Consider the following 69,317-nt stretch of genomic DNA (forward strand, 5'->3'; position numbering starts at 1 on the left):
TCATTTGTCATTTACTTTATTTTTCATTTCCAATATATAATTAATTTAGTTTCCATAAATTAAACTTACTATAATGACTATTTATTTTAAACTTTAAATTTTAAATTTCAATATCAATTTCAAATAAATTTATAGTTTAAACATTTATGTTTAACATTTTGTTATAATTAATCTGTTTAATACATGAGTTTGATAACTAAACACATTTTAATTTAATCTCATAATTTTCAAATTCAAATAAACTTCTCATTTAATTGTTCCTATTTAATATTCTGTTTTAATCAACCCGTATAATACACAGATTTCACAACTAGTACAATAACTAGTTATGATTATGTTTTTTGAACATGATAAATAAGTTCAATGATAACATATTTACAATAAAAACTTTAGTGGTAAAAAAATAATAAAAACCACAACAAAGTTATATCCACTGTTATTATCATATTTGAAAGCTATAAATTTCCAAAAATTAATAAGAACTGTATTCAAATTCAAACAATCTCAACAAAAAACAAGAAAATTTCTAAAACAAAAAAATAAAAAATCAAATTAAAAAAATAAAAAAGAATGAAAAAAAAACAAGTCGAAAAAAAAAATCAAAAGCATAAAAAAAGGATAGAAAATAATGATATTTTAAAAAATCAAGTTTACATGTTTTTTAATTTTCGAAACTATATTCTACATCTTTTGCAAAAAAATGTCATATGATATTTTTATGTCTACCGTCTTTTAAAATATCAATATATTTTCACATATATTTGTTGTTTAAAAAATAAGTGGTACACAAACCAAATTTTGCTATTTTTATAAATCATCGACCAATATAAAAACAGTGTATAAGTTCAAAGAATTAAATGAAAACGAAAAAAAAAGTGTTGGTGATTTTAGTTTTATCGTATTCATTTTAGTATTTACAAATCAAAAATACAGTTCAAATCTTGATTTTAGACAGATTAGGAGGTGTATAGTGCACGTTTGAATAAAACGAGTTTGATCTGGGTTTGACCAAATGATGGGGGTCAAGGGGTGTAACACCTTGTTTCGAATCGTTTCCATTTTGGGATGGTGATTAAGGATTGGGTATTATCAGGCTTCGAACCTTTGGGTAATTGAGATTCGGACTCAATTGGAGTTGGATAAGGTAATTCAGATGGTTCGGGTATTCGGTTTGTGTTTTGGAATCAAATGGCAGTTTGGTAATTTGTCAGCTCGGGCTTTTATGGAAAGTTGATGTCCGTTAGGGAATCTTAGGGCAAGTATGAGTTGATGATAGTGTAGAGTGTCTCGATACTTTTTCATGGATATAAGGATGGTCGAAATTGGAGTTGTATCGAGAAAGTTATGGTCTTCGCATGAATTAGGGTTTGGAGGAAAACCCTAGTACGCGGGGCGTACCAAGGAGGTAAGCAGGGCGTACCGAGGCGAAGGGAGTTACAGGAGGCGTAGCTGGAGGAACGCGCAACATAGGTGCGAGTTTGGTTCGGGGTGCGAGACCTCGTATGATGGGCGTACGAGGGTCATGTTGAAAACCCTAATTTTAGGGTTGGACCCTATATAAGCATAATGTTAGCCTCTTTCTTCATTTTCTAAGTCATCCTCCAACCTCTAAAACCCTAGAAACCGTCCTTAAGCCTTCTTGGTGGTATTTTGAGCTTATGGTGTCCATTTTTGGTGTGTTTGGTCCATTTCCAAGAAGATGGAGTTTGGTGCAAGGATGTGAATCAAGGAAGAGCTTATGGATCTTGCTCATGTGTCTCATTTCCAGCTTATTGGAGGTAAAATAGCTTTGAACATGATCATTGATGTCTTAGATCTATCATTTATGAGTTTTGGTTCGTTTTGGTCCCAAGAATGAGATCTAGTGGCCTTGATTCCACTCCAGGAGCTTTAAGTTGCTCCTCTTAGTGTTTCTGAGGTTCAAGGTCCATAAAGTTGGCACCTTTAGAGTTTAAAACCATCCATGTTTGAGTTTGGGTCCTTTTCATGAAAGTAGAATGCTACTCTTTGAGATTGGGTCTTCTTGGGGCATGCAAAGTCACCAAGTCAGTGACTTTATGGTTCTAGATGTTCATTTAGAAGTGGATATATGGTCTGGAATTATGGGATCAAGCATTAAGAGCTTAATGAAGGTTTTGGCTCAATGAAAGAGTACGATAGGTGTACAAGTCTATACGCGCAGCGTACAAGCCAAACAGCATGTACGCTTAGCGTACAGCTGAGTACGCCCCGCGTACTCAGTCAAGTGAAGTTTTGCTTGTTGGGCTTCGGTGTGAGCCATCTGTTGGGCTTAATTGTCTTGGGCACTATTGGGCCATCAGGTTTTGGTCTGATAGTTATTTTGAGAAGGCCCACAAAGGGGTTTGGGCCCAATTTGGAAAATTGGGCCATGGTTTGGGTCGCAAGTGATTTTTGGTATTTAGGGCTTGAGTGTTTGAGTTATTTATGGGCCATTCGAATACAAAGTGTTTTGGAGTAGAAAGAATGGTTGGGCCTTAAGGTAAAGACCATGTAAGGGGTTTGGGCCCAATTTGGAAAATTGGACCATTGGTTGATTATTTGGCCTTTGGGCCTTTCAGATTGTAGTTTCGGTCATGGGTTTGGACAAGGCTAGGTTAAGGGTAAAATGGTCTTTTTACCCCATGTATGGAGTTGTGGTTATGGATTGGAACCTAATTGTTAATTGGGTGTTGTTTTGTTATTGATAGTCAGGGATCTGCCAGCCAGCAACCAAGGGTGTTTCTGTATGATTCAGCATTGCGAGGTGAGTCTTCTCACTATATCCATGGGTCGAAGGTACCAATGTCGGCCCATTACGTGTTATGTGGTATGTCAGTAGTCTTTGTGATACTTGCATGGAAGACCCCGGGGGGAGCCCGTGGCAGTTGGATGTCAGACCATGGGGGGAAGCTCATGACATTCCAGATAAAGACCATGGGGGAGCCCATGGCAACTATATATATGTGCATGATAATCTGTGGTTGTATGTTGTATGGTATTTTGGGGAACTCACTAAGCTTTGTGCTTACGGTTTTCAGTTTATGTTTCAGGTACTTCGGTTTTCAATTGGAAGGGCTCGGGATGATTGTAAAGCACACACCGCATGTTTCCACCTTCTGTGAATTACTCTGATTTGTTGATGTTTTGCTAAAACTTAGTTACTCTGGCTTTATGGGAAATATATGTATTAACAATTTATTAATCTAAAAACAGAAAAATTTATGTCCTGGTTTTAGGGATGTTACAAGTGGGTTGCGCCTCTTTGCAGGGTCCTAGGGCAGTGCCCCTAGCGGGGGTCCCGTTGTCCCGGTTCGAAAATTTATTTGTTAAAGAAAATGTTATGGAAATTCTTGTTTTTAGAATATATTCTCCATAATTATCTTTGAAACCGCCATCCATTATATATGGAATAAAATCAACATTTAATGTTGATTGATACTTATCTTTGGTAATCAGATGAATTCGAATTCTACAAAACCCTAATTCGTGGCCTCATATCAGTACCTTTGATTTAAGTCTATTCCCTAAAGGATTATCTCCATAATCTGAATTTCGTGTAACCCAGGTATAGGGTCGAAATATCATATTCTAAAAGTGTTAACACACTTCTTCAAGAAGATCCAAACTCTTATCAATTTCAGTAACCCTTATATCCTCTCAAACCCCAACAATGTTATGATCACATAAGCATTTTGCACTAACATGATAAAATAATTATGAAAATTTCCAACATCTAAAAGAATTTCCTTTGTTAGAAACACATGACCTGATATGTAACTTAGCGGCTGTTTGACATAATCTAAATTTTTAAGATGTCTGAACTTTTAAGAAGGTATGAAAAATATAATATCTGAATTTTTAATATGACGTTTGGTTTGGACATTCGAATTGTTATGTTGAATGATACAAATGACCATTTTAACTTCTGTGTTATTTCTATTGAATTAAATGTTTATGAGTAAATTATTCGAATTGTCCCTCGTGTAATTGCCAAAAAGCATGTTTAGTCTCTATTTTAAAAATTAACTCGGACCATTCCTCGTTTGGTTAAAAGTTGCACGTTCATCCCTTGTTAGTTTAAATTTGCACGCTTCATCATTTGAAAGATATGAAATGACTATAATGCCCTTTTTAATTTACTTTTCATTTATTTTTTATATTTCTGATTATTTTTATATATTAATTTTTTTAATTAAATTTTTGGGTCCACCTGACCCTTTTAAAACATTAAACGAATATATTTCTGATTACTTTTCATTTATCTTGTAACACCGTCGGAAAAATGTCGGGCTTCTCTCCCTCTCACCTGATTTTCTCCTAAAACCCTTGAGCATTAATTGTCATATGTTTCCTCGTTTATCTTCCCAGACAGAGCAGATAAACACAATACACACACACACACTTGTTGATGCGATGCAGATGTGAGAGAGAGAGAGAGAGAGAGAGAGAGAGAGAGAGAGAGAGAGAGAGAGAGAGAGAGAGAGAGCAAACGAGAAGTCGCCACCATCACCTGTGCTCTAGGGTTTTGAGAAATCAGGGAGATGTAATTACGAAAGAAGAACAGGAGGAGAAGTGTGATTTGTCGAGTATTTTGGGGGTTTTATGAAGGATTTCACTTTGAGCATTTTGGAGTTTAATCAATGGTTTCAGGAGGTTGTAAATGGTGGGAAGAACGATGTACATGGTGTGTGTGAGACCGATTTTGGGTCGACTTAAGAGGAGAAGAATCGATGGTGAATCAGAGGTGGTGAGTTGAGTTTGGAACCTGCAAATCCAATGGTGGTGATGCAGCAGTACCTGCAAATCCGATTCAAGCATTGAGCCATGGTGATGCATCCGGTGGTCTGCGGTGGAATAAGATGGCGATTGGAGGGTCCAGGTCGCCGTAAAAAGATTGAAAGAGAAACAGAGAATAGAGATGATGCCAGGTCGATGGAAAGGAAGAGAGGGTGAGATTGAGGGAGACGAATCTGTTGGGGAAAGTAAAGTGGAGGGGTGGGTGGGTTGGGTATTCTTTTTTATTTTTTTAATCTGAAAATTATAAACAAAACAAAATAAAATTGAAAAAGAAATTATTAAGCACAAAATATTCATTTTATGTCCAAGTGAAAAAGAATTTATATATGGACAGCCCGAGTTAATTTTTTAAAATAGAAACTAAACTTGTTTTTTGACATATATATGAGGGACGATTTGTGTAATTTACTCATATATATATATATATATATATATATATATAAAACATTATACAAAATTCAAATTAAACACAAATCCAAATCAAACATTAATATTTTCAAAATTAAGATACTAATCATTTTAGTCTATAACATCCCATTCGCAAAACCAAGACGTCATATTGATCAACTTGTAAGATTTGAATATATTTTCTAGTTGCTTTAAGTACTTGAGTTGATTTCTTGGGACGAAAGTGTGATGTCACCCTTTATTAGAGACATAAAATACGTGGAAGAACATGACAATTGGTAATCACTTAAACAATTGCATAAAATACTTGGAAGAACATATGACCGAGAAAACTTTTTCTTTATGCTTTGAAAAACCATAACATATTTGTTTGCGAAAAATTCCAGTATAATAAAAATATTTCGCGGAAACTATTTCGTTTTATTAAAAATATCTTTGAATAAAGATGTTTGAAGATACAAAAATCCAAGGATGTCAAAATCAATACACAACATAGTTATAACATAAATACCTACAGTCCTGAAAACTATTGCAGGTATTCTCTTTAATTACTTAACATCCTATTCAAGTCTCCAGCAGTCTTAATACCGCTATCTATGATGCATACAAATGGAGTGGGTCAAGTTAGGAAACCTGGTGAGATACATAAGGTTTTAAATCCCACAATATTATTATGATAATAATTTATAATTATCAAACCTGCAAAACCAATTGTTACCAAACAATATTATATAACCTAGTTATCATATAAGACAATCTACCGTTAGTTACCCATCTGATCGATCCTCATATACTGATCCCATAACAATGATCCTATGAAATATATCCTGAGAGATCATTGTAAGCACGAGTTGACTGTACTACTTCAGGAATTCCTTGGCAGCAGACAAGGATCAATAAAGACAACAAATGAGGGCAATAAATTACTCGAATGAACATATGATCCAGTCACTTCAAATCGGTAAAATTCATTAACACCACAAGACAGTTAAGTTAGGGATGGTCATCAACACCCGTTAGATGGATTATCCTTACCTAGCAATGGTCCTCCGACGCACCCTATCTAGAAGTTGAAAAGATGACTCAGACATACGTAGTAGTGGTCCGAGTCACAAAGCTCATCTGATCATTACGAAAATGGAAACACCGACACGCTAAGCTCATCAAAAGAAAAGGAGTGTGAATACTAATATAGTACTCTGGTACGCTCCCGTACCCTGACACGTGATGGTGTCGAAAAGGGGCATTTTACATAATAGTACATCTGGCACATAATAGTATCCTGGAACAAGTAGCACCTGAGAAACAGAGCTCTACTTTCCGTTTCAATCTTACGCACAACCCAATACAAAACTGTCACACCCCCGAACCTGAACGGCGGAAACATTCGGGGGTGGAGGACGTCATGTACAATATCATAACAGTTGAATAGTAAAGAAAGTACACACCACCATAATATATATTTGAAAAGTTTACATGATTGTTGTATTACATGTTTCAAAAGTCAAATACAATATGATGTTCCAAAAGATGTTACTAACGCCAGAGCATTAGTCCCCAAAAGCAGTTGCTAACCTGGTTTAGCGATTCCCTGAGAATACAAGTTATTTCAAAGAAAAAGTGTCAACATTTAAGTTGGTGAGCTCATAAGTAGATATTTGAGTAAATGCATGCCATTCGAAAGTTCGCGTTTATTTTCCAGAAAATCCGATATTTTCTTATAAAATGAGTTAAGAATCGATGTTGTATAAAAATGAATGTATTTGAACCAGGAAAATCCTATATTTTCCTAAAAGTGATAAGTAGTCTTAAATCTCCAAGACTGAAATTTGCAAGTAAATATGACATACTTATACTGAAAATGTATAGTTTTATTAGTGAACAAAACTATAGGAAGCTTGTATTTTTACGTAAAATAATTGTACTATTACTTTTCCCGTAAAACATAATACCATAATAATTGTCTATCTTGTGAGTTTTCATAACCGTACTATGATGGGTTTGCCTGCGACGACGTTCTTCAGGCGTCGAAGCGTTATGATATTTGTCAGCCCGCGGACTGTAGCTAACAGTCAGGGCGCGAAATCATCAGCCTCGTATAGATCTATACACACTTATCACGTTCTCACAACAGAGACTTTGGTTATAAAACAGGGCTTTCTAGTGGTACCTTGACAGGTATAGTGAAGATGAATGACTCATAGATTCTCAATTAAGTCACGTATTCTTGAAAATGAATGTGTTTATGTCCGAAATGATTTCCCTTTTTACTATGTTGATAAAGGCATAACAATGAGTTTTGTTTTCTTACATAAACAAAATATTATAGTTGGAATGGTTACCCTTGTCATGATGTGTTATGTAAACATATATAAATAATGCATGTTATTATTTATTAACATATTTCATCCCGTGAGGGTAAAGTGGTATCGTGAGATGTTTTGCATGCTAACATTTTCGTATGATAGTTAAAACAACTGCATGAAAAGTATAACAAAAGATTGATGTTTTCACCCGATTTTTAGTCGTGTGTTTACTTGCATTCTCCCCCTAAAAGTGTTTAAAAAGTATTTACAAAGCATTTAAAAGTGTTGTAGTAGGGGTATGAACTCACTTGGTAGAAGTGACGATTTGATGAAAACGATGTTTAACTCGGGCAGCACTTCGACTGGAAAAAAGCAAGTTTCTCGGGAACTTCGGGGCTTTGGGCTTTCGTCGGGGTTTGGATACGTAACCGGGGCGTCAGGGTAGTCTCGGGATGCTTAACACAAAGTAAAAGTAGAAAGGAGAGTAGAATTGAGCAGCCTAAACCCGAGACCTTCGGTTTCTATTTATAGGGTGAAAAATTGAAGTTCACGTCGTGAACATGGAATTGTTCACGTCGTGAATTGTGTCATGATTAGTTCGTAGACTCAACATCTTATAGACCGACTCTTGGTAAACGTCTATCACTGGTTCACGTCGTGAACCCCTTTTGACTCACGACGTGAATCCTGACAGATGTGGGAGTTTGTGCCACGAACTTCATAAATTCATATCTCTCGCATACGGGCTCCGATTTTGACGTTCTTTATATCCACGCATAGGGGAGATTATGCTCTACAACTCTCGTTTAGACTCCGTCGGCTAATTTTGACTTTATTTTTAATATTATATTTTTAACAGGCCGGGACTGGAAAAGTCCGTTAAAAATCCATAACTTCTTCATTCGACGTCCGATTTCGTCTGTCTTTTTACCGTTGCATTACTATTGTTGAGGTCTTCGATTCTCGTTTAGGTTGTGTCGGCTAAAAGTCGCTCGATCTCTATTTCAAGTTTTTAGCTGTCTACTGTTGTATCCGAAACTTAGAAAAATCATAACTTCCTTATACGAAGTCAGATTTGGACGTTCTTTTTATGTACGTTTACGGTTTAATGATATCTACGAATTTCATTTAGATACCTAAGGCTAAAAAGTATTTTATTGAAATTTCGCGTTTCATGCTTAACAGTGTTTTACAAGGTTTGTTGCGGATCTTCGATTGGTCATAATTTCTTCGTTATAACTCGGATTTTAGTGTTCTTTATATTTTTGAAAACCTTGTTACGATATCTACCACTTAGTACATTCACATTGAGATTTTTGAATATTTCATGTTGTCGTTATTTTTATTATCATCTCAATATAGGTTATAATACTTGACTTTATGTCATTACATTGACTTGAAATATCGGGTTGTTACAAAAACTACCCAATATTCAAACTTAATTGAATTAAGCATTCCCTTTAAGTCCTATTGTATAACCAGACAAGCGGGGACAGATTTAGAGGGGTAATCGGTGGCACCGGCAACCCCTAACTTTTCCGGCCGCAGTGGAAAAATATTCTAAATTTTTTAAAATTTTTATTTTTTCTACTTTTGTGCAACCCCTGTGTAACATCCGGAATTTATAAGGTACTTTTTTTATTTATATAAGGTTAATAGTTTTATAAGGTTTGGGCTTAGACCTTTGGGCCCTTGTAATTGGGCTGAGGAAGCACTGTACGCGGAGCGTACCTTGCGATGTACGCGCAACGTACTCAAGAGACTGGAACGCGAAAGCCATGCAGGTACTCCCAGCGTACCAGGAGTATGCGCAGCGTACGTATGCAGGTTTTAAAACCCTAAATTTTAGGGTTTGATCCCTATATAAAGGACCTTATGCCCTTGGTCCAGCCTCCCTTTCACCCTTAGACAGCCACCACGAAAACCCTAACTCATATTTGTGTGTTCTTGTGATTTGGAAACCACTAGAGAGCATTTTAGTGTTGTTTTGGTGTTTAGAAGAGAAAGGAGGTTGAAGAAGGAGTAAGGATTCAAAGGGAGCTCCTAGATCCAGGAGATTAGCACCATTCCTGATTCATTTGAGGTATCAAGCTTCAAACTTGATCATTGCATGTTTAGATTTGATTTTGGGGTGTTTTTGGTCACTTTTGGACTCCATTGTTGAGGTTGCTTGAATCTTGATAGTTTCAAAACATAAGAGCTGTCCTTTTGGGCTCTTAGAAGCACTTAGAGTAATAAAAATCGGACCTTGATGGTTAAGCCACAACCATGCAAGTGTTTGAAGGTCACAAAGTTGGGTTAAGGACCAAAAATCATGTTTTGACCCCAACCATGCATGCAAGCACATAAAGTTTGTGACTTTTATGGACTAGGATGCCTTAAAGGACCTGGATCTACATTCTGGACATGAGGACTTAATGGTTTAAGTCACAAATGAAGCCCCAAGGAAGCTGGCCGGTACGCCGTACGTACACCCTAGTACGCTACGCGTACTAGGTCAACTTCCCGTTTTGGTCAAGGCCAACGTATGTGCCAGGTACGTCGCGCGTACGCATGCAGAGTGGCGAACATGGGCTTTTGGGACTTAGAAATCTGGGCCTGGATAGTTGGGCCCTATGGCCCACCGTGTAGCAGAGTTTTTGGGCCTAGAACTGAGACTTAGAGTATTGGGCCTTGTGGGCCATATTGGGCCACTCGAGATTATTTATTTTGCCCTAAGGATTTATTGGGCTTGTGAAAAGGCCCATTTGAAGAGTTGGGCCCAACTCAAAAAATTGGGCCATTAGTGGGCCTTTAGTGGGCTAATAGTGTGTTGGGAAAGATAAAATGGAAATGGGCCTTGGGTATGGTCCAAATTAGACCAAGAGGTAAAATGGTCATTTTACCCTAAGAAGTATTATGGATTTTGACTAAGTGTTGTTATGTTAATGATAGCCAGGGAGTCATCGGAGCAGCTGTTAGAGATTCCTCCCAGTGATATTCGACATCCAGCTTTACGAGGTAAGTTACCTTCCAGGATAAGTGGGTCCAAGGCCACAATGTCGGCCCACTAGTAGGAGTTGTTTGTTAGATGAATGTCTTTGTGATAATTGTCTGGTATGCCACTGCTTGATACGTTTTATGTGCTAGGATGCTATGATATATGCGTTAGTAGTAGTAGGAGTGAAATAGTCCCCGGATACCGGTTGAAATATACCGAGGGGGTAGACAGTACCCATGCATACCTAGCAGTATGTTCATGTTATTTTATTATGTAGTAGTGGTAGGGGTGAAATAGTTCCCGGTTACCGGTTGAAAGATACCGAAGGGGAGGCCAGCTCCCGGTTACCGGTTGAAAGATACCGAAGGGGAGGCCAGCTCCCGACTACCGGTTGAAAGATACCGAAGGGGAGTCCAACTTCCAGTTATGCCAGTTAGATTCCGGTTGAAAGATATCGAGGGATAGGCATTATATGTTATGGTATGTGGTATGATGGGGGAACTCACTAAGCTTTGTGCTTACGGTTTTCAGTTTTGGTTTCAGGTGCTTCCTCTTCGAAGGGAAAGGAGGCGGCACGGTAGCAGCACATCACACACATGATTTTCCGCACATGAGATTCTTGGGATTTAACTCTGACACTATTACTATTTGATGATATGCTTTTGGGACATGTGATCTATGGTTTTTATGAAATGAAATAGCTTGATGATGTTTTTCTATAAAATGTTTTATGAATAGTTATATTAAAAATGAAATTTTTGGTCCGTGTATTTTTGGGATGTTACACCCTGACTTTCTCGTGCAACCCCTACTGTGAAATCTTGCGTCCGCCCCTGCAGACAAGATTACAAAGCCAATAATCAACACAATTTTTTGCCTATGTAATATTTTTGCACTACAGGGTGCATCTAAACACTCTTTTTCATTTAACTCGAACTAAGCATCCATTATTAATATTATTTTATTACTATGTAAGACTATAAAGCTTATAATGGATTTCCAAACTATTTTCCTATTTATACCATATTACCACAATATAATATACAACTATTTTTTTTATCCAAGTTAACCGGATCTAAATATTCTTTATACGTCTTAGTTTAGAACTTAGACGAGACTACAATCCTTGTAATCGACTTTTAATATTAACTCTTGTTTAAACGATACTTATCGTAACTTAGTGTAAGTTATTAACATAAAGTATATTTTAACATGTAGTAATCTTTTAAGTAATAATACTTATTTTTAAGATTATCACGTAATAATATCATATAGACATTTTAACAAATAATTAACTATAACTGGTTCACACAACGCATGTTATCAAATACACATTTAACAAATTTTTCAGATAATAAACATTTAATCCACATATGAACTTTCAATAGATATTTAATACTTTTTAATAATTACTGGTATTAAATTATGTTCATGAAAATAACTATGCACTCACCTGATTAAGGTGGAAGACTTGCGGGAAAATCAACTCTTTGACCGACACTTCAAATTTCTCTTTAAAACGACATAAATATGAATAGTATTATGCCTTAGTGTTCGTTCATATTTATAAAGTTTAATCGTTATAATTTTTCATCAGATTTATCAATAATCCCAAAAGAGCACTGACATATAGTTGATAAGAAACAACCAGGTAAGATCATATCAGATGTAGGATCTATTTGACATATAAATATATTTTGGAAAATCCACTTGAGACACCTCACTGATCTAGCATTGTCATTATTCTCGAAAGTAGATTGGTCAGTATAACGACTGATATTACTGATAGATCTTATTTATAAGTTCATAATAACCATTATAAACTTAAATATAAGTTATACTTAAAGCACGATAATCATAACTCAACTTATAGGTTGTTTGACGAAAAATCAGACATTACGCGAGCAGAACTTCAAAACGGAAAGCTCTATTTCTCGGGGCTATCTAGCTCTCCAGAGATTCTACCCTAAGACCACATCCAGACAAGGAAAAGAAAATAAGGCCAAATCAATCATTCTGAGGCTATAAGCTCCCAACCGTATATAATTTTGAAAGCATACACATAGCAAGTTCCATATAAGCAACAAGGCTCAAGCATTAGTATAACATGGCTAACATATTGGGAAACTACTTACTTGGCTCGGCTGATCACGCGCGTTGCACTCTCATCTTCCCGTTTCCTTTTGAAAACCCTTTTTATGTTACTTTTGAAAACAATTTATCATTTCCTTAATTTGAGTCCTGACACACTCGGGAGTGTGCCCGAATCCCTCAAACCAAGACTCTGATACCAACTTGTAACGGCCAAATTTTCAAAGTAAAAATTTTCATTTAGAATACGTAAAAATATTCCCATACATTAAGAAATTTAGTTAAAATTGTTTTCAAAACATAAGTCAAGTACAACGTTTGGTCCAAACATCAGAGTGTCCCATAAAATGCCAGTGAGAGAGTGCACGCCGCGCCATCACGCCTTGCCCTTTGCCGTGGGATCAGAAATACATGAAACCAAAAACAATCTTGTAAGCACGAAGCTTAGTGAGTTTCCCAGAGCATACCCCACACAACCACATCACATGCTAGCTATAAAAGTTATCTCTACTACGTAACAGATATCAATTAGCTATAAAGCTACCTCTACCACATAATGCAAAACATTTAGCTATAGCAACTATCTCTACGATTAGCCGCAAAGGCTATCTCTACCCTTAGCCATACAGGCTATGTCTACCATTAGCACTGAAGGCTATCTCTACCACTGGCCTTGAAGGCTATCTCTACCGTTAGCTGTAAAAGCTATCTCTACCACATATCAATGCATAACAATGTCACACACCTCTACACAACAAGTCTACCAACTATCATAAAATGGGCCGGCCTTGGTACCTTAGACCCATTGGTATGGTGAGAAGACTCACCTCAAACTACTGAATCCTGCTGATACGCTATTGGCTACTGACTGGAACTTCCCGAACTGCTGCTCCTTCGGCTCCCCGAGCTACCAAGACCAAAATAACACTTAGCCCAATACATTAATCCTTCTCAGGGTAAAATGACCATTTTACCCTTAACCCAATTTGGTCTATAACTAAGGTCCAAACCATAATATAAAAGGCCAAGCACTAAGCAAGCTTTCCAAGCCCACCAGTGGCCCAATTTGCCAAATTGGCCCAATCCCTCTAATGGGCCTTACCCCAAGCCCAAAACTTACACTTGGCCCAACTTAACTAATTCCTGACGGCCCATGAAGCTCAAAGACCCAAAGCATGGCCCAAATCGTGGCCCAAAATACAAAACCCAAACAGATGGATTACGCGGCGCGTACCACCACGTACGCTAAGCGTACTGGCCAAGCAGAACGTACGCTGGGCGTACCTGCGTGTACGCTCAGCGTAAATCTCCTGATAAGTCCAAGTTCATTAAGTGCTTAATACTCCACCTCAGAAGCCACAAACACAGATCATGGTCCTTTTCCACGTCTTAACCCATAAAGTCACTGACTTGGTGACTTCATTTGGTCTAAACCCACCCAACCTTCCAAGAATGACATTCTACTTCCATAAAAGGGGTAGATCTCATGCATGAACACAAATAGGGCATCAAGATGGCAACTTTACTGCATAAGGGGTCCTTTTAGCTCTGAGGGTGGCAACCCTAAGCTCAAAGACGAGATTTCACCATAAAGGTCCAACCTTGGGACCCAAAATGATTCTAAAACTTCACCATAGAAGATCTAAGCAATTAAGAGACAAGCTCAAGACTTTTTACCTCAACAAGTCCTGGAATGAAGCAATAACCCCAGATCTATAAGCTCCAACTTCCAAGGTTCTTCCTTCTTCTCTTCTCCTTCCAAGCTTACACCACCAAATGAGCTTCTTATGGAGAAAATCACTCAAGAATGAGGGGATGAGGCGTTTTAGGGTTTTCTGAGGGTGAGAGAACAGATAAGGAGGCTGGGGCTTGAACCATTATGTTCCTTATATAGTGGCACACCCTAAAAATAGGGTTTCTGGACACAGGACGTACGCTGGGCGTACATCCTGTACGCTGAGCGTACGCCAAAGAGCACCCGCGATCCTTTCCTTTTATACGCGGGACGTAACCCAGTTTACGTTAGGCGTACCCGAGCGCGTTCCAAATTGCATGCATGGCCTCCATGCCAACTTTTCTCCATAAGGGACCATTTTTGCCAACAACTTAAAAGTGTCATAACTCCTTCATCCTATATCCGTTTTCGATGAACTTTATATCCACGGAAAGGTGGCGAGAAGCCCTACGCTTCTAGCAACACTCCCCCGGCCCGAAGCCTTCTCGAATAAAACTCAAGTCCCATAAATGACCAAAATACCCCTAGCCTTGGCTTCTGAAATCCATAAATGATTTTTTTTTAGAATAGGGCGTTACATAACGTTAGGTGTGACTTGGCGGCAATCTTAAGCCTCAAACTTTTATGAGCCGTGACGAACCACGTCGTTAGTAAGACGTGCTTTAAGATGTTAATTTTGTATATAATTAATAGACAAAATTACAAAAATGGTCCTTGTGGTTTGCCAAAAGTCACAAAGTCAGTCCCTGCTAATTTTTTTTTATGCAAATGGTCCTTGTAGTTTGCAAAACTTGCAAAGATGACCCTTTTTACTAACACCGTTAGTATTGAGCCGTTAGAGACTGAATCTGTAAGGGCATTTTAGTCTTTTCAAGTATAAAGGGACTGAATTCGTGATATTTGATAAACCACAGGGAACATTTTTGAAATTTGTTTGAAAAAGTGAAATAATTAGCTTAAAGAAGAAGGGGGCAAGGCTCGAACTCAGACCTCCACCCCCTTATATCACAAGAGCCCTTACCAATTGAGCTGGAAGCTCATTTAATTATATCTTCCGAAAACTATTTTATATAATAACGAAAACGTTAATACCTAAATAATAAATAAATTACAAAAAACAATTTTTTTTAAATAAAGCAAAATGTATTTTAGCCATATTATAAAAAAATAGTTTTTTACAAACAATTTGTATGTATTTGTATGTATTTATTTTACGTAAAATATATTTTTTTATGTCTCTAAAAAATACGTTCTCGTACAAAAATATGGTTTCGTAAAAAAAAAAAAATCCATGTCTTTGAAATAATAATAATTAACACTACTCATGACATAAAAAAATGTATAAATTCTTTTGGGTCGCTAGTTTAAAACCTTTTTTTGGTTATATGTATTAAAAACAACATAACAACGATTTTGTTATGTATCTAAAAAATTTATACGATTTTTTTTTATGTCAAGAGTAGTATTAATTATCGTTATTTCAAAAAGATATATCATTATTTCTTTCGTATTTTAATCACAAGTTCAAAATCGTATTGATAAAATGAAGAAGAAAAGAAATAATGATATATCTTTTTGAAATAACGGTAATTAATACTACTCTTGACATAAAAAAACCGTATAAATTCTTTAGAAACCTAACACAATCGTTGTTATGTTGTTTTTAATACATATAACCGAAAAAATGGTTTTAGAACTAGCGACCCAAAAGAATTTATACATTTTTTTATGTCATGAGTAGTGTTAATTATTATTATTTCAAAGACATGAATTTTTGTTTTTTACGAAACCATATTTTTATACGAAAACATATTTTTTAGAGACATAAAAAAATATATTTTACGTAAAATAAATACACAAAAATACATACAAATTGTTTGTAAAAAACTATTTTTTTTATAATACGGCTAAAATACATTTTGCTTTATTTAAAAAAAATTATATAAAAAAAATTGTTTTTTGTAATTTATTTATTATTTAGGTATTAACGTTTTCGTTATTATATAAAATAGTTTTCGGAAGATATAATTAAATGAGCTTCCAGCTCAATTGGTAATGGCTCTAGTGATATAAGGGGGTGGAGGTCTCGAGTTCGAGCCTTGCCCCTTTCTTCTTTAAGCTAAATTTCACTTTTTCAAACAAATTTTGAAAATGGTCCCTGTGGTTTATTAAATGTCATGAATTCAGTCCCTTTATACTTGAAAAGACGAAAATGACCTTACAGATTCAGTCCCTAACGGCTCAATACTAACGGTGTTAGTAAAAAGGGTCATCTTTGCAAGTTTTGCAAACCACAAGGACCATTTGCATCAAAAAAAATTAGCTGGGACTGACTTTGTGACTTTTGGCAAACCACATGGACCATTTTTGTAATTTTGTCTAATTAATAATTATATACTCCCTGTTTTACCCCATTTTTTACTCCCAAAAAATCTATTTCATTCTTCTAACTTATATAAATTGTCAAATACACCTCTTCTATTAATTTGGTTTTAAGAAATATATAATCTATATTTTTTTCATTACAATAATATTAAATAAATAAGATTATATTTATAATACGTAATTATAAGCTTTTGTAAAATACTTTATTGTGTTTTAAAATTTCAATATGTATTTAAATTTTAATATGAATTTGATAAACAAAATTTTTTTTTATAATTAATTAATATTATTTAATATATAACACAATATTATAAGTATTAAATATTACATTTAAATAATAATTAGTAGATAAAAACCAGAAATGTATAAATATATAAAACGAGAGACTAAAACCGACAACTCAAAGTTCATCCTCATTTTGGGGGGAAATGAATAGTATAACACAATATTTGGTGTGATACTATTCATTTCCCCCAAAATGGGGGAAGAAATAAGATAGGGTTGGAGAGGATTGAGGGAAGAAATAGAGGAAATAATGAAGAATGTGAGTGTGTTGGAGATGCTCTTAGGTGATAAAATGCAATACGATGATCATCCATGTAAAAATATTAAAATGTCGACCTAAATTGGAAAAGTGCAAACCATAAGGAAAAAAGCTGTAATTTAGTTTTCTTGTAATATTTAAATCTTAAACCTAACATGCAAACACTACAAACCATAGGGACCAAAACTTTAATTAATCAATATCTTTGTAGAATTAAAAACGGGACCAAAATTGTAATTTCTTAAATAAAAAACGGGACCAAAAATGTAAAATAGTAAGTTAAAAACTGCACGGACCAAAACTCTAATTAATTCATTTTTTTCAGAGTTAAACATACCAAAAATATAATTTCTTAAATCAAAAAACTATAATGACTAAAATTGCAATTACTTCATTTTCTAATAATTAGGGGTAAATGATAGGATATATTTGAACTGAAAATTAATAAATAAAATTGTAATGCCATTTTTATAGTTCGAATTTGGCTTTATATGGAAATATTGTTTACGTAGTATTATTTAAAATAATACATTTTCTATAAGGTAAGCAGTTTCTAATTTATTTTTGACATATACCAATCAAACTAAAAAAATCAGCCTAGCTATAAGTAATCTTACAAATTTATACACCATGCAATTTTTATTTTTTTATACTGTTTGTTATTAATAAACTTTCGTATTAAGGAATTGCTAAAACACTTTGCAAAATTTCCCATAAAAGATTGCTTGAAGTAACATTGTTCTATCTAGAACCCTAATGATTAAGTTGTGCACTTTAAGCACAAGACACTATAACAATGGTTTATAACTTTCTTATTACAATAAACATAATTTGTTATTTCCAAACAAAAACAAATATTAAAATAATTGTTTTGTATCATTTTTATTTTGTTGATAAATTAAAATACACCAATTAAATATCAGAAATGGTTGTGTCTATTTTGTTTGGCGTGCTTAGACCAACTCCAATCGGCCTTCAAATTGGTGGAAAGCCTCTATATTTTACTCCAATGGACCTGTAAAAGTATCACTATTTTTGTGGGGAGATTTGTTGGCCGCTATATTTAGCGGAGCATTCTTCCAACACAAAATCACTTTTTCAATATAAATGCATTATTTTATTATATATGCATTGCTTTTAATATTATTCAAATATGTTATTTATTATAATAATATGAAAATATATATTTGGTGTAAACTTTTAGTGTCTAGTTGGAATATAAATTGTATTTTGGTGTTAAAAGGACACAAATTTTGTGTTTTTTAGTGTTTGTGGTTGGAATTGGCCTTATAACGAGTTAAATTTGTAAATTATATTATATTTTATTGATTATTGATCTATTGCATGATGTTGATAAAGTAACACTATGCATCACATGTATTTATTGTAATGATTCTCATTGTATTGATTATCATGTGTTCGCACACACAAATGGTCACATGATATATGAGAGTTGTATTTATTCTAGTTTTAAACCTTTTTCAACTAGATATGATCCTCTTCTTGTGATCTATCAAATTGTTCCTCTTCTTGTGATATTCTCCCTATTTAAACTAGTCATCCCCATTAAATAATTTCATTAAAGTTAAAAGAAAACCTCTCATTGCTAATATTCTTATGTAAGTATAATCATAGTTGGTAAATTATAGTATTGCTTTTGTGTGTTACTAAAACAAGTACAAAATATTGTATTAATTAATCTACATGATATAACAGTTATATACAATATTTATTCCTATTGTACACATGAAAATCATGGTCAGTTGAAACTTGAAGGAATTGGATGTCTTTGAGAAAACCGTACATTGTTATATACATTTTTTCCTAAATTTAATGGAATAAAGCTCAAATAAAATGAATAAACAATAAAAGTCTCACATTTTCCTTGAAATTGTCAGCAAAACAACAATGAGAATTTAGAGAAGCTTATTCTTGGATTATCCGACTATATGAAGATAAATTAAATTAAAAATATATATAATTCACAGCTAAAAATAGATATATTAATTAAGAATATGGCATGATCTTTTACATATCAAATCGTTCAAGATCATTTTGAATCACTCTGAAGAATGTTCATAATTGAAAGCGCCACAGCAGACAATTGAAACGTTGCATCATTTTTCTTGGTAAGTGGAGAAACGACGCCCTTTTTCTGAGTAAACCCATCTTCACAAGTTGTAGTAGCATCCATAACCGAACTTATCTGTACGTTTGCATCAAAATAACGCTTGGAATTGTAACTCTTCATGGCCTGTTTGATACTCGGGATAGCATCAGAGTAGAGTTCAAAACAATCATCCAAACACGACTTTACATACGGATCAAGCTTCTTTGTGTTGTTTTTCAGCAACTGTTTGATGTAACATCTGGTATCAGTAAGGTTATACCGTGTTAGTCTGATGGACATCATCCCAAGGCCATTAAGGTCAGCGCAATGGCTAGCTGGTGCAGCTTGGAGAGAGGTGGTGCAAAATTGGAGCTTCACATTGGGGTCTTGTTGTGAGGAGGTTTTGCAAGTGTCGTAGATGAGGTTTTGGCCATTGATGCTCAGGAAGAAAAAAGAAAGTAAAACGAAGAGAAGAAAGAAAGATGAAAGAAATGATGGAGGAGTCATTTTTGTTGTGTGCTTGGGAAGGGATGCTGTGAGGGTGAGGGTATGAGGGGAATGTTTCTTGTTTTTTTAAGGAACAATGAGTGGATTTATACAAGGAGAGGAAGGCAAAAAGTTGTGTTTGGTAGGAAACAAGAAACTTTTGGAAGTACATAACTTTTTTTCTGTTCCATTATATTTTTCAATAAAAACAATATATATATATATATATATATATATATATATATATATATATATATATATATATATATATATATATATATATTAGTCTATAACCCGTGGAAACTACTAAACTCAAAATTATTAATCAATTATTTTAAATAAATTACTAATTAAGAGATATATTTTTAGTTATATAAAATTATAATCGTTGATTTAAATAAATACATAAAATTATATCACCTTATAATCTATATTAATTTTATTTTATTTTTTATTCTAATGTTATTAATTTAATGTAATTATAGTGTGACATTTAAAATTTGAAATAGAGAATCCATAGATTGACAAGTGACATGACATTTATTAGAATGTCTAATAAGATGACGCATGACAAAAGGAAAAATAAACATATTATTTTATTAGAATAGTGATATATATATATATACACACACACACACACACAGTAGTTTATAACCCGTGTAAACCACAGTTACAAAATTAATTAAACTTTATAGTAAAAACTCAAAATTATTAATCAATTATTTTAAATAAATTATTAATTAAGAGATATAATTTTAGTTATATAAAATTATAATCGTTGATTTAAATAAATACATAAAATTATATAACTTTATAATTTGTATTAATTTTATTTTAATTTTTATTTTAATGTTATTAAATTAATATAATTAGAATGAGAAATTTAAAATTTAAAAATTGAAATGAAGAATAAATAGGTTGACAAGTGGCATTACATTAAATAGGAGGTCTAATAAAATGACACATGACAAAAAAAGAATAAACCTATTCTTTTATTAGAATATATATATATATATATATATATATATATATATATATATATTCAAAAAAGTGATAATATTTTAGTCTAATTTATAAAAAAGTCTCAAACTAAATTTTGTTTACAAAAAAACATAAAATACCTGCTAAAACTTCGAAAAAATCATTTTTGGCCGGTTTAGTAGATTTAGTCGGTATTCTGTCCTTTTTCGTTGGTTTTGTCAAAATATTAGGATTTTTTCTTAAAATTACTCAGTAAGCAAAATATTTGGACTTTTTCTGAAAATTACTATGAAATTAATGAATATTATTATTAACTAATTATTTATAAACATAACAAATATTTTTTATTATAAACAAGTGAAATACATTTGTTGCTAATTTTTAGGAATAAAATGGTGAACTAGGTACTCCTCAATTGTTTGCTGACTACTTCAAACTCCCTTTGTTCATCATATGTATCGTTGTGGGTGTTATAGTAAGATGTACTCTGTACGTTTCTCCAATTAAATACAAGAGTTGATAATATTTATTAATACATAATCAATATGTGTCTACTTGCTATTAGACGTGAAGCTATAGGATCACATGTTATTAGAAAATATTATTATACAATGATTTTTGAACATATAGATCTTTCATTATGTTCTTTAACCTAACTACCACCTAACCTACATACATTATCCGGTAACAACCATCGAATTACACACATGTATCGAGAGTGAAAAGTAAACTTTGAATAACAACTTAAATAGATAATCACCCTTCACTTGTTTCTATATATACTGTCATTCCTAGAAATTAGCAACAAATGTATCTCCTTTGTTTAGAATAAAAATATTTTAAATGTTTATAAATTATTTTTTAATAATAATATCCATTAATTACATTGTAATTTTCAGAAAAGTCCCAAAATTTTGACCAAATTAACGAAAGAGGACAGAATACAGACTAAATCTGCAAAACCAGTCGAAAAGGGTTTTTTCGAAGTTTTAGCCAGTATTCTATGATTTTCTGTAAATAAAATTTAATTTGATACTTTTTCGTAAATCAGACTAAAGTATTAGGACTTTTCTGGATATTTCTTATATATATATATATATATATATATATATATATATATATATATATATATATATATATATATATATATAGGGTTAGGTTATTTTGTTCTAACTATCTATTGTGTGCATTTAAGATTGATTCTAGACCAATCATTTTAGTTATTTTAAGAAAGTAATTAATGTATATTCAATGTTAAAGATATATTGAGCACTAATTAAACTTTCAGCATTTAATATGCATTAATTACTTTCTTAAAATAACTAAAATGATTGGTCCACAATCAATCCTACAAGCACACAATAGATAGTAAAAAATTTGAACCTAACTCTCTCTCTCTCTCTATCTATATATATATATATATATATATATATATATATATATATATATATATATATATATAAGCACACAATAGATAGTAAAAACATTTGAACCTAACTCTCTCTCTCTCTCTATATATATATATATATATATATATATATATATATATATATATATATATAACACAATAGATAGTAAAAACATTTGAACCTAACTCTCTCTCTCTCTCTATATATATATATATATATATATATTAACGAATTTTTGTATTTTTTTATTTTTCTAAAAAGAAAACAAAAATTTATTAAAAATAATAATTTTCTATTCAACAAAAAACAAATATCACGTCTCAAAATGAAGATAAGAAACAAGTAAACCGGTGTTTATTAAATGGTTAAATGTAAGAGATATCATAATAATTTTACTTATATGTTTAATATGTCATTTTACTTTCAATCCTTCTATTACAACAATGTATTTCCCATCTTTATATTTGGATGTGTACTAGGACATAACAGTTTTTGGAGCATTCGATCACTAAAAGTACACAAGTCAACATCAAATCAATGGCCGGAGGGAGTGATGCCATTAAACTACACTCTATTCATTGCCACATAGAAGTCATATCACTTTTTACTAGGGGTGAGCAAAAATCACACCGCAACTGAATTTAACCGTATAAACCGCAACCGATAAACTACAATAGTAATAAAACCGATGGTAAAGTTTTATGTTTTTCAAAAACCGCAAATTTGTGGTGCGGTGCGGTTATTAGTTTTAAAAACCGCACTGCACTGCATATATTATATACAATTTTTTTTATTAATTATTTATATATTAAATATTAAAAATAAGAAAATTTTCATGGATGAAAGAACAATAAAATTCTAGAAGACAAAAATGTTGATTTTTTGTTATGTATAACTTTGGAAAATGGTGAAAATTGACAATTTTCAAATGTTTATTGTTAATTACTAGTGATTTGATGTTTTTAAGATATTAGTTGTTTGTGATTTAAATTAATTGTCTTATACCTTATGTTTTTTATTATTACAAATAATATGTTTGAACTCTTAAAATCGTTTGAACTTTAAACTACAGTTGAAAACCACACAAGATAACCGCACCAAGTCCATGCAGTTAATAACCGAAACAAAAAAAACGCACCGCAAAAATAATCGTACCAAGCGGTTTTGAAAATGTATTAACCGCATTTGCGGTTAGTGGTGAAGTTTTGGTCAATAACTGCACCAATCCGCACCGCGCTCACCCCTACTTTTTACCGTAAAAGTGTAGTTCTTTGTCACACCCAAGGAGTTGTGTCACACTTTTATTTTTTTATAATTTAATTTATATACAACTTCATTTTCAATAAAAAAAACATAAGTTTTCATTACTTCAAAAAAAAAAAAAAAAAAAAAACTACATTGCATTACTGAAATTTAAAAAAAAATAACATGACATTAAAAAAATCCCACAAACTTAAAAAAACACACATCAAATGTTTAAATAACTAAAAAACAAAAATAAAATAACTGAAACATACTACATAAAGTCGTTCTCCGAGAACTCGTCTTCCGAGTCATCCGGGGGATCCAAATTAAGGTTAATGTGTTGAATCATCTGTCACACCCCGACGATGGCGGAATCATTGGGGTTGCTACGTGAAACATTGATTCATAGTTAACAATATTCTTCGAATATTACAAGATTCAAATAACATTACATTCTTCCAATGTATGAAAAAGAAGAAATACATTGTTTAATGAATCCCAAACGATGACTAATACGTAACCCAAGTTCTATAAAACATATATCAAGAGGACCGATTACTCGGTCAATAGTTTATTTAAGGGAAAATATCCTCCTTACCCTGTAGGCATTCCTCCAGCTTTTAAGATCCTGAAGATACATACGTTTAAAAATATGTCAACAAAAATGTTGGTGAACTTTATAGGTTTAGACTCCAATGATTTATAATCGAAAATACATTTGTGACCTTTTAAGATTATAACTATGTATTTAGTCCACACTTGACGTCGTGAAATATATATATATATATATATATATATATATATATATATAAGTGACTGAACGATTACGTCTGTTTTGACTCATCAGACGATGGTTGTAGCTAGCAACCGCAGGCGGGGCTGTCAACCCGTATAGATCTATACCAATGTTCCACGTTCCTTTCGGATTAACGGTTATAGCACAGAGGGTTTTATACTAAGGTTTTGAGTTCTTAGCGATGAAGTGTTTCTCATACAGAATATCCTTAAATTGTTAAGTCTAGGATTTTTTTTTTGTCGTCATTTGTATTCCGAGCCTTAACAATGTTTGCATTTCTTTGTCGTCACATTCAGATATATAGTTGTACATACACTATTATACATATATTTTTAAGAGTATGTAAATATGTATGTATATATCATTGAAGGCATAAAAATATTACTTCAATTCTTTGCTTTCTTGAAGCGTTAATAGTCTTTTTATAAGTTTTCTTTTTATATAAAATATATTATTTTATATAAACAATCATATTCAATAAAACTACTCATTTTATAAAATATTACAAAATCTCCTTATAAACTCCATTTTTGTATAAAATATCATTTTTATATAAAAATTATCATATTTTACAAAAACTACTTATTTTTATAAAATGTTACAAGACCTTTTTATAAATTCTATTTTTATATAAAATAATAATTTTATATAAAAATAATCATATTTTATAAAAACTACTTATTCTATAAAATGTTACAATGTCTTTTTATAAACTCCATTTTTATATAAAATAACAATTTTATATAAAAATAACCATGTTTTATAACATAAATCCAATGGAACACTTATGTATCTATAAGTCTAGTTATTTCATATTATATTTACACTTTAGACCTTGCTTGTAAATAAATTAACAAAGTAGGTCCTAAGTCTATACTTTTCTTGGTTTGTTTTATTAATGACCATTCTAACACTAATGGTTAGTTTTGATTATCAACGAAAAATACTTGCATGGACTTATGTCACAAAGATAATACCAACACATATATTTATATTGGCATATAATATTTCATATAATTGTTTTAACGCTACATGAACAACAAAGGAGGCTAGTTTATCATGCATGAGATATTTCCGTATACTCGTTGTATGTTTGTTTTGATATAGATAAGATGTTGGGTGGTAACACGTTAGAGAAAATGTTAAGAGTATATGACATATTATGGTATTATACTTTCTTATCTAGCATGCAAAATGTGTATGTATCTCCCCCCAAAATTTGTAAAACTCAAAGAAAAGGGGTCATAAAGACTCACTTTCGTTGCGTGTTTTAGTTCGTTTTTGAGAAGTTTTTCGTAGTAAACCGCAAGGGATGATCCGGGGCTGTTTTGGTGACTTTTTAACGAGAGAATGCTTCCCGTTTTTCAGCTTCGTCGAAGGAGAAAGAAACCGAGAACAATCGGGTTGTTTACCGATGGCAGTGGGGTGGCGATGGGGCTGTTTTCCGGCAGCCTCTCGCTGCTTTTTGCTTGTTGTCGTGGCTGGTAACGAACAAGAAAGGGAGGATGGCAGTTGTGTTTTTGACAGCTTCCCAAAGGTATTATCGACTTGTTTAATTGCTGGAACAGAGGAGTGAAATAAAAGGGTGTTGCATGCTTTTTTTTTGCTGGAATATTTGAGTATGATGCCTCCAAATGGGTGTTCTTTTAGATGATCATAAATTCAGAAAAAGAAAGGTAGAAGAGGTGATTGTTTATGTGAGTTTTTGGGTTGTCTCAAAGGAAAAATATGCATGGGGTTTATATGGCTACAAAATTGAAGTGTGGGTCTCATGTGATTGGAGGCAATAGGTTTTAATCAGGTGCATACAAAGGTCCCTTTCAAATATAGTCTTCGTAAAATAAACGTGTGTCTTATTCCCTTGTTTTTCTATAATCATGATTCCTAAAATATGACAATTGGGAGAGGTTCCTTGTAGAGAAATAGGTTTTGAAATGCAACCATTATTCTTCATCATGAGTTCTTTTATTGCATAATACTATTGGTTCTCACTTTATGATACATGAGATATGTGGTTTCCTAGTTGGCGTACGTAAGAATTGTTAATACTATATTTGTGGTTTTATGTTGGTTGAATAAAATATGGCATTCCAATTAATGAGGGTAATTTGATTAAACAAGTGGTTAGTAGTGTCACATTTAGTGATGTTTAACTTGTTCAAAATGATTTCTCATTTTCGGTGGCATGTGACAATACTTGTAATAACTTTTTATCGTTTAAACAAGATTTTAATAAGTCGAGGCGTTTGGCAAGTGATCATAGATTTAAAATGCCCCACATATGTTTATTATTCCACCATTTCATTCCTCGGTTCATAATATAATAATTTTATTGCGATGGTTTGGTCGACGCATTTCGATCTAAAATTACCAATTGTTACACCCGTAAATGTGTTCCACTAAGTTCGTGTGAAGATTGTGAGATGTTTCAGTGCAACGTATCTCTGCTCTCCTGTTCATATACTCGTCGCCACCAATTTCTATTGGCTGTGTCTAGGGGATGGTTTCTTGCTTGTCATACACACATATCTCTCTTCTTTCGTCTTCAATAATAATATTATGCAATATAAGACATGTATACATGATTTCTGAAGTTTTTCCTCGCCAAAATAAATTGTTGGTTTTTTCAGTATGATCCAACGTTTCTTAAGAGTTCCAAAAGCCCGCTCGACATCCTTCCTAACTCTTTCTTGAGCTCTCTTGAATTTTTTCCGTCTAGAACCATGTGGACATGTAAACAATTTAACAAACACACCATACTCAAGATAGATCCTATCAACAAGATAATAACCATACTTATATGGCGTTCCATGCACTTCAAAAGAAGAATTTGGTGCAGATCCGTCATATATGTTGTTAAATATAGGTGAACGATTAAGAACGTTGATGTCGTTAATCGAACCGGGAGAACAAAAAAAAACATGTCAAATCCACAGATCCTACAACGCTACCGCTTCAAGTATGACTGTTGGGTGACCATGATCACCTCGAGTAAATTGACCATAATGTGAGGTAGGACAATTTTCCCATGTCTAATGGAGACAATCTAAACTTCCTATCATTCCAAGAAAGTCATGTACGCTAGCATGATGAGCTTGCAATTGTAAGATGTCATTGCGTGTAGGCCTACATAAATATTTTGGACCATAAAACTTAATCACAGTTTTGCAAAAATAGTGGAGACTATCTCGTGCAGTCCTACCAGACATCCTAAAACCCTCGTCCAATGCATCAGGCGTGATGTCATATGCTAATTGACAAAGTGCGCCTATGCATTTTTGTAAGGGAGTGAAACCGAGTGTACCTTTAGCATTAGAACGTTGTTGGAAAAAACTACACTCCCTCGTTACATCTTTGACTATACGTTTGTATAAACATTTGAACATGTTGAAGCGTCTGCGAAAGTAGTACTCTTGATAAGTGGCATTCTCGTGAAAATAGTCTTGTATCAAACGTTGGTTGGTTTTTTCATGATTTCTATAAATATATCTTCGTGTTCTCCGTTGAGAACTTTCGGCTGTGTTATTGCATAAAGCGTCATACATTTGTTCCGCCATTTGAGCATAAGCAATAACAACATAAAAAATAACTTGAAATTCTTCAGAAGACGAAAAAGATGACATTTTCTAGTGATTTTGAGAGAGAAAGCAATAGAAAAATCTAAAAGTTTGGTTTTGGTTTGAACAAATGAAGGTAAATAGTTTATTTTACAGGTAAAAAAATAAATAAATAAAATAATTAATAAATAAATGTTAAACTTTTTAACTATTCAACGGTCAATTTCCCTATCCACCAAACCGCACCCAAGACCGCATGAGGGGGGGGGGGGGGGGGTTCCCCCAGCCTATGTGGCAAAAGGTGCGATCTCTACCGCGCCACTCCCTCGAGTCTAACAAACATGTTCTTTCCCAATATGCCAAAATCAATAAGAAACATCATCTAAATACAATGAAACCAATGGTTTTCACTTAATGATTTCTAAAATGCATGAAAACCTAGGTAAATATTCATATATTGATGATTCACCAACGAATTTAGCAATTCAATATACTAGAAATCCAGAAATTCACTTGATTACTCATTGATTCGGTTATATTGCTCTCAAATGCTCTTATGCCCTTTTTTTTCTTTCTCCTTTATTTAAATCATAATCCAAAACCTTAATAGAATTGTTAATTCCCTTTTTATATGACATGATATAATTCACATATAATTAACAAGTAATTACAATTATAACTAGTTTCCCACTCATCCTTCAATTAGGCTAATTGTGTTATAATACCAATTACCCTAAAAAATTAAATATAAAAATCAAATAGTGGATTTTTATTCACGTATATTCACGATTACAAGTAGGACCTGAGCGTGTCTCATATTTGCAGTTTACATGTCATCATGTTATAAGCGTACTAGCAGTACGACCCCTTAGTAATTTAGATATTTTGTTTATATGTTTATAAAAGTCTTATTCTATATGTACCGTCCCAATTGCTTGGTGTATCCCAGTGTAGGGGCGGAACACAAGACCTAAAACTAAGGGGGGTTGGAACGTAATTATCTATTCTTTTTTTAACAAGCCATGCCATAAGGAGTTTTAATATTATAAAATCTTTTTATATATAAAAATTACATTAAAAATAATTAAAAATTCAATATATTGAACAAACTCTAACTACAATGTATTTAAATATCACCTTAACTTACATGTATTATGAAAATAAAAACAATTGACATTAACATAAAATAATGTAAGATATCAAAATATTTTACATAAATCTCTATTCTAATAAATGAATAGTTTTAATCTCCATTTGTCAAGTGTCACTCTAATACAACTTCTAATTAATATTATGACATGTGTCATGTAGATATATTAGACAACTCATTTCAAAATTTAAATTTTATATTTTCTAATTATATATTAAATTTGAATTTATAATAACTTTAAAAATGTGATATATCTCCTAATTAATAATTTGTTTAAAATGATTTATTTAAAATAATTGATTAATAATTATAATTTTTTATTATGAAATTTTAATTAATTTTATAGTCGTGGTTCTCACGGGTTATAATCTAGTAAAGTAATAAACAATTAGGTTAAATGCATACAACACATACTTCAATAACTTATAGGTGGGCGGCAGAGAAAACTAAAAAAGTTGGGTGAAAACATAATCTAGGCGGTGACAAGTTGAGAGAAGAGAACTAACCACAACCAGTAAAGTGGGGACTAAGGAAATGCAATAATGACTTTTACGACGGATCGACGATTAGAGGAGGCGGCGAGGAGAGGAGAGCCAGAAAGGCGCAGTTCTCCGACGTCCACTGCTTTTTCAGTCTTCTCAATCTTCTCCTATTTTACGGTTTTATCAAATTGATTTCACATTTAACACCGGTGTGGAGGTGGACTTTATATTTGAACTTTTCTAATTTTTTGTTTTATTTCTACTATTTCATGATGCGCCTTTCTTTATTTTTGGAATTTGTGGAACTTCCTCTGCTATATTTTAGGGTTGAAGGAATTTATCGGATCGGGTTGCAATTTTTTTTCCCACAAATTTCTTGGGCTAAAATTACACCGATAATTTAAAATAAAACAATCTTTTTTTGATGAAACTAGTAATTTGCTTGACAAAAAATTAGTTGTTTTTGGTTACTCTTTTAATTGATCGATTGGTCAAACTAATTGTTAAAGAATTTGCTTTATAATAATAAGTTACTTATGGTTACTAGGCTCAAAAGCAGGGGGGCCATGACCCCCTCTCGCCCCTTAAGCGCTCCGCCTCTGTGTGAGTGGGTGAATATGTTAGTACGACCCCCTTAGTAATTTTAGATATTTTGTTTATATGTTTATAGAAGTCTTATTCTATATGTACTCTCAAATTACTTGGTGTATCCTGTATGTGAGTGGTGAATGTATGTGTTTGATTTTTTATATGAGTGTGAGATACATATAATAACACTCTTATAGAACTTTTGAATAGGTGTGAGATCGTGAAGTGTTAGCAACCTACTAGAGACGTCGATATGGCACATCATAGATGCATACCTAATCGGCACCCATACCATTAAAGTGAAAAAAAAAAACCATAACTAAAACTGATTATTCTTTATTATTTTGCAAGTTTTTTTTTATGAAACTTTCAAGCAACGAGAAGTCATTTCTCTTACAACGAATATATTAATATATCAAAATTTGCATACCCAATCGGTTATTTTCATTTTGCGAAATTGATTTGGGTATTTATGCTTACATGTGCATTAAATATCCTATTAAAATTTTGATAAAGACTCCTAACAACAAGGATAATAATTAATAAACAACCCAAATATGAAACATATAAGAAGGATCGAGAGGTCTCAGGCCCACAATCATCATGGAGGGTCTTCAAAGTTAATTTGCAAGATGTGTACTTATTTTGTGATGTTTAATTTTTTTTTTTTAAAACGATAAATATATTAAAAATAAACCTACATCAAGATGATACAGACAGGAAAATACAACGTAAGAAAAAATGAGAAACAAATAAATTACAAACATAGAAACGGACATAGGTTTCAAATTCTTCAATCAATGTTTTTATATGGTCTCTGTGTTTGCATCAAATGAAAGATAACGATTTTACCTTTTCCACTGTGTTCGCCGGAACAACAGGAATATTATTGAAGACACATTTGTTCCTATCGATCCATATGCACCACAAAACTCCACATAGAATTACGTTCAGCAGGCTTCTCTTTTTTTTGCACTTGCTCCATCTTGATAGAAATAGTTGCTCCATCTTGATAGAAATAGTAAGCATGCCCCTTACCGAATTAAAGTTATCACATATGATTTCACACCAATTAAGAATTTCATTAATTACAGCATATGATCACTAGTCTCCTCCTCTTGTGGTTATTTGGTTATAATTTATGGATGTTTGATATGTTTTTTATTGGATTTAGTAAGAGGTTATTATAAATCGATTAGATTTAAAGTGTTTGATATAATATTAAGTAGCTTCTAACTTGACCATCACTCGTTTAATACTATGTTTTTATTCGGCGGTCAGATTTAAGATTGTTTCTCACTGATTAGATATTATATATTATATTGAATATATGATTATATGGGATAGAAGTGACTCCAATGTTATTATTAAGGGGGTGTTTGGATAGGGAAAAAATAGGTTGCTTATTGCTTATTGCTTAATCCCACCGCAATAAGCAAATTTAAGTGTTTTGATAGGAGTCGTTAAAAATCAGCTTATTGCGGTAGGAATAAGCAAAATAAGCTGATTTTAATAAGCAATGGGGGAATGCTTATTGCTTATTGTTTATTGGTCATTTTACTCATATAAGTTTTTTTGTTTGCCAAACACTTAAAATGTTTATTGCTTATTGCTTATTCCCACCTAAATAAGCTAATCCAAACACATTTTAAACAAATGCTTATTTCCACAGCAATAAACAAATAAACAATAAGCTGCTAAAAACTATTTATCAAAAGACCCCCTAAGTTTCACATAAACAAACAAAATCAAACTGAACACCATTTTTATCCAAAAGACCCCCTAAAACGGCCTGCACTTTAATCTTTATGTGTAATTACCAAATAGCTTGCTTTTGCTGTCAATTCTAGGGTTTACATTTTTGTTTCTCAAATATCAATTTTATATGGCAAAACCCTCCTGATGCTAACAAACAAAACCATCTCATCTCGTTTCCCAAAACCCCCTTCCAAACCCACTCCCACGCCCAAAAAGCACAGCAACAGATAAGAAACTCACATTTCTCCGATTCGTGAAGAGAAACAATGGCTAATCTAAGAACTTCAATGGATGCAGCATTTTATGACCTACGCATAGCCACTCCGCAAACCCTCCACGGCTCTGCGCGCTCAATTCCTGGCGAACCTGCGCCGTTGGATGGAGCACCTTCCAGTAAACTTCTCAGAATGCAACAGTTATGGCTTTTGGGACAAGGTTTTCCGTTGGGTGTAATTCCCGCTTATGCCCCACCTTTGTATTCTTCCTCACAAAAGGAGTCGGGTTCCTTATCTCTTCAGACTATTTGGTCGAAACAACCTGCAGAAAACTGGTATGTCTTCTTTTATTTTTAATTTATGGGATAAATTTTGACATTGAAGGAATACCCATTTGATTGTTTTTGTAAAATTCTGTGCTCTGATAATTACTTTTAACCTAGTGAAGACAATTTTGGAATCCAAAGAATTCATATGGTGTGGATTCAATTAAACTTCTGTAAACACTGATGATGGTAGTTATTAATTCATTTCATGAACTTCATAGCATCACTGGTTCTATGTGGTAAAATCAAATAGATTCATATTAAATATGATCATCAGAATTTTGTAAGTTGTCTCCTAAATGAATCCAAATTTTGGAACATTTGGGTTGGTGGTGTTTCTTTTCCCCATTTATATCATTTTCAGCTCCCATTTATGCCAATTTTTTTAGTTCATACAGTCTTCAGTTCTCTTTCAGTATTTCTCTTTAGTTACATCTAACCGAGTTTTCAATGTTTTTGTAATTTTTTTCATCAAGACAACTTACTTTAAAATTTTATCCAATTATAGCAGTGAAAATTGCTTTATTATTTGGGTAGATTTTACAAAGTAGAATTCTATAATAGGAAGAAACAAAACTAGAATGCTATGATAAACAAATAAACAAAAGTATGTTGCTATTTCTTGCATACCTTGATCTTTATTATGTACAGGTGGCTTGGACTTGTTGGGCAAATCCGTCCAATAAAATTAATATCTTCAGTTGCATCAGAAGCTCTTCAAGCTGATCTAACATTGCCTAGTATTAAAAGTGTTGTCAAGAACTTTTTTGACAAATCATTTTATTCAATTGGTTTAATGTCCCACCTGGATGTGGGCCCCTTAACTTCTGTGGTGGTCAACGTAGAAAAGGATGGTCAAAGGAAGAATCGTCATACCAAGGCCCTTATCCATCACAAGGCAAGTCTAGATTTCATCTTCATCCTTTTATCATCTTAGACTCTTAGTTGATACTTATATTTAAAAATTGATATCTAGATTCTATAATGATATTAACATCAATACTTTTGTATTCATAGTTCAGCTACCCGATCATGATCTAACTTTGGAAGCTGCTTGGCCGGAGCTTTTTGTGGACAGGAATGGAAAATATTGGGACATGCCTGAGTCAATATCATTAGACTGTGCATCACTTATCTCTGAGTCAGGTTTAAGGTACCACTTTGGCATCCATAGAAATGGTGGTGCCGCCAAGGCGGCGGTTGACTCCGGCGAGGATCCGGTTCCAATTCCGGCTTCTTTAAAACCTGGAATTTGTGCAAAAGCCGCCTTTTCGTATGAAAAAAGTAGAGACCTTTGGAGGGAACTTGAAACGAAAGAGGATTTGAAATTAGTGAAGAGAAAGGAGGGGAGTTTTCGGAATTCGGCTTATGATTTACGCATGAAGGAACCACATGCTGCAATATCTGGAATTTTTGGTAAATCTATTCATCCTTGCCCCCCCCCCCCCCCCCCCCCCCCCCCCCCCCCCCGTTTGTTACACATGACATGACATGACAGAACGAGTTGTACATGTACTGTTTTTCCATTTAATGCTTGTTGGTTTTTCTTTTGTTTTAATAATGAGATTTTGTTATTTACGTATTTGCCCTTCAAATGGTAGGCGGCAACTGTGAGGCATGGCTGACAAACACCAAGAGACCATTTGGTGCCGATTTATTTGGATCGATTTGCTTTGCTTATCAACACGGGAAATTTAGAAAAGATTATGGCGACCTCACTCGAGTTGATGCTCGTTTGGACGTGAACTCGGTTTCTTCAATTTCACCCAAACTAAATTTGATCCTACAACAACAGGTACATTTATCCGGACAACACTTTATATAGACTGTGTGTGGGCCCTTAGATTTGGAAGTACAGTTTTTGAGATCTTTTTTACATTTTTATTTGCAGATTGCGGGACCCATTGTTTTTAGGGTAAATTCAAGGGTTTCATTGGGACGTGGTGTACACATAGAGGATGTAATATACAGTTTGAATTACTCCTTGAGGCTACTAGAATCAGGGAAAGTGGTAGCTTGGTATTCTTCCAAGAGAAAGGAGGGGATGGTTGAGTTGCGTGTTTTTGAATTTTAAGGATAATTTATGTCAACTTGGTAATCTTCGAGGGGTAGGTATGTTATTGTTGAGTTCTTTTTATTTTGTTGGTTAGATGTGGAAATTTGTTGGAGATGAGAAGATCATAATGTTAAAAAGAACATACATGAGGTTATTGGAGTGTTGAGGATTAATTTTGAGTTGGGTTTTGTGGATTGTGATTGCTTGTAACTTTACAAAGGCAAAGAAAATTTGAGTTTTTAATCTGATTATTTGATTATTGCAATTTGAAGTGATAGATAATTAGATTTTAAGGTGTAGGTAGATTAATTTTGACTTTAATTATATTGATTAGGATTAAATAACTAGTTATAATAATTGTTATAGGACTAGTTGCAACAAAACATAATAGCTAGAGAGTATATATACTCCTTGTGATTCAAATAATACACGTCTCTACACAAACTTAAGCATAAAAGTTGGGAAACTTTTAGAAGATTGAAAAAAGTCTCTTTTGATCAAACCATAAAGTATAGTGTACATCTTCAACAATTGTCTTGTTTGTCTTCACATATCGACCATTAAAAACAAAACAAACCAAAAAAACACCCAAATCACAAGGAATCTATTGTAAACTTGGACATGCTCATACCATATGTAACCAAATCTTAACAAAAAAAACTACACATCTTATATGTTATTAGGCACAATAATGTATTGTGCATGATACATGCAAGTATGTATCTGTTTAGGGTTTAGGGTTATGCCTAATACATAGATAAATGTATGTATGTATCAGGCACAAAAATAATATTTGAATATGGGGTTTCATTCTCTAACATCTTCCGACATCTTCCTAAGCATCTCTTCCAAATCTTGAATTTGTTTATCTTTTTCTTCAATAAGATCATTTGCATTTTGCAACGCTTCACTGTTATACTCGGCTTGCTCTTCCATCATCCTCAAATACTGTAAAGCTTCCGTATAAAGTTCCGCCTTTTCCTCTTGCAATCTAGTAATCATAGCCATTGCTTGATTTGTAGCAACAGCCGAAGCATTTCTTTCTTCCTCCAATTCTTTATACAAAGCACCCATAAGTTTCTTATCATGTTCAACTTGTCTTCTCAATCTATCAACAACACTTTCTCCATCAATCTCACTTACAATGCTTCCATCCAATGAAATATTGGACTCGTTCCTTTCCAAAGAGATTCTTCTTTGAAGAAATTGGATTCCCGAAAGTTCGTCGCTATTAAAGGATAGTTTTGGGCTTATTAGATTGTCGTTGGATCGGTGGGATAGTAGAATTTTTAGGTCTTCGTTGACTTTTGTTGAAGATTCTTTGAAGGATTTTTGGTCTAGAAACTTCCCAGAGAGTTGTCTGGCTTTAGTGCTTATTGCGAGTTTATAAGCATCACCAAGATCGAAATAGTTTGACATTTGGTGGCCATTTGTAGTTGTGCATGGCTCGGTTTCGGTTTCTGTAATGGGATCTTTGATTGCTTCATTCATTTTCGGAGGATCATCTGCAAACAGACAACCTGTTACTGATACTGATACTGATACTGATACTGATACTGATACTGATACTGTTAAAACTGGCAGCGTATAGATGTTATGTTACTTGGCTATGACATACTAAGCATGAGATAGAGATGATATATTATAGCAAATGAGTGGGTGTTTGAACTTGGACTTACCTATCTCTAGAGATGCATCAACAGGAGTTTCTGCAATATTAGCTGATGGAGCCTCTTCCAATGAGTTTTGCTCAGTCATCAAAGGCATATCTTCCTTTTTTTCATCATTCTGCCATTTTAGTTCCTCTGCATCTCGTGCTACAACGGTTGCAGGAAGATCTTGAAGATCAAGAACTTCAATATGTGAATCAGACTTCAAAAGAACCTCAGGAACAAGATCACGGGTAGTTTCATTATCAGAAACCAAGAGTTCTGATTCATTATCAGAATTAACACCAACTTTCTGATATTCAACCTCTAACGAATGATTAATTTGAATCTTTTGAAGATCAGAAGATCTACACGATTCAAGAGACTTGTCCACGAATATGTTCTTTTCGTTCTTACAATGCTCTCCATTTTCAAATAAAGATTCAGAAGCATCGTGAATTGAACTAGTAGGAAGCAAGTTTTTATCATGAACATGGCGAAGAACTAAAGAAGAAAGATCGGATTTGTGATGATTACAAATGGAATCCCAGTAAATTCCTGTTTTATCCTTGGATAGAAGATGATCGTATCTTGTGCAAAGTAGACATGGGCCTTCAAGTTGACAGTAGGATGCGAATTTTGCAATCAAGTATGTGAAACATGCTTCAATGAACAATAAGAAGATGAGCAGCCATTCGGAAACCGCAAACTCTAAAGCCTTTGAAAGTCTGTGAAAATAATTGTGGGACTGAAAAGAGAAATTATTCTTTGGATCCATTTTGAAGATGCTGATTTCCAACCAAATAAAATAACAGATCGATTATCCAGGAATCGTGCTGAAAAAATAAATTTCAAGCAAAAAACACAGTAAATAAACTGGTGATAATCAAGAAATATGTATAGAAGGAGGTCAAGCTCTAAGGGTGATTGGATGTGCGTTGTGAGTGATTTTGTGAAGCAACTGGAAATGTTTCAAACAAGAAGCTAATAACAGTATAACAACAGTTTATTTTGGATAGAGAACAAATTTGGCTAATTAGCTTTACAACAACCGTGGAAAGTTGACTTTTTGGTCAAACTTGAGTTCTAGCATTTACTAGTTAAAAATGAATGCATATTCTTCAAATTCAGTGGAAAACTTGAAATTATACTCAATGGATGAGATCTATAACAGAGATGTACCACTATAGCAAAAATTATTCATAGATTTAGGACAAGAAAAAAAATCTGAGATTCTAAGGCTTGATCAATCTAAAAAACTAGAAACGTAACGAGATTTCGTAGCTCTAAAGCACATCCTATTGATCATGAAACAGATTCAGACCTTTAAGCTCGAAGTAGTAACAAATCAACATCCAAATTGAAATCATAAGTTACCACTTCATTTACCAGATTACAACAGACGAAAGGAAACCATAAACTGCCAAACAACTTAGGGTTTTGTTGAATAAGATCAAACGAAAATGAAAAACATGATAAAATAACTGATGAGAAGCAGATCAAACCTGATAATACAGTGAAGACTTGAAGTACAAGTAGAAGTAGAAGGAGAAGTGTTGAATTCAAATGATATTACAATCAAGAACCGATCTCGTGGATTGAAATTGTTATAGTTAAACAACCAGTTGATTGTAATTTGTGAATGGAATCAAAGAGGATGGAGTTCCAGCGTATATGCACGTTGTGTGTAGGTCTGAAAGCTATAAAATCCAAAGAAAGGCAAGAAGTCGGAGGTGGGCTACCGAAAGGAGCATTAAAGCAGAGCCATCATCGACCCTGAAGACCAACTTTTGAGTCCACTTATTGGACATGACGCGAATTTTTTGGATTATTAAACGAATGTAATTGTAAATATGGGCAATTTGTATAAAAGAAACTTAAAGCAAATTATAATTTTCGTCTTATCTAAAAAGCGTTGCATCATGTCCTTTAAAAATATAGTTACGTCTAAAATTTGTATGACATGGTTATTAAATCGATACCGACAACTTGGAGATGTCAACTTATCAGTTATATCATGTTACTTTCACAAAAGGGCATATCAGTCATTTAACCTATTTCTTCTTAACTTTTTTTTTCAATGATTTTTAGACCAAATTCATAAACTTCATAAAATTTATATGATCATAATTTGTATCAAAATCAAAATTAAACTCTATAATTTGGGCTGAGGACGTGCCAACCCATTCACATGGCGAATTGTTTCCCTATCCATTAGGTTTGGTGGTTTGGGTTTGTATTTGGCAGTAGAGTCTACCTCATATGCTTTTGTTGCTTCAATGGCCCAATCTTGGGTGTTGCAAGACCACATCTTATGGGATAGCGGTATATGTGGTATGAATTCTGATTATGTTTGTGTCTTAACTTCTCTTCGTAACAAGCTTCCAGACATTGACATTAACAATTTTACTACTAAGGACCCCCCCCCCCCCCCCCCCCCAAAAAAAAATCTCAGAATACACTGGCAAGTGCCCTTTTTAGTAAAATTGTCCAAGATATGAAGGTGCATTTCGACATGACGGCTCGGTAGAAAGCAATTTTCCAGTGTTTACGTGCACAACATGCTCAAGATTTTCTTCTAGCTATCCCTATAGATGAGTTTGGCCAACATATGTCTCATGTGGAGTATCGTACTATCATTAAGTATAGGCTCATGATCCCAATATTTCCAGATGACGAGATATGCTCGGTGTGCCGCAAGACAGGTTTGGACTCTTTTGGAGAGCATGCAGTTCATTGTAAAGAACTCTCGGGATTCAAATACAGGCACAATCTGGTTAAGGATGTTTTGTTTGACATATTTAAGCGTGTCGGGGTTTGTGCCAAGAAAGAGGCATTTGTGAATTTCTTGGCTAACCCGACAGAAGGAAGGTTAACCCTTAGGCCGACTGACGTTTTGATTTTTGGATGGGTTGGAGGGAAACACGCATGTGTGGACCTTCCATGGGTATCCCTTCTTGTGGGCTTGGGGGTTGTGGGTTTTAAGGCGGGGTAGGTTGCTTTAAAAGTTGTTACATGCAAGATCACAAAACATGAAAAATCGTGCATGGAAAATCAACACGTGTTCATACTGTTTATGTTTGATACATTTGGTTTTCTCCCACCGGATGTGGTGGAGCTTCTTAATAAAGTACATGCAAGATCACAAAACATGAAAAATCGTGCATGGAAAATCAACACGTGTTCATACCGTTTATGTTTGATACATTTGGTTTTCTCCCACCGGATGTGGTGGAGCTTCTTAATAAAGTACAACGGATCATGCATAGCAATGTTATATCCCCTAGATTTATGGATGTAGTCTTCAAAAGAATTGGATTTACCATACAAAAAGGCTTAGCGGTGCAACTTGTTGCTCGTTTGCCTTCTCACTCGTTGTATTGTGATAACTAAGTTATAATCAATTTTAATTATATTAAAATTTAAATTAAACTTTCATTTAAATTTGTATTAAACAAAAACCTCCCCCATAAAATCTAAAACCTTAAATTGAATCAAAACTCATAATCGGAACTCGAAACTAAAACTAAACTCCAATCACAACCATAATTTGAAACCCTAGCGCAACAATTCGAAATTGTAGTGTTCTGAGCACCCAAGAAGATTATTATTTGAAACACTAATTTTAATATTAATATAGATTATTATTTGAAACCCAAATTTGAATATTAAGATTTGACAAGGTTCATGAATATGGGATTGTTGATATCCTAATTTCAAACCCTAGTTTGAAATTTGTAAAAGACAAAACTACAGAAATGGACCTTGTGGTTTGCTGATATCTTTTTATAAGGTCCAAAAAAAATTGTTAGCAAAAAAATCCTTATTTGGTGTTTGAGTTGTGGATTTGGTCCCTGCCTCTAACTACCGTTAGAGGCATGCCATTTTCTTCCCCCACGTGCCCTATACATGAGGGAATTTTCATCTTTTCATTTATGGGGACCAAAATTGCAATCGAATGTTTCTATTTAACCCTCGTTTGAAAATCGTCTTCCCTAAGGACTCTCTCACATGTGAAGGGAAACTGGTAACGATGGGCTGCTTTTGTGGCAACGACTATATGGTGCGCACCTCGTGGAGTTCATTCAATCCAAATCGATGCTTCTACTCCTTCCCTCTACCAGTAATGTATTCTAATTTCTGTAATCACACTTTATTCTTGCCATAGTTTTGTGTTCTTCATCTTTCAAAGGACTCTAAATGTGGATTCCTTTGATGGTTTGATCCACCAATGTGTGATTGTGCTAAGGCTATCATTCATGGTCTACTGAAAAGCATAAACAATTTGAAGCTTTCAGTGAAAGATTTGGAAGATGAAATTCAGACTTTCAGGTTTCACATGAAGATGGTAGTGAAAGGTTTAGAAGATGAAGTTCAGAAATTGAGGTTTTACATGTGGTACAGGTGGATTTTTTCCTTTGTTTTCTTGATGTTGAATTAGGGATTAGGATTAAGTAAAAGTTAGTGGTTATGTTTTGTACTTATGATGCTTATATGATGTTGTGGTTTCTTTCGGATGTTCTTATTTTGATGAATTGGCCTATGTATACTTTAAAGGTCATTTCATGTACCTTGTACCTCAAATTATAATTTATGGAATATTTTGTTTTGTAAGTTTTGTTGTTATCAAGACTGTAATGGTAATACAATACCTGAAATGGTGTAATTGTATCTTGTAAAGGTAATAAACAAAGTACAATACCATATGGAACTTACTACATATATTGAACGGGAACCTTTAATCCAAATAATAACATGAAATGCAATGCAAAGTATATTACTATAGCATGTTCATCATTACCAAAACCAATTTCCATTACAATATCCAAGTGTAAACAAAAAGAAGCAACACAATTAAATTTTTAGATTACAAAATAAGTTAACATAACTACTAAAGTACCTAAACCAGCAAGCATATTCCAAGTTTTTAAACAAATTACACTAAAATATGATCTAAGGACTTAACACTTGACTTGACCATACCTACGACTGTTGACCATGACCTCCCCTCTATTCTAGCATCATGGTGTTGAGTTCATGCACTAAAAACTCATATATATATATATATATATATATAATAATAATAATAATAATAATAATAATAATAAATCAATATACGTAACTTCCCACTACACATATCTTATATTTGGAAAAGGTGTGAACTTTCCGTCATGGTGAAGTTCAATCGTGAACAAACTAGGATGATCAACTTTCCCAAACAAAAAAAATATGGAATGTAGTTAGCATATTGTGTGAAATTTCAAAAAATTTAAGTTTCGAAAGTTATAGTAACACTCACCATACAAAGTCAGTACATCAAACCCATCGTGGTAGGTCGTATCGTCCACAACGAAAGCACCATTTTTTCTTCAAGCTATCTGACTTAAGCTCAATTCAGGTAAGGATTTGGGTGGAAATCGTATTAATTTAGGTTATGCATTTAACACTGTATTATACAAATTAAACATATCATATTAATAATTCAAGAAGTCTTCCATTTATGATAATATTTATAATTATAAACATCTTTAAGTTATGGGTGGTTTTATAGTTGTTGATTGGGTTAGAGTTGATTGGGTTAGAAATTTTGATTGAGTCCACATCTGACTGCGTTTATGTTCTTTGATTATTTCTCTGAGTGGTTGTGCAGAATGATGAAAATGATCATATTAACTTTATGTTGTCTCTTGTTCTGGATAAATAATTTTAAAAATACAAATTGTCACCTAAAATCCAAATTAAACATACATAATTTAAAATCCAAATACAATTTGTCATACAAAATCCAAATACAAATTGCCATACAAAATCGAAAAGTATATAATAAATTGCATACAAATCTAACGTTAACCATTTGAAAGTAACTGATTAGCAATCTGGTCACACAAAGTTGTCGTATAGTCAACGGCTTCTGAACCCCATTCTATGCCTTGTATGTTTTGGCCCTGACTTCCTCCACCTTCCACATTAGAGTAACCATGGTGTTTTGTTCAAAGTTTGTAAATAAGTCATCTTGAATATTATATTTCCTTATAAAATTATGGACCGCAACACAAGCAATGACTATGTCTCTTTTCACTGGAAAAGGATAATGAGCCATTTGTTTTAAGATTGGAAATCTCGCCTTCAATACACCATAAGCACATTAAATGACATTTATAAGTTGTGCATGAGCATGATCGAACCTTTCTTCCTTAGTTAAAGCTTTGTTTCTTCGAAAATCGGCTAACCAGTACCTAGTATTGCGGTAGGAAGCCATAAATCCATGGGTGTTGGTGTATGCAACATCACAAAGGTAATATTTATTTGTAGATTATTGCCACATTTATTATATAAAACTATAGATAAAAAAATTTATAGAAAAATTACAAACCTGGCGGAGGGAATGGAAATCCAGAAGTCGGATTAAATGCAACTTCTTTCAAAACTTTAGAATCTTGTGCTATGCCCTCCCATCCAATCCATACAAAGGTGAATATCATATCAAAATCACAAATTCTGATTACATTTTGATAACATTCACCTTTTCCTCTTCCCCTATAGCAAGTTTGTTGATCAACGGACACAACTACATGTATAAGTGTTCCATCTAGTACACATATTGCTCTGGTAAATATGTGTGTTAGCCTTCTATGTCGTTCTGAGGTATTTCTTGTTGGATTAGACGATGTTGGTACTATAATTTCTCTTTCAAAACACATCATTGCACATAGGACCTCGTGAAAACATTGATGAATCGTTTGTGTGGAGTGTTGAAAACTTCATTTAACCGCTCGAAAACGTTCATTATGTCCTATAACTTGTAAAAATATAGCCATCTTCTTTTCAATGCTTATTGTCCTATTACGTTGCAACCAATTTCTTTGTGTAAAATGATTGCATAATATTACAAATGCATCTTGTGAAAGACACATCATATCGTAATATTGTGTAGGACATCCGTGTATCAAATCTTGCGTATACACATGCCCACTTACTACTGGTTCGCCAACGCTTATTCTTTCAATTCTTCTTTGCCTTTTCTGAACCAACATCAACCAATACCACAAGATTATAAGGAAATATAAAAATTGACCTTGTTTATCCATATGTGACATGTTAAATGTTAAATACAAATTACATTAAAATCTATAACATAAATCAATAACATAACAATCAATAACATAACAATCCATAACATAACAATCCATAACATAACAATCAATAATATAACAATCCATAACATATAAATCCTAAACGCATAACAATCCATAACATAACAATCCATAACACAAAACAATCCTAACATAAAAATCCATAACACATAACTACTCTAAAAATAAAAATACATAACATGAAGTCATGAACCATAACATACTAAATTCAAACAAATAATCCAAACTTTTTTCCCGCATTTGTCACCCAGGACTCACAAGTCGTCAAATTGAGGTGCAACCAAACTTTCCTATTATTCGTATTTTCAACGAATAACATAAGAGTAGTGGTGCATTTCGGATCATATTCTTCCAAGTCTAATCATGCCAACTTCCCCCATCCATCTCCTTGTCAAGATTATTTGCTTGCGTGAATGCATATGCAGCCTTGACAATTTTATTGCCAACTTCTCTCAACTAATCATCAAGTGTGGTTTCCTTAGGACCATTTTGTCCCCCCCCCCTTGTATTTTGTCCGGCCAGAGGATTCTTCACTTGCAGGTAAATATCTAGTAGGTGGGGGTACAGATTAGGTTGAGTTTGGGGTATCCATATGAGGTGTTGGGTCTTCCATCTCAGTACTCAAAATCACGTGTAATAAACACTTCGCTGGGATGAGGTAGTGTCGAGGATGGCCCCCAACTGTGAACATTGGTCGAGGTCTCCCCGTCAAACATGTATATATATATATATATATATATATATATATATATATACCTTCGCCTCCGCTTCCCATTCTTCCTTAGTCATGTTGAAAGAGTTCGTTATATGATTATAAATATTTTCGGTTTTATTTTTAAGTTTCAACCACACAACATACTTCGCTGCCTCATTTTCAAATTCGGCTGATCTATCAGATACCTCAGACTCTTGTGGTCCGTGTAAATGGTACAACAAACCCCATAGAGGTAACACCGCCAAATCTCTAGGGTGAAAACCACAGCCCCCAACTCCAAATTATGCATAGGATAATTCGGCTCATGAGGCTTCGGCTGCCTCGAAGCGTAAGCAATCACATGACCCTGATGCATCAACACTGCATCCAAACCCGTGATCGATGCGTCCCAATATACCACAAAGTCCTCAGTGCCATTTAGCAAGGTCAGAATCGGCGCCTCACACAATCTCTGTCTCAGAGTCTCAAAAGCTGCCTGCTACTCAGGCCCCCAACGAAAAGTGATAGTCTTCTTTGTCAACCTGGTCAAAGGAACCGCTATCTTAGAGAAATCCTGAATGAATCTCCGATAGTAACCTGCCAATCCAAGGAAACTCCAAATCTTAGATGGAGACCTCAGAACTTCCCACCTCATCACCGTCTCAACCTTGGCCGGATCGACCAGAATACCGCTCTGGTTGACAAGGTGCTCCAAAAACTACACCTCATGCAACCAGAACTCACACTTGGAGAACTTCACATACAATCTCTCCCTCCTCAGAGTCTCCAATGCCTCCCTCAGATGCTCCTCATGTTTCTCCATGGTCTTGGAATAGACCAGGATGTCATCAATAAACACAATCATAGACTAGTCCAACATAGGCCTGCATACGTGATTCATGAGATCCATGAATGTGGCTAAAGCATTGGTGAGCCCGAAGGGCATAACCACGAACTCGTAATGACCATAACAAGTTCGGAAGGCCGTCTTCTGCGTATTCTCCTCTCTGAACCTCATCTGATGATAACCTGAACGCAGATTAATCTTGGAATACTAAGATGCACATTGGAGTTGGTCAAATAAATCGCCAATCCTCGGGAGCGGGTAACGGTTCTTCATCGTTTGCTTATTCAACTCCCTGTAGTCGATACACATCCAATGTGACCCATCCTTTTTCTTCACAAACAAGATCAGTGCTCCCCATGGTGAACTACTCGGTCGAATAAATCCCTTGTCTAATAGCTCCTTCAACTGTGTAGACAACTCTTTCATCTCTGGAGGTGCCAAACGATAAGGTGCTTTGGTTATCGGAGTCGCACCAGGAACCAAGTCAATCCGAAACTCCACCTGCCTCTCCGAAGGCACGCCAGTCAAATTCTCAGGAAACACATCCAGGTACTCCTGAACAATCGGTACATTTTCCACAGTCGCCTTACCCTTCTCCCGGGTATCCATCACATAGGCAACAAATCCAGAACAAACCTGTTGAAGGTAGCGTCTGGCCCGAGCCGCTAAACAGAGAGCCAGCCTACGCTGAACACCACTAAACAAATCCAGAACAATTGGGGCCTTGTTTGTCTTCTTCTTCTCTTCCTCCTCCCCCTTCTTCTTCTCTCCCTCTTCTCCTTCTCTCCCTTCTCCTACAGGATCTTGACAAGTATTGACAGGCCTACCAGTCAGTTTGGATAGAGCCTCACGCCACCCAACTACGTCCTAGGATCCCGCGTTCTTGATATCCTCTGCCAACTTGATTTTTGCTTCCCAAACCACCTCAGCAGCACTGCTCTTGGCCTCAGTATCACATCTTTGATATTTGTCGTATGCTCATCTTCTCTTTGTGCTTTCTGCTTGACTAGTTTCTCCACCCTCTGTAAAAGATCCTTGTTGACCGCCTCTTATTCCCTCAAAGCTTGTTTTGTTTGGTTGAGATTAGCCTTGATATCCTCAGAAGAATGGAAGATATGATCAGCCACCTGTAAAAAGCAACCGTGAGAAAACTAAGAGCAAGTACAAAAAGAAAAAGAGAGATAAAACTACAAGGGTACTTACAGATTGCAAGAAGGAGAGCAGCTTTTTCAACGCTTCATACACCTCGAGATTCTCAAGGTTAAAAACTACAGCTGATTTCCTTTTTCGGGATCGTGGAGTCTTGAAAGATAAATCTATAGGAGCCTTCATGGAAAGGAGAGAAGATTTTTCTTTCTTGACCACTAATTGGTCACTGGACATGGCAAAATCAAGGTCGACAAGAGTAAAACATGTACCAGAATAGTTAGATTTGAATCCTAAAGCATAGCAGGAAATTTTTTTTGTCAGTTCGGGATCCTTTTTATGGGATGAATTAAAGTCAACGATCCTTACTGGTAGCAATGGGGATAATGGCAGTTGAACTTTCTTGCTGGCTAGGATGATCAAGCTTGAATGTTCTCTCAATCTCGGGCAGGGCAAGAAAATCCTCAATCCTATTTTTAGTATCTTCGGCAGGAGGGACAAGCTCTTCGAACTTGAAAGCTGCAAAAAATCAAACGAAATAAGAAGTGTGAATGACAGGATCCTCAACATAAAAATATGAAACCCTACCATTTTTAACCCAAGACTGTGGCAATAGATTTCCACCAGGGATAGAGTCGCGTTTCACGAAAAAATATTTTCCTTTCCATGGCCCATCATTATGCTTCGATTTTAGAATGGGGGGTGTTTTATCAGTTTTGGCTTTCAGCAAGAAAAAAGAGTTCCCAAAGATCAAAAGGTCATATATGTAAGCTAATCCGTTCAAACCAATATTAAGATCCATGGAGCGGTTCAGTTGATCGATCTAGTAGAGGATCCTCCAAACCACTGGCATGGATTGAATACACAAGATTTTGGTAATCTCAAAGAACTCGGAAATTATCCCAAGAAAAGGGTAAGAGAGACCCAGAGTGAAAGAGTACTCGAGAAAACAGACCCAAGAGGGAGAACGAAATCCGGTTGGATCCTTGCATCAAAAGCTCTAAAAACGGTACCAGTGGGAAAAGCCCCAACTGATTTCAGGGCTTCGATATTATTGTCATCGAAAGTACAAGTTTCTTCGTAAGACTAGGCCTTCTGATCGATATTATCACCCTATCCGTTAGAATTTCATAATCTTTATTTTCTCTTTTCATTTTAAAATTATACCTTTAAATATTTGAAATTAACCTTGATATTTTGTAGGTATAATTTGGGGGCAATTGTTAGGGCCAAGATCCTCAACCCTATTAAGGATCCCGGATCTTCAAGATCTTTCAGGATCCCGAACCTTTCTCAGGATCCTAACTATTATTATTATTATTTCCTAACACTCTTAATGGTCATATTTCTATTTCTTTTTCTCACATGTGTAGAAGCGGTCAATAATAGACTCATTCTCAACGAAAAATCACTTCAACCATGCTTAAGACTCGGGAATACCAAGTCAAACAACGTGCATATGCTTATTCAAGAGGATCCCGGAAATATTGGATTTATTGTTACTTAGTTTAGACTATAAATACACCTGTATTACACACACTACACACACGATTATCTCTACTATTACATTTGTACTCGTATTATCTTCACCATTTTTGTAATCTCACATTCAAATCAATAAAAGCAACAAGACATGTGATCATTATCACCTCCCAATGTTTTATGTCGGAGATCCTATAAAAGATCAAGGGCTTTCCTTGTAACTCACTTGTCTCACTTTGATCACTATTCGACATTTGCATTACCTCAAACACCACAGTCTCTTATACAGCTTGGTTAAATATTACTTGATCAATTTTTGACCAGAACACCAACATGTACAACATATTCAGAAAAAAATCTGATATTTTTTTATTTATAACGACTGAATATATAAAGACAAAAAACTAAGCTCTAGCAAGAAACTAGAGCAAAAAGAAACCAATTATAATGTAGTGTTGAGAATGGGATTTTGGAGCCACTAATTCCAATTCAAGTGAAACTTGTGATTCCTATGAATGACCCAACAAAAATACATAGCTATAATATAATCAACTATCCTATCCTTTTTTTGGAGGAACCCGATCAAAGACGACTTTATTCCGAAAGTTCCAAAGCGGCAACCAAGCCGTAGAAATAATCGTGTCAACCCCCTTTTTTCTACCATTAGAAAGTTGGGAAGAAGATAAGAAGGAGTCGAAATCACTAACTACCTCCAAGTTGGAAAACTCCACCACTTACTCAAGAAAGGAAAAACTCCTTTCGCTACTTGACTGTCACACCCCCAAACCAGAACGGTGGAAACGTTCGGGGGCGGAGGACTTTAGGTAAGTATCACAACACATGCAATATAGTAATCAAAATACAAACAACCATTGCATTAATAAGTATAAGTTTTACATAAGCGTTTAAACATTACATATTCAAACACCAAGGTAGGTACAGTAGAAGACAAGAGTCGCGGTACGGTACTAGGTAGTCTTCTCAAAAGCTTCGGGAGTGTATCTGTCTACTTGATTCCTGAGAATACAAGTTATTTGGAAAGAGTAGATCAACATTTAATTTGGTGAGTTCATAAGTATTTTAGTTCTGTTAAGTATACTCTAAGTTCTTTGGATAAGTTCACTGGTTTCTCTAGGAAATCCTATATTTCCTGAGGTGATTAACTGATAACCTCAATAGTTTCCCTCTGTAATTACTTAGTTTATACTGATTATATATAACCTAATATCGAATGGACAATTAAATGTGTGTATCTGCCCTAAGCCCACAACCAAACAAGGAACAGGAAGTAAGGCGGAAGTCACACATTTCACTGTCAATCGGATATTACTTATGTATAACTATGATGTAATAACTAAGGAATTATAGAATTAACCACTAAAGGTCTTTTATGTTATACTAGTTTACAAAGATTGAATGACTAAGTTTCATTTGATAAGTGGTTTAATCCCATAAACCGTTTCCTTTGTATAAGTGGTTTAATCCCATAAACCGTTTCATTTGTAAAAGTGGTTTAATCCCATAAACCGTTTCATTTGTAAAAGTGTTCTTAGTTATATCTGTTCTATAATAAAAACCTTAGTATTAATCCTGGAAAATATTGTATTATCCATAATACTGCCTCGTGGTTTTAAATGTTCAAAACCAGAAGTACAATACTTGATTTCATGATACGTAGCTTTTACTATAAGTAAAACTACAGAAGGTATATTTGGTCGGGATGTAATTATCTTTTCTTACTGTTATAAGAGAAGTATATTACTTTGTAATTCACTCGTTGTTTTATCCATGTGAGTTCTATTAACCATACTAATATGACTGATATGCCTGCTGCGACGTTCTTCAGGCGTCGGAAACGGTATGATATTTGACACCCTAGGCCTGCCGGCCAAACTGTAGCGAACAGTAGAGGTGCGGGATTGTCAGTCCCATATAGATCTATATACAAATTCACGCTCTCCCTATAAGAGACTCTGGTTAATAGGTCAGGACTTAAAAGTCGTACTGAGATAAGTACACTGTGAAGGGTCTCACAAATTTATTGTTTCAACGAGATTTACGATGTATTATTATTACCCTGTGATTGCTAACTCCGGTACTTTGTATCGTACCCTTGGTTAATGCAAACCCGGTATGATGTATTATTACCTCGTGTTTGCTAACTCTGGTACTCTGTATAGTACCTTTGCTAATGCAAACCCGGTATGATGTATTATTACCTCGTGTTTGCTAACTCTGGTACTCTGTATAGTACCTTTGCTAATGCAAACCCGGTATGATGTATTATTACCTCGTGTTTGCTAACTCTGGTACTCTGTATAGTACCTTTGTTAATGCAAACCCGGTATGATGTATCTTTACTTCTTTAACATGTTGTTCGTATATTAAAGGTATTATACATATCTTGGTATAGTTGAATGAATTTTAGTAATTTCCTTGGAAAGTATACAGTCGTGAATCATACTTGTATATTTAGTTTTGAATCATAGATTATACCTATTATAATTTATATGTTCTATCTGATTAGCATGATTTCTCATGGATGAACACCTTTGCTCAGCCTGATACAAAGGTGATGATATTAAAAGGAGTAACCTTTTATACTTATATATGTATAATATATATATATATATATATATATATATATATATATATATATATATATATATATATATATATAATTAAGAAGGAAACGACCTTCAGACAAATAATACAACCTTAATTCCACATCCAAACAAGGAAAAGGAAATAAGATAATTCATTAGTCCTAAGCCCTTCAAATCTTATTTATATATTTATACATATATAAACATGATTTTGGCATTTATACTTTGAAATAGCTTATAAAACATTTTTCAAAGAATTTAACGGAGTTTACATGACTTTAAAGATTTAACATGGCTTCAAGTCATTTTGAAAGTATTTGGTAATTCTTAAAAGCATACGGAAACACTTTGTGTGATTATTATCACATACAGTTATTAACACAATTTATTATTGTGTTAAACTTGTATTCCCCCCTAAAAAGCATATAAAACCATTTAAAAAGGTATATTATAGGGGTATGAACTCACTTTGATAAGCGGTGATTCGGGCAGCGTTTCATTTCCCGGAAAGGAGTTTATTTGACGAGAAACCGGCTCAAATTGGGTAGAGTTTCGACTGGAGAGAGGATAACTTCTTGAGAATTCCGGGGCTCCGGGGCTTGCTTCAGGCTTTAGACACGATATCGGGGCCTTTGGGGGTCGTGAGAAAGTCTAGGGGTTAAAAATTGTGAAATTTGGTGAATTTTGGGGTGAAAAATGCCTTAAATCCGAGAAGGCTCGCATGCCTTATATAGGCCGCAGCCTCGGATCCGGAGCAAGGAGAACGAGACACGTGCCTCGAATAGGTGGCGAAGCGGTGGTTCGGTTCGGACAGGTGGCTTCGGTTCGGATAGGTGGCTCGCAGCTGACAGCTTCGGATTGGACCAGGCTTCGGTCCAATAGGAGGAGGGCACGAGGGTCCGAGGAGCATCCGAGGAGTGTGTGCGGTGTGTCTCATGCGAAGGTGTCCGAGGCTTAGTGGACCGCGGACTTGGTCCAATCAGAAGGCAACACAGCGAAGCTCGGTCCTATCAGGAGGTGACACGTGGAGGCCTCGCATGCGAGGTGACGTGTCCGAAGATGACTCATGCGAAATTTCCCGGTTTTCTAGATTTTTCGATTTTCGTGTCAAAAACTTGTGAAATTCATAACTTTCGCATACGAGCTCCGTTTTTGGCGTTCTTTATATGCACGCGTAGGTAAAATCATACTCTACGACTTTCGTTTAGACTTCGTCGGCTGGTTTTGACTTTATTTTTAATATTATTATTTTTAACAGACCGGGACAGGAATTCCGTTAAAAATTCATAACTTCTTCATCCGGCGTCCGTTTTCGTCTGTCTTTTTACCGTTGTGTTACTTTTGACGAGACCTTCGATTCTCGTTTAAGTTGCGTCGGCTAAATATCGATCGATTTATATTTCGAATTTTTAGCTGTCTACTACTAAACCGAAACTTCGAAAAATCATAACTTCCTCATACGAAGTCAGATTTTTACGTTCTTTTTATGAACGTTCTCGGTTTAACATATTCTACAACTTTCATTTAGATTGTTAAGGCTAAAAAGCCTTTTATCAAAAATTCACTTTTTACACTGAACAGTGTTTTGCCGGTTTTATCGCGGATTTTCGATTGGTCATAACTTCTTCGTTATAACTCGGATTTCAGTGTTCTTTATGTTTTTGGAAACCTTGTTACAAACTCTACCACTTAGTTCATCCCAATTACGATTATTGATCAATTTATTTTTGACCAAAATTTGACTGGTGTCACATTGACAACCTAAAAACGTAAGATTGACCTCTTTAACCACATTTTTACAAATCGGAAAAAAAGAGCAAGGAACATCAATACCACACATGGTGAGGTTATCTTTGGTGGGAAGGCGATTCAAGAGAAGTCTCCACCAAAAGATATTAACTTTAATAGGAATTAAAGAATTCAATAAAGTTTGAATAAAAGCTTGGTTTAGTGTGCATTCATCCATACCTAACATTGTCTTCTTAACAGTTAAATCACTTGTATTGCTTGGCTCCCAAACCCAACTATCTTTACGATCAACAAAAACAACCTCCACCAAAAGATCTTCCAAAGTCAGGAGTTGGGAAAGTATGGAAGAAATCGTCAAAATCCGTCTCCAATGCCATTTCCACCCACTATCTTCGCTTCTTTCAACAATGAAACAATTTGCATTAATATCCAAAGCATAATCTAGGAAGCATTACTTGCGAAGTAGTATTTCCAATCCAATTGTCTTTCCAAAACTTGGTGTCATAACCATCTCCGATATTTTTTTAAGAGAATTCAAATGAATAATCTGTTGTTCATGAAGATTTTGAACAACCTTCACAATAACGTACCACACCCTACAACTTCCCATCCCTTGACTTCTGACCATAAACCCTCCAGAATGACCATAAATAGAACCAATAACCCTAATCCACTGTAAGGTCCTGAAAAGGATCTTTACCAATGATCAAGCAACAAACAATCACAATAGAAGAGGAAGAAGAAAAGAAATCGAGCTTGCACACGTTTATATTCAAAAAAACAACAGGTACAACTCGATGGAACACTCTGTAAACGCAATGGCATCAACAACTGCACAATGACCTACACCTCTGCTATTTATACTAGACTGGACCGTAAACTGGGTTTACGACCGTAAACAGGGTTTACGGTCGTAAACACACTTTCCAACAGTAAACACCTAAACAACTCTCAAAATGTATTACAGACTCATACTGAACTATTACATTGAAAGCCTAGACCAAACCACATTAACTGGACCTTTCAATCTCCCCATTGGTTTGGTGCTAGCTTGGACTCAGCTTTTGTCGACCACCAGCACATCAGATTTTCCCATAGCTCCGTTCCACATCTCCTTCTCGATAATCTCAGCAACCATCGAAGTGTATTCCTTTGCAACTGGCTCAAAAATGTCTTCAGCCGCCTTGATCTGATGAATGGAGAGCTGATGTATGTCCTACTTGCCAAATTGAAGCAAATCCCTCTTGTCATACAAGCAGATACAATCGTCTTTAAGCTTGATGACAGCAGCAGCAGCAGATTCATCAAACACCCAGTATTGCATGGATGCGAGAGATCCATCTGGATAATTTTGAAAAACGGGAACCTGCTTTACTTGAGCAGTAGCGGGCCACATCACTGATCGAAGTGGCTGAATTGTTTTGGGATCAATGACGCTAGGATAAATCTTGATAATAGACTCTGCAGTCTTCATTGAGGGGAAACCCTTAGCTACTTGATCTTCCAAAAATGATTTGAACTGAGTCGCCCTGGGATTGTTTGATGGATTTGAGAAAGGAGCTTTAGACATCTCCGTAAGATCAATCCTAGTAAAGGAATGAAAATCGTGAGCATCTTTGTATAATTCAGTATTGCCGCTCTTTCTTCTCACCATAAACATATTCATAGTGTCATGGAATCCCCACGAGATGATTCCTGACCTATCACCATAAACGTCTCTGAAATGATGTTCGCCCAGATCCGTAACGGTGATCTTTTGTTGATCCCAGGGGGCATTATGTTCTGAGCTCCTTTTGAATAAAAGTTGACCCTTTTCAGCTGACTTGGCCAATTTAGCGCGTTTTAATGCCATAACACTTGGAGCCTGATCCGGTTCTTTTTCAAAACGGTCAACAACGGTGGTTGTTCTTGTAGGTCGTGGAGCTATGGGAGCATCTTGGTCGGGAAGATAGATCTTTGGCTCGTCAACGGATGACTTGAATTTGTCGCCAAATTCTTCTTCCAGCTTCTTCTTTAAATCGTAGTAGCTGGCGGTCAGTAAGCCAAAATGTGTCTGAAGATCCGTAATTTGCTTTGACTTCAGAGCTTTGTCTTCAATAAGTTCAGTGACTTGAATATTGAGCTTTGTATTTTCAGTCTGAAGGTCTGCGACCTTGATATCCAGCTCAATATTTCTCTGATCTAAATCAACATTTTTCTGATTCAGAGCATCGATCTCTTTCTGGAGTCCAAGAAGTGAAGGATTCTCTTCTCCTGAGCTGCCACCCCCAATAGAAATTCCTTTGCCGCGTGAGGGAGGCGTTGTGAGTTGTTCTCTGGCCAAAAGCCTGGCTAACTTAACCGAGGCAGCATCATGCTCTGGCCTGGGAGGAGAGAAATCTGTGGGGAAGGAAGAGCCACCAGCTTCATAGAAGGTACTAGGACCTTCACTGATAGGTTCAGATGAGGCGATAACTGGAGTTGTTGTTGGTGGAGCTGTAAAACTTTGAAGTGTATCCGAGTCAAGAATTCCCTGTCTAGGGTCAAGTCTTCGTCTTTTTGTAGGAGGTGGAGAGGCCTGTGTGGTTGGGTGATCACTTTCCAATGGCTCAGATGTAGGTAAAACAACATCAAGGGGAGGAATCCCTGATACTGTCACCATAGGAATTGCTATTTCCGCCGTTGGATTGGTAGGAGGAGGCGTGGCTTCGAGAACGTCTTCTTTTTCCCTTATCTCCGTTGCTGGATGAGCAACTTCATTGATATCTTCAAGCAGTGTGTTGAGGTTTACGTCGGTCATGAAATCTTCATTGCTACCGAAGTTGAGAGGAATTTCATCGTTATCGAATCCTGTGAGGTCGAGGCCTTCGTACAAATCAGTCTCCGTTCCAGACCCCTCATTGTAATCTCCTTGTACCTGAACATATGTCAATTCGTGTTCCTCAGCTACTTGAGCATCAGCAGCTGGAGTTTCTTCTTCATCATGATCTGAAACTGTGATGACATCTTCAGAAACAACTCTCTCGGAGGAAGTGGGCTCAGAAGACATCTTGTCAGACGTTCCATGAGATTCGGAAGATTCATCTATTTCAGCAAATTTCCCGAATTTCACGAGAGGATGTAAGCCTTGGAATACGACTTTTCCCTTTCGATTCTGCTTAATGAGACCAATCGTGTGCGGGCCTAATGACTTTATATCCAGCTTGTCACCATCTTTGATCATCTTTGGGAATTGGTTGTCGATGAACATCTGAATAAATCTCGGATATAGCAAGAATGCATCTCTGGTCTGCCGGTTTATAGCGTTGATATTTACCAAGAACTCATCCAAAATGAACTTCGAGAAGTTGAATTTGATGCCAGCAACCAGTGAAACGATTGCCCTTGTGTTCCTGAGAGAGATTTCATCAGCTCCTGATCTCCTTCCCGAGATACAGCTCACGAACACATGCGCCAAAAATCTCCAGTAGGGAGGCAGAAGCTTCTTCTTCGTGGGAGGGTAGATGCCCTCATATCCCATCCTTTTGAGAACCTTTTGAACATCATCAATCCTAATTTCAGTAGGAAAATCGGGTTGATCATTGATCAGCAATGTTTCTCTGATATACTGCTCAGTGATTATGATCTTGCATCCTTTAACCACAGCTTTAACAGCGAACGCACCATTGTCTTTTGACATCTTGGCCGTCTGCCAGAACTCCCTGACAATGTTCTGATAAATGATTGGATTCACAGTGATGGCACAAGCCAGGCAGCATTCTTATAGTCTGTAGATCATTGATCTGAAATCTCCATGAGCAACAGGAGGTTCATCCAACACAATTGCCAGGTTATGCATGTCAGCAAACTTAAGACTCGCCATTGATCTGCACTAAACCAAGCCAAGTAAGAAAACAAAGTATTTAAACAATTAAAGCTTTAAGTTTTCTTAACTAAACAATTTTATTTTGGCCTTAAAAAAATTATTTTGAAAAAAAAGTTGAGTTTACGGTCAATATTGGTCAAACAAGAGTTTACGGTCCAAAGTGGGTTTACGGCCGTAAACCCATTGCAATGGTCACCTGACCGTAAACTGAGTTTACAGTCGTAAACTCAGAGGAGTTTACGGTCGTAAGCCCAAAAGGAGTCTACGGTCGTAAGCCCAGAAGGAGTTTACGGTTCTTGAATCTCCCCAAACCGTAAACCCTCCCCAAACCGTAAACGCCGACGAACACATAAACGATGATTAATCCTCCCATTTCAGTCGAATCGATGAACCAATAGCTTTTCCCCAGTCGGTTTTAGCATACCTTCGAAGTGGACTAACTGATTTCGCAAAATCTTCACAAAAATTTCAAGGATGAGAGAGAGTAGAGAGAGAAAGAGTTTGCGGCTGTAAAGGGAGAGGGGAAGGTGAAAAGGGTTTACAGCAGTAAACTCCACCTTTTATACCTCCCTTGAATTTTACCTGTCTCCCACACAATGTAAGGCACAGTCCAAATCCCGATTAAATTTTCAAAAATAAAACTTTTGAGGATATTAAAATAAAAGTAAAATTAAAATTAAACTAAAAATAAAATAAACTAATTTCTAAAATTTAAGAATTAAAAGAGTTAAAAATTAAATTTTTGACAATTATAAAAATAAAATTAAAATAAAATAAAAGTAAAAATAAAATTAGAATAAACACAGACAAAATTTATCTTAAAATTCACTGAAAATTATCTTGTGATATTGGGATCAAAGTTGTTAGACAGCCTTACTCCACTTGTCGGTACCGTCAATCTTTACGTCTTTGTCTGGTTGATCGCCGGTATTGTGGTCCACTTAAACACGAAAAATTGTGACAGATTTAGGACATACTATTAGTTACAAGACAAAGTGATTCTAAGTTCCTTGATACTATATCTTAAAGACCATTCAGCTGACGACGACCAGGGATATTGTTGTCCACCTAAATTTAGCAGCGAGATCTATAGACAATCTGTAAGTGTTCAATTTTTAATTGTACTGGAACATGGTTCCCGCTTCCTAATATGCTCCAGTAATCAAGGACTTCCAGAATACTCCTTACATCGGGTGAGCAGACAATTATTAAGAGAGAAGTCAGATTTAGAATGCATATGCTATACACCCAGGTCGGATCTCTTCCAATCTCGCAGAGGGTGAAACATATGACTAACCAGATTTAGAGGGATTGAGAAGTAGAATTGTGCATATGTTGTGTACCAGGTCGGATGTATTTCAATCACGCAAAGGAGACAACATATGACTAACAGACAAGAAGAATTGCATAGATAGAGGATGCAGAGAAATAGAATTGCATATGTTACAGTCCAGGTCGGATTTTGAGTCACGCAGAGGAGGTAACATATGACTAACAGACATATAGAGAAAGAAAACAATTTTCTGCAGACCTAATTCATCGGAATTTACCAGTCACCCCATCAATACCGGAATTAAGGACAAAATCCGCACATCGAGGAAAAGTTAATCCACGGTTCCAAGTACAGGTTCTTTAATGTGACCAGTAGATTCCCATATATATCTCCCTACTCAACCTATCCAAGCGTCGTATTGTCAGGCTAAACGGATCTAAGTAGGTCAAGATTTGTCAAGTCTATGAATTCCTTAAGTTCAACTCTGCCTAGTCATGTCCATTTAGAATCTTTCGTGCCTACCAGCGCATCGAACTCAGAGCATAGACCCTTCAACTTTGGGTACGTTACGCAGACTCAGATTGCCTGTTATCACTTGATAATATCACTTCCCAGTACTATATCAACAAGCAAAACTGAAAGCGACAATATTTTTGATTTTTCTGAATTTTTAATGTTTTTGGATTTTTGAATGTTTTCTGAAAAAAATAAAACAGAAACAAGATGTTTTTGGATTTTTTTTTAATTTTTTAATTTTTGTTTGGTTTTTGTTTATTTCTCCCCCTAAATTTGTGCATGGGTGAGAATGAAAACACTAAAATGCGCAAATTTAAACTAACCTAATGAATAACAAAAATTTAATCCTCAAACCGAATCATTTTTAAAAATCCCACAAGCACATCGAATCGAGCTTTGTTAAAAGGCTTGGTGAACAGATCCGCCACATTATTGGCAGTGGGAACCTGTTCTAGCCTAATGAGCGAGCGCTCATAACAATCTCTGATAAAGTGAATTTTGATATCAATGTGCTTGGTTTTGGAGTGTTGGACAGGATTTTTAGTTATTTGAATTGCGGCCTCATTATCACAGTGAATTGGGGTTTCTAGATAATTCAAATCGTAGTCCAACAGCTGATGTTGGATCCAGATAACTTGAGAACAGCAGGCAAATGCAGCAACGTATTCTGCTTCTGCTGTTGAGGTAGAGACGGTATGCTGTTTCTTGCACTGCCACGACACCAGCCTATCGCCAAGAAATTGGCACCCTCCTGATGTTGATTTCCTGTCAAGCTCACAGCCTCCATAGTTACTGTCAGCAAAAGCATATAAATCAAATTCAGAATTCTTCGGATACCAAAGACCCAATTTTGGGCTGCCTTTGATATACCGAAAAATTCTTTTGACAGCAATAAGATGAGAGAGTTTAGGATTAGCCTGATAGCGAGCACATTGACAAACTGCAAACATGATGTCGGGACGACTTGCAGTAAGATACATCAACGATCCGATCATCGATCTGTAGTGTGTCTGATCTACGAATTCGCCATCAATATCTGGATTCAGCAGGGGTCTTTCAGCCATTGGTGTCGATGCAGGTTTCGCATCTTGAAACCCGAACTTCTCAAGAATATCCTCCACATACTTATCTTGATGTAGCAGGATTCCGGTTGAATTTTGTTTGACCTAAAGCCCCAGAAACATGGTCATTTCACCCAGTGAACTCATCTCAAACCGCTTCTTCATCACGCCTTCAAACTCTTTACAAAGTTGTGGACTGGTAGACCCGAAGATAATGTCGTCAACGTAGATCTGGACTAGTATCTGATCATTACCAACATTCTTGATGAATAAAGTTTGATCAATAGTGCCGCGAGAGTATCCATGCTCGAGCAAATGCTTTGTTAGAGTCGCATACCATGCTCGAGGAGCTTGATGTAACCCATACAATGCCTTGTCCAACTTGTAGACATGATTAGGAAACTTGGAGTTAACGAACCCAGGGGGTTGATCAACATAAATTTCTTCCTTCACCTTGCCATACAAGAAGGCAGTCTTGACATCTATTTGGTAGACCGTGAAGTTCATGTAGGAAGCATATGCGAGAAAGATACGAATAGCCTCCAATCGAGCCACGGGAGCATAAACCTCAGTATAGTCAAGACCCTAAACTTGTCGAAGCCCGCGAACCACCAACCTTGCTTTATTGCGCACTATTACACCAGAATCGTCTTGCTTGTTACGATAGACCCAACGCGTGTCAAGAGACCTTTTGCCCTTCGGTAACTCAACCAACTTCCAAACCCCGAGCTTTTCAAACTGATTTAGCTCTTCATGCATCGCATCTACCCAGTTGGGCTCATTCAAAGCCATGTCAACGTTCTTGGGCTCTATTTGAGATATAAAGCAAGAATAGAGACATGCATTGACATCTCCACTCTGACTTCTAGTTTTAACTCCGTCATCCAGCTGGCCAATGACGTTATCGATCGGATGATCGCGTTGAATTCTTGAAGAAATGTCTTGGCTGATATCATTGAGTGAAACAGGAAGAGTGTGAATGTTGAAACCTCCATCATTTGCTGATTGATCCACATTGGATGGATATGCTACAAACTCATTAGCAATTGCTTCAGGAAAGAGTAGTTTCATAAAAGTTGGATTGACAGCGAAAGCATCTCTAGACATGAACTCTCGTTCAATAGGGGTAAGAGGTGTAGCATCAGCATCAGGAGTTCCATCTTGAACTTTAGACTCTGGACTATCAGGTTGGTCAGATGACTCCCCCTCAGGTGGAGCAGAGGACTCCCCCTCAGATGGAGCAGAGGACTCCCCCTCAACCGTTGGAGGTCTGTAAACAACTTCTTCGTCTTCGTCTTCAGAAACAATCTTCGAACCAGAAGAGGATCCATTTGAGCCATCTGAAGACACATTTAAGGATTTGAAAAGCGATGTGTAATCAAATAACCAGTTAGGACCCACTCAAGCGTCTGTTTCATTCTCCTCCAAGCAGCGCACGTCATAGGATTCAACAATCTGCTTAGTCTTCTTGTTGTAAACCCTATACGCGGTGCGCGCAACATATCCTATAAAGTAACAATCATCAGCTTTGGCATTGAATTTAGGGTTGGATTCCAAGTGAAGAAGGGTGCAAGGGCAGCCAAATACACGGAAATGGCTGACTGAAGGCTTGTGTCCATAGAGAATCTCGTACGATGTCTTCATCTGTTCTTTGTTGATTAGAACACGATTCTGCACGTAGCAAGCAATGTTAATCGCCTCGGCCCAAAAGAAAACAAGTAATTTTGAATCACAAAGCATTGTCCTTGCAGCGTCTTTTAAAGTTCTATTTCTCCTTTCAGCAACGCCATTTTGTTGAGGCGTGTGAGCAGAGCTGTATTGACGCACGATCCCCTTTTCTGCGCAAAAATGGTCAAGAACCGCATTCTTGAACTCAGTTCCATTGTCAGTACGAAGCGCCTTCACCTGGTTGTTGGTTTGTTTCTCAATCATCACAAAGAACTTCTTTATCAGATCAGCAACCCCTGACTGATTAAGTTGACTTGCTTGGGCAGGTGCAGTTTTCTATGATGCTTTCCTTGGGCACAGGACACACACTTCTCAAATGTAATAAAGTCTCTGAAAGGTAAGCCTCAGACCATCTCATTCTTAGCAAGGCGATTCAGGTTTTTCGTGTTAGCATGACCGAGTCGTCGGTGCCACAGCATTGCGTTTTGTTCGGAGACTTTTGAAAATAGGCAAGTGACTTGTTCATGGATGTTGCTGTTCATGTCAATAATGTAAGCATTCCCATCCCGCTTAGATTTGACGAGAATCCACTCTTCCGGGATGACAATGCCTGGCTTGAGAATCATGCATTCTTTATCGGTAAAATGGGTAGAATAGCCTTTGTCGCAAATTTGGGAAACACTCAACAAGTTGTGCTTTAACTCGGGAGCAAAGTTGACATTCTCAAAGCTTAGCACTCCATTTGTAACAGTTCCTCTTTGAGTGATCTTGCCACCATCTCCGCCCGCGAAGGAAACATACCCCCCATTAAAAGATTGAATGTCGTTCAATTGGGAGATGTCTCCAGACATATGCCGGGAGCAGCCGCTGTCGACGTACCAAGGACGAACGACATTCCTCCGCAACTGTCCCTGCAAAATGAGCGGGATCATTTAGATTTGGGAACCCAGGTCATCACTGTCCTGGGTTTCCTTTTCGCTTTCTCTGATTTATCTTTTAAAGATTTCAAATTAGGATCCTCATTCCTAATCACTTCAGAGGATGTAGATGATGGATTGGAAATTGTTTTGGGCATCCAATGATATTTAGGTTTTACAACATTCTGAGGTGGTTTTGAAATAGGTTTCTTATGAATTTGCACAGAGCCTCTGGATGTTCTACCAGAAGTGGTTGAAGATCCAGAATTGCTTTTTGACGAAACCTATCTAGGCGGAACCTTGTTCGGTTTTGGCAAACTATTTTGAGCTTTGTTAGTAAAAACCTTTTTATTCTTTTGAAAAACAGCCCTTTTTCTGCTTCGATCATCTTTCCAATCATCATTTCGAGAACGAGTTCTTGAGGATTTTCTAATTAAAGACCTTCCTCGAGATTCATTCTCTCCTCTTGGTGACATATAGTTCACAAAGATCCTATTTTGACAATTCCTAGCTATATGACCACCAACACCACAATTAAAACAAATATGTTTATTATTTGAACTTGTACTACATTTCTCAGATTCATTTTCTTGACAGACACTCTTACTCTTCTCAGAAGAACATGCATGAGAAATAGGTTGTGAGATAAGTGAGGGTGCCTCGGATGGTGTGACTTGTGGAATTGATGGGTTTTCATGAGAATCACAAGCATCAGAATTACCAAACAATTCATCAAACATATCAAAGAAATTAAGTTCAACATTAGCAGAAGTAGAAACATCACACGAAACATTATCAGTCTTAACATCAGAACCACAAACATTTTCATTTGAAACAGAAATATCAGAATTAGAAACAGAAACAGAAGCAAATTCTCCAGCTGCAAGCTTTGCCTGATCTAATGGTTGATCTGCAGGGGAAGTAGAAATGTCAGTACTTTCAACATTAATAAATCCTCCTGAAACGAAACCAGATGGCTTGCCATAAACCATAGACGGTTCATTGGCAATCTCATCCTTGGATAGGGGTTGATACTGATATGTATGATTATAAGGAGGAGGTACACTATCATATCCTAAACCCTTTGACTGATTTCGTTTGAACTGCAATTGAGTTTCAAATAAGGACTCAACTGTCTTACTTGACGCAGTATAATTTTTGAAACTAACATCTGTTTTTCCACATTTAATTCTCAAAGCGTCAAGTTCTTCAGTTACAGCATCAAGTTGTCTTTTAATATGATCATACAGTTCACATTTTTCACTATATTCTCTTTGAATTCTCTTAAAGTCCTTTATTTTTGTTTCTAGCTGGGCCTTAAGGGGTTTCTGTCCTTTCCTAAGCTGATAACCCTCATATCTAAGGTCCTCTACTTCTCTACGTAATAATTGAATTTCATCATGAAGAAGTTTAACATATTCATTACAAGCCTGAGAACAAGACGGTAGATTTACCACACTTTTACTGGGCTCGGAAGTAGAAGACACCATTAGAGCAAACTATAGCTCCATCATTTCTGCTTCGGGATCAGCTACATCATTCTTCAAGGAAGAATCATCAATCTGAGGTAGGTGAGCATTTTCTGGCCCTGAGATATTCAAAGCCTGAATCTGGTCCTCCTAGTCAAAAGACTGAGCGACCATAGCAGTTTCACCATTAACTGCACCACCTGCACGGTTGTTTCCCACTGCAACCATCGTCCTCTTGTTGTTCGTCCTACGATCTGGTTTTGGACACTCACGAGCAAAATGACCTGGCTCGTGGCAGTTGAAACATCGCAGCATGCCCTTGTTGAATCCCACCTTTTTGTCATCATTTATGCCCCAGTTGCTCTTCCCTGTCTTCTTAGCAAACTGCCTGGCCCTGAAAACAGCCATAGCAATCTGCCATGTAATGTCCATCTCTTCCACATCTTCAGGATGAATCTGATCCAGGTCGGCAAATGACAGCTGAGGTGGAAGCTCTCCAGCTACAAAGGCATTGTAGCAATTAACAAGCCCAGTGGCTAGAGCCAGATTTTCATCAGTGTCTTTAGTGTTTGAGGAAGAGGCTGCAACGGGCACATTTGGAGAGGGAACAACTTGTGGAGTGATAAATGGTTGTCTTTGTGGAATGGATGATGCAGCAACAAAGGTTTGAATCTGAGGTTGTTGAGCAGCAAACACTTGACGTGAGGAAGTCATGATTGATGAGAGAGCATTGTTGGATGAGATTCCAAGGTTTGCAGTAGAGTACGAGTTCACATGGTTTATTTCTCTCTGTTTGTCATCAATGTCACAAGCTTTGATGATCGCCATGATTTCAGCAAGAGTGAGGCGATTTAGATCCTTGGTCTTCTTAATCACAGCAACATTCATGTCCCATGATCTGGGAAGAGCATTTAGAAGCTTCTTGTTAATCTCTGACTTGTTCAAGAAAATCCCAGATATGTTCATGTCAGTGGTGAGAGTTGTGAACCGCTGCAGCTGAGCCTCAAGAGTCTCTCCCGGAATGTAGTTGAACATGTTGAACTTTTGTCTCAACATGTCCTGCGACTCTCCTTCATATCTTCATTGCCCTCATATACCTCAATTAGGGCTTCCCACAAATCTTTAGCTGAAGTGTACTCTCGGAACCCTTGAGCAATATCAGGAGATAATGCCATGGTTAGAGTGGCTAAAGCCCTTTCCTGCTCTTCAACTTTCTCAAACTCCTCATCAGTGTAGTTTTCAACAGCCTTGTCAATCACTTGGCCTCCGACTGTCATAGTGATTCTAACAGGGCCTCTAAGAATGCTTCTCCAGACTTTGAAATCCTTCATCTTAATGTATTTTTCAATTCTGTACTTCCACTCAGGAAAACCATCTGCAGACATTAATCTTGGAATACGCGTAGTAGTGCCCATGACAGTATCAAGTTCGTGAAAATGATTTTGACTTTGAGATTCCATTTAAAATTAAAGCAGATTGAAGTCACAAAAAAAAGTTTAAGGTTGATGATGATTACGACCGTAAATTGGGTTTACGGTTGAAGAGTTTACGACCGTAAACTTGGTTTACGGTTTAAGTGATTACGACCGTAAACTGGGTTTACGGTTGAGCTGTTTACGACCGTAAACTACGTTTACGGTTGATGAGTTTACGGTTTATACGTTTACGGTTTAAGCGTTTACGGTTAACGAAGCTTGGTTTACGGTTTTTGAAGATTCACAGTTTACGGGTGTTGAAGATCTTGAGTTTACAACCATAAAAAGGGTTTACGGTTGGTAGTAAACTCCCAGAAAGCCTTCAAAAACACGTTGGTTGCAGTAGATTCAGTTCCTTTAACCACTAAAACACTAAAACCAATCTTCGAACAATAAGAATATCAGTTTAAGCACCCCAAATCTCGATTGAATGAAGCTTTGACACCGGTTTTTGCTCTGATACCAATTGTAAGGTCCTGAAAAGGATCTTTACCAATGATTAAGCAACAAACAATCACAATAGACGAGGAAGAAGAAAAGAAATCGAGCTTGCACATGTTTATATTCAGAAAAACGTCAGGTACAACTCGATGGAACACTCTGTAAACGCAATGGCATCAACAACTGCACAATGACCTACACCTCTGCTATTTATACTAGACTGGACCGCAAACTGGGTTTACGACCGTAAACAGGGTTTACGACCGTAAACGTGTTTACGGCCGTAAACACACTATCCAACAGTAAACACCTAAACAACTCTCAAAATGTATTACAGACTCATACTGAACTATTACATTGAAAGCCTAGACCAAACCACATTAACTGGACCTTTCATCCACAACATCTCAATATTATTAAAAAAGCGTCATCACCATTTCAATAAAAGAGAAAGATTGAGAGCAGAGATACTCCCAATATCTAAACCACTAAACTGTTTAGAAGGAAGAACATTCGACCAATTGGCCCATGAGATTTTTTTTTGAATCTGAATTGGCACCCCAAAAAAATTTGCTCTAAGAGACTCCAAAAACTTTGTAACCGTAACTGGCATCTTAAAAAGGGAGCAATAATAGATACCCAAGGATCCTAACACAGTTCGGAAAAAAATCGGATTTTACCAACATATTTACGACACATTCTGATTTCATAAGCATATAATCTGATTTCATAAGCATATAACCTGATTTCATAAGCATACAACCTAATTTTATACATGTAAATTCGGATTTCACATACATATAATCTGATTTTATGCACATATGGTGTGATTTCATATAGAAAAAAATCAGATTTCATACACAAATAATCTGATTTCATACATTAGCCCATACAAGTTGTCGACTAATTTCAGGAAAAAAAAAACTACCCCTTAATAAATTAAGTATATTTTGTGAAAATATGAAGAGTTTGGAGTTTCAAATGGATGTGATCAGAGGAAAAATGATTCTTTTATAGTATAGTATGATGATATGATATGATATGATATTATATGATATGATAAGATGATATGATATAATGATAAATATATACACTAACACTAATATCCCCTCCCTGTTGTAGTCTACAAAGTTAAAAGAAATTTTCACAAAAACAATGTTTCTAAGGAAAATCTACAAAATAGTTAGGGCATCCCATGGTCGAACAACCAAAGTTGTAACCTATAAAGATGTGGTAACTTGGTGAACATCATGTCACTCACTCAAGTGATAAACCCATGTTCTAATCATGATAGGTACAAAGCACTTTGTGAATGGGTCTTCTTATTCTTTTAAAGTGTGAAAAGTTTGTATGGTCAATATGGAACATACACTTTACATGTAGGGATGGAAATGGGGAGGGGTTGACCATCTTGGGTCCCCATCCCCAACGCCTAACCTCGTCTCCATCCTCATCCCCATCCCCGACGGATACGGGGAATCAAATACCCTCCCCTTTAAATTTTGGGTTTTCCCCGGCTCATCCCCGATCTATCAAAATAATAAACTGAACTTACGTAAAAAATCAAGTTTAATAAGTGATAAAAAAAAATAATAAAGGCCATAATCAGATTATGTTTACATCAATCATAAAGTCTAACAAGCATCAAAACAAGAAGTGGCGATTTGGTATAGAGATCGTCGAACAAAGTGAGGATTTAAGAACTCTTTGAATTACGAAGATAATTTGGTATATGGACTCTTGGTCCAGTACAAATCAATTCATTCTTAGTGGATTTATTTCATAATCAATAAATTATATATATATATATATATATATATATATATATATATATATATATATACTAGGTTATAACCCGTGGGAACCACGGTTACAAAAGTAATACAATTTTTATAGTAGAAATTCATAATTATTAATCAATTATTTTCAATAAATTATTAATTAATAGATTTATGTTTTTTTTATTTATGTAAAATTATAATCGTTATTCAAATAACATATTAATTTTTGTTTTACATGCACACTCCGAACCTTCAAATGGAATAATAGTTAGTCACAATACACAACACTACCTAAGTTCAAGACAGTGACTACCAAATTTTAGCAAGGTTGCAGAAATTGGGATTAATCGTGGATTAATCATGAATTAATCGTTTAGCGTTCTCCAACCGACATTAGGGGTGCTTGACGGAAATTAGGGATTAATCTGGTTTGGCAGGATTAATCGGTTTTGGCGGGATTAATCGGTCAACAAAAGTAAAAAAAACTCAAAATATCACCTTTTTTTTACTCCAAAATTTTCAAAATGTCAAATATTATACCAAAATGTTCATAGTTACGTATTTTCAAATTTTCAAATTACAAATTTTCTTATTTTCTAATTTTGAAATACTTGTTTTTTCAAAATCCACGATTAATCCCCGTCAAGACCGATTAATTCTTTAACCTCAGTCGACCATCGAGTTACCGTCGAGCGATTTTTACAACCTTGAATTATAGTAAACAAAAAGACTTGTTCTAGCATTTGAAATAAAAACCTTCAATCATTCGATGTAAACTGAGTCAAGATCTCAATTCTTCACTTTTTCTTGAGTATGACTTAGCTAATTTTGTAATAATAGTAATAATGGTATACAATAAAATGGAAATTTTATCACTCCAATAAATTTTACTTTTACTTTTAGGAATTCATAATGGCTTCAAGAAATTTATAGTTGAAATACACAAAGTAAATGACTTGGTAACATGTTGATTTATAGGAGTCTCATTCAGAAAATTATACATTTTCACATCCATCTGCAGCAACGAAAGTCTAATAGATTAAAAGGGTGGTCAGAAAAATAATTACTTAAATGAGTATGATGAACTTTTGCATCGATCTGATAGGTGTTGTTGGTGTGATTATAATTATTCTTATTATTAACATTTTTATGTTTTGGTTTAATTAGTTTCGCCTTCTAAAATAATAAGTCTCTAAACCAATCTGCCAAAATCACAACCACAACTTCAGCTCCATCACACCAGAACAAAGCTTATAACCAGTTAACTATAGTCAAAAACCCAAAAATCAAAACTTTATGTAAAAGAAAGCAAATATAAAAATTTTCCACAGAAAAAGATGAATCTTTCAAACCAAATAATAAAAATATCTATATTTTAGACCAAAGACAATCATCACAAGGCAATACTGTTCTAATCTTCCGAGTGGTGTTAATCTTATCTATAAAAAAGTTTTTTGATATGGGAATTGAAATTTGGAAGAATTAAAATCTATAGAAATCACAGTTTTTCATGCGTTTAGTTGAAGAAAAAAGAAATTCAATAATAAAAATCAAATAATTTTTGAATATAAAAATTTTACTTAAAAATTCTTAGTTTATTGTAAGTAAATATAATTGAACTTTATTGTTTATTTATTTGTTTCAGACCAATAGGCAACCGAAACGCGCAGTTGAATGGAATAAGTTCCAAATTCATAATTTGAGAAAATTATTGACAATAAAGACCATAAAGTAGCTATGGTTCATACCTTAACATCATAAGTGTTACCGGGACAAAATGTAACATATGTTTTGAACTTAAAATCATCTTTATCAACTTCATTCACATCATAATGAAAGGAAGTAGAAAGCTCCTTCAATTTACCATCCATGCCATATATACCATCAGTCTCGCACTAATACATCAATAACCCTCAATGCACAGCACACTCCGAACCTTCAAAAGCCCAATCTTTGGGAGAGATCTGTATATTGCACAATGTAGTCTCATAGTTTCTCTGGATAAGTAAATAAGAAAGGTCCGACTTTTTGTGGGTTAAAACGAAGTATGGAAATAAACCTTCAAAAGCTCATGCCCACTTTTATAAGTTACTTCTGTAACCTGCAAGGCCAAAATTGGAAAAGATTATAGTAACATTCAACTTAGCTCCCTGTAAGAACAATATTACCATAAACAAATGTAAAAGAATACATATCAACTTGCTTTCATTGATTTAATATAAAAAGTAAAAGCCCATGCCCACTTTTAAATGACCACATCTTAGCTCCCTGTAAGAACAATATTACCATAAACAAATGTAAAAGAATACATATCAACTTGCTTTCATTGATTTAATATAAAAAGTAAAAGAAAAGTCCATATCTATGCACAAAAGGGAAGAAGAAACAATAGTATTAGTAAAAAAAAGTTCATATCCATATGTTATTCTACGCCTCCATGGATCCAACCCTTTTGAAAATCTTATTCCGGTAATCATTCCTACCAATCACAAATGTAATAAAAAGTGAAAATTTTAGTGTTGGATTCAAGGCATTTTAACAAACAGTTGCTAGGCATACGGAAAAACAACTCCAATTTCAATTATATTGGAGATAGAAAGATGGATAGAGACCACTGATCACCATTTCTTATAGGAGAAGTGTCATGTATACATTATCCTTCTTTCAGCAATTTGAAAATTGATTTACCTTAAATGTCAAATATTATACCAAAATGTTCATAGTTACGTATTTTCAAATTTTCAAATTACAAATTTTCTTATTTTCTAATTTTGAAATACTTGTTTTTTCAAAATCCACGATTAATCCCCGTCAAGACCGATTAATTCTTTAACCTCAGTCGACCATCGAGTTACCGTCGAACGATTTTTACAACCTTGAATTATAGTAAACAAAAAGACTTGTTCTAGCATTTGAAATAAAAACCTTCAATCATTCGATGTAAACTGAGTCAAGATCTCAATTCTTCACTTTTTCTTGAGTATGACTTAGCTAATTTTGTAATAATAGTAATAATGGTATACAATACAAATGGAAATTTTATTACTCCAATAAATTTTACTTTTACTTTTAGGAATTCTTAATGGCTTCAAGAAATTTATAGTTGAAATACACAAAGTAAATGACTTGGTAACATGTTG

General features: G+C 35.2%; 3 protein-coding genes across 3 annotated transcripts; 1 reads left to right on the forward strand and 2 right to left on the reverse strand.

Annotated features, from left to right (window-relative positions):
* Positions 1–19,227: 19,227 nt before the first annotated feature.
* On the reverse strand, positions 19,228–19,906 carry LOC145125488 (putative invertase inhibitor). Its single transcript, XM_079060941.1, has one exon. It carries the CDS (start codon positions 19,861–19,863, stop codon positions 19,297–19,299), a length of 567 nt encoding a protein of 188 aa, XP_078917067.1. The 5' UTR covers positions 19,864–19,906; the 3' UTR covers positions 19,228–19,296.
* An 11,993-nt stretch (positions 19,907–31,899) lies between these two features.
* LOC145126157 (TRIGALACTOSYLDIACYLGLYCEROL-like protein) lies at positions 31,900–34,656 on the forward strand. Its single transcript, XM_079061560.1, has 5 exons — positions 31,900–32,358; positions 33,001–33,247; positions 33,372–33,765; positions 33,951–34,144; positions 34,241–34,656. The coding sequence occupies exons 1-5, from the start codon at positions 32,075–32,077 to the stop codon at positions 34,421–34,423; spliced, it is 1,302 nt and encodes a 433-aa protein (XP_078917686.1). The 5' UTR covers positions 31,900–32,074; the 3' UTR covers positions 34,424–34,656.
* Positions 34,657–34,882: 226 nt separating this feature from the next.
* On the reverse strand, positions 34,883–37,874 carry LOC145125313 (putative myosin-binding protein 5). The gene is made up of 3 exons (XM_079060783.1): positions 37,560–37,874; positions 36,085–36,890; positions 34,883–35,910 (listed from the first exon to the last, which is right to left on the reverse strand). Exons 2-3 carry the CDS (start codon positions 36,830–36,832, stop codon positions 35,213–35,215), a joined length of 1,446 nt encoding a protein of 481 aa, XP_078916909.1. The 5' UTR covers positions 36,833–36,890; positions 37,560–37,874; the 3' UTR covers positions 34,883–35,212.
* Positions 37,875–69,317: the final 31,443 nt, after the last annotated feature.

Source organism: Lactuca virosa, chromosome 7 (genome assembly GCF_052849685.1).
Source record: "Lactuca virosa cultivar CGN04683 chromosome 7, Lactuca_virosa_CGN04683_v6, whole genome shotgun sequence".
Taxonomy (NCBI): domain Eukaryota; kingdom Viridiplantae; phylum Streptophyta; class Magnoliopsida; order Asterales; family Asteraceae; genus Lactuca; species Lactuca virosa.

Bases quoted from the DNA above. Each gene is read 5' to 3' on its own strand.
- LOC145126157 (XM_079061560.1), top strand. From the start codon at position 32,075: ATGGCTAATCTAAGAACTTCAATGGATGCAGCATTTTATGACCTACGC. The intron at 32,359-33,000 runs GTATGTCTTCTT...TATTATGTACAG, and splicing joins AAACAACCTGCAGAAAACTG to GTGGCTTGGACTTGTTGGGC. The intron at 34,145-34,240 runs GTACATTTATCC...TTTTATTTGCAG, and splicing joins ATTTGATCCTACAACAACAG to ATTGCGGGACCCATTGTTTT.
- LOC145125488 (XM_079060941.1), bottom strand. From the start codon at position 19,863: ATGACTCCTCCATCATTTCTTTCATCTTTCTTTCTTCTCTTCGTTTTA.
- LOC145125313 (XM_079060783.1), bottom strand. From the start codon at position 36,832: ATGGATCCAAAGAATAATTTCTCTTTTCAGTCCCACAATTATTTTCAC. The intron at 35,911-36,084 runs GTAAGTCCAAGT...GTCTGTTTGCAG, and splicing joins TGATGCATCTCTAGAGATAG to ATGATCCTCCGAAAATGAAT.